The 72,089-nt window shown below is 41.4% G+C and overlaps 1 protein-coding gene across 2 annotated transcripts; it reads left to right on the forward strand.

Moving 5' to 3' along the window:
- Window positions 1-1,052: 1,052 nt before the first annotated feature.
- LOC142495561 (F-box/LRR-repeat protein 21-like) lies at window positions 1,053-33,428 on the forward strand. 2 transcript variants are annotated; one of them, XM_075601198.1, is made up of 7 exons: window positions 1,053-1,254; window positions 5,007-5,068; window positions 21,752-21,847; window positions 25,305-25,677; window positions 26,899-27,021; window positions 29,070-29,241; window positions 30,127-33,428. In XM_075601198.1, exons 3-7 carry the CDS (start codon window positions 21,786-21,788, stop codon window positions 30,768-30,770), a joined length of 1,374 nt encoding a protein of 457 aa, XP_075457313.1. In that variant the 5' UTR covers window positions 1,053-1,254; window positions 5,007-5,068; window positions 21,752-21,785; the 3' UTR covers window positions 30,771-33,428. The 2 variants fall into 2 exon arrangements, with proteins under 2 accessions (XP_075457313.1, XP_075457314.1); XM_075601199.1 differs by lacking the exon at window positions 21,752-21,847 and having other exon boundaries at window positions 1,054-1,254; window positions 30,127-33,426.
- Window positions 33,429-72,089: the final 38,661 nt, after the last annotated feature.

Raw genomic sequence — 72,089 nt, forward strand, 5'->3', positions numbered from 1 at the left:
GGGCTGGCTGGACCAGAGGGTGGAGTGTTCACTGTGAAGGCTTGCATGGGCGGGTGCTCCGCCCGAGGTCCAATCGGCCGGCAGGAGGCGTGTCCCGGGGGCGGGGATTCACACAGTACTGCCAGCCTGCTTGTCAAATTACGTGCCGGGGAAGCGGCGAAGGTCTCTGTAAACCTTACTTACCATGGTTCAGCTGACATCTGGAAACTCGTCACCGTGGCAACGCGGCGTCAAATGACACAGCGGGGTCATGTAACGTCGCTTTGCTATGGCAATGTGACGTCATGACTCCCAGAACTATGGTAAGGAAGGAGGGAGGGAGGGGGGTGCGCGGAGAGCAGGACAGCCGGCAGAGGGGCGCAGGGGAAAAAGATTGCCCTCCCCTGTAATGTAAAGGATGTACAACGCTTCGCTTTACAACGAATGGCTTATCCAACGCTATGCAATGCATACCTATATTCATTTTTACAACGCCAAAATGGCTTATCCAACGCTCTTACGACGCTTTGCAACTTTGTGTGTATATATATATATATACACATTCACATAAACAACGTTGCAAAGCGCCGTAAGAGCGTATATATATAATATTATACTATATAATATTATATTATATAATATATTATTTATTATGTTATATTATATATATAATACAGTATATACACTATATAATGTATGTGTGTGCTGCATATCTTATTGCCTGCATAAAATATTTGGTGTATTTTAGGGTTAAAAATGCCTTCAGGAACGGAACCTTTCATTTAAACAGTGTTCCTATGAGAAAATGTGTTTCGCTTTACAACGTTTCGCTTTACAACGCCATTTTGAGTAACGCATTGTGTCGGATAACCGAGGACTGCCTGTACAGTAAATATGCATAAATACATAATTATACATGTTTATTTCTTTTCTAAAATCCTATATTGTACTATACAGTAGCGTTAAAGTGGTTTAAAACAAACATATTGTTTATGCTCAAATGTATGTTCAGGAGTTTATTTCACTGATCTGTGCCTGAGGTTGGAGCTCAACTAGAGCTCCTCCTTCCCTGAGACCACACAACACAGTGACCTACTTTTCCCAGAGAGAGACAGAGAGGGAAGCTGGGTGGCAGGGGAAATACAAGTAGAAAGAATAAACGTCAAGAAAATACACAACATACAACAAACACACAGACTGGTCTCCTCATGCAAATTGCAGGGACATTTAGCACAATATCCACATCCTGATAATCATCTTTGCCATAGAGGGAAGGTAAGAATTTGTATTTAATATTTAGTATTTCAATTGCTTTCAGAGGGGGAATACCTTGTACATGTACCCTGTATTTATTGGACTTTTGACAGCAAAAAGGGCACATTTCTATTGACATACAGTATGTGTGTGTTATCAAAAAGATGATCAAAGCACTGTTAAGGGATTGAGATGATACAGTGAGAGGTGTACAGTAAGTACAGTGCAACCCCGGAGTATACAATGCTTTTCAGGCTCTTTAATTGTGAAGTGGATAAAGTGGTTTATTAATTTTGCTATCAAAGAGAATGAGAGTTTATAGATGTTCGAGCCATTCTGTGTAATAATGCCTGCGTTTACCTGTGTATGAGTCAGTGTCCTTTATTAGTTCATGCGTCAGAGTACATTCTGCATTTCTGTATGTCGGCGTGTGTTTCATTCTATTCATGTTCCTATGAATGCCGTACGTACAGTATCTGTGAGCGTGTATATCAGGATGTGAACAAGTTAACATGCTGATTAATTTGATATTGTTCTGTATATCATTTTGTGTATTATGTGTTGTAGTATTGGTGTGTCTGTGTACATGTATGTGAACATATTTGTGTTTCCATGCATCTGTCGTGTGTCTATTTGTGCAAGTTTTTGTGTCATTGTCAAAGGCACAAAGACCTGTGTATACTTTAGGTCAATGTGTTGTTTATCATTGTTTTTAGATAATAAATCAATGTAATCATGTATCCCAGAAGAATTTGTGTATTAGATTTGCAGCATGTCTGTGTGTATTCCATGCTATCTATACATGTTTGTGTATACCAGAGTGTTCAAGCATGTATGCCAACTAGTGGTCCAAGTGTTTGGGGAGCGCAGATGTATATGAAATAGAAATATACAAAATATAGTGCAATATGTAAAACAGTAGTGTGATCTTTCAGTCTCTGTATCCTATGAGATGTGTACTCACAAACTATTCATTCTTTATAAGCGTTTTCACAACAGTGGTGATATGATGAAATAGTCTCTCAGGTATTCTTTTGAGCCCTTCTGGTCTGGTCACTTCTACTGTTAAAGTAAAGGACTCAACATAGAGTGTACTTGTATAAAAAAAAATATCTAATAAAAGTGATTCGAAATGCACTCACAAGGTCTCAAAGACAAATTAGCATTTGGATAATATCTGGAGCACAGCCGCTCGAGGTCTCTTGGCGTTCTCTCTGTCTCCCTCTGCTCTGCTCAGTCTCACGTCCCGCACTTCCGGTCTGAATCTCCCGGCTGGATCGGGGGCGGGCAATTGGGTAGGTAGCGCTGCGTACTGCATCCTCCATTCAACTAGGATAGTGCCACTCTATGCGTTTCACCGGAACCTCCGGTTTCCTCAGGTGTCTGAGCAGAGGGACAAAAGGGATATGTGTGTAAGAGACACACAAAAAGATCCCCACTAGGGCGCACCGCAGACCTGAGTGGTATTAGATCCTGGTCTATAGATGCGCTAAACATACAACATATATACTTTATTAATAATTAAAATTTTACCTTAAAAAACCCGGAAGCTACTGATATTGCTAAGGTGTCAGGCCACTCAGTAAATCAGAAGGTATATCTTCTTGTATGCCACTATCACTGATACTCCTCTTGAAAAGTCCCTTTGGATGAGGTATTAATATACCTTTATATATACCATATTATGTAAAGAGGAAAATAAATCAGTAATGCTGGCTAGGTATACACAAATAAGTTGCTCAATGTTGGTGAATGGATAGTGATAACTTATTGGAAGCTTGTCCCATAATTATTGGTATAGGGATGCACCTATTCTATGGGTATAGGAGTCTTAGAAATACTCTTGACATGTGCTGTGTAGATATAATGCTAGTGTTTAGACAGCCATACCATTTCAACACATACATTGGTAAGTATGCGCATAGAGAATCACGCTATATCTATCAGACTCCACGTGATGGTAGTTGTGTAACTCCTGGCTGCTATTCCTGATGTTAATACTCTGAAGTATATCTACAGCTGCTGCTCCCAGACACATCCCATTGTGTATTGCCTTTAGCAGGTACGTGATGTGGCATGAGAAGTATATTATCACACACAGTGGTGCCACTATGTAATCACGTAGTTGGAGATTTTGTCCTGCAGTAGTGCCAGATAGAGCTACACCTAATATTGTGTGCTCGTGTGGTATAATTACTGCAGCTTAGACACACAATATGTGTTCGTGTCTATGCTGTAGTGATGGATCAAGCAGTGTGGTCAATAGTTTATATTATTATCATATCCTATATTCGATCGTGCATCCGTGGAGTGCAGTGGAGTGTGACCGTGGTCACGTGTTGATAATGCTCGCGAGACAGCAGCATTAGTACAAAAATCAATACTGTTCCGTGGACACAGTGAGTATCTTCCTGCAGGTATGTGTTGCTAATGTATTGCAATGGTATACTAGCACTGATTTATGCCAACATGTAGCGATAGCCGTCAATAACAGCAGTGCAGCTTAATCATCTATTGGAGACCGCACGCCAACTACCAGCCATATGAACGTCAGTGCTGGCTTTATTTGTGTAACATACAATGGTACGGCGGTGTTAGGACGCGCGACTGTGTTAACATGTGGGTGGCCTCCCGCAGGATAGCATTATTCATATGCCGGTCTACACTTATTGCAGGATCAAAATATCTATCACTTTTACTGAGAATAGTAGCAAAGTTTAAGCAGTATGTGGACCCTTAGAGTAGCTTCATATTTAAACGTAACATTATTAAACCCGAAGCTTCCGGGTTTTTTAAGGTAAAATTTTAATTATTAATAAAGTATATATGTTGTATGTTTAGTGCATCTATAGACCAGGATCTAATACCACTCAGGTCTGCGGTGCGCCCTAGTGGGGATCTTTTTGTGTGTCTCTTACACACATATCCCTTTTGTCCATGTGTTTATCCCTGGCAGCACGCGACCTAAACCATTTACGGTTATAGAGTTCAGAGCGAGGTTTTGCAAACTCCGTCTGAGCAGAGGGAGACAGAGAGAACGACAGCTAGAACTAGAACTGCAGGGTATCATGTCCCTTTTTGGGGTCACATACAGTTTTACGCACTCAGCAAAGGTACATGGATTGAATGCAAGATCCTTCCACGTATTTGGAGCATGGTGACTCGCAGGATGATAAAGGGGATTTGTAAACTGCTCCCCTCACAAAACATACAGTACAGTAGGAAGAAATTACAGCCTGATTAATAGTGGAGGAGAGAAAGAATGTGTGGGATTATTGTAGATCAGTGTTAATACTCTTTTGTGATATCATGTTTGAGACGTCTCTTATACCGTACAGTGGGAAGCTAGATCAGGACTAAGGCTGTCCATAGGGACTTCAGCCGAGTGGAGGCGCGTGGAGGCTGAGGGAAAGCGGGTGCTTTCCCTGGCCTTAGTCAGCGCCCCGTCCGGGGGCGTGTATGTGGGCGGGCCAATGACGTCACGGAGCTGGTTCACCCTCATTGGGCGAACCGCTCACGTGACCGGCCCTCTGCTCCCCTAAGCGCGCAAATTTAAATTGGATTGTCGGCTACGCTTCCGCACACCTGTGGTCGCGTGCGCGAGCGACTGCCAAGCGTCAGTGACTAAGCGCTGACCATGCCCGTGGCCTAAGTTTAAGACTTTTTCATTGGGGTTGCAGTTGACTAACTTTTCCGCTTTTCAATTAACAGTTTCGTTTTCAAATAGCTGTCCAATTTATTTTAGTAACTGTAGTCCATATTCTTTCTTTCAGAGACATCTAAATAAGCAAGATCAGCTCTGCTATCAAAAATAAATTGGAGCACCAAGTACAACGTAAGCCTTTTTTACGTAATGCAACATCAGAAAAAATTATTTGCATATTGTAGTAATCTCTGACATTGAGATTTGTACTGAATAGGTACATCATTTTTCTAAACCTTTCATTATTCTAGAAACTTCAAGTTATGGAGAATAAGTGTCTTAAATGTCCTTGTGTTTAAAAAATGTTCTGCGGCAAATTTGTTTCCTGCAAGAAATCAGTCACTAATGTCCCTGGCCTCTATTCAGTGTAATGTGAATTAGGTTAACATTGATAAGACTGCAATAACTTACATTCAAGTGAATAGTAGGGTATGTCTTTGGAATGTGAAGCTTATAAGGCCATACACACGAAACGGTGCTATTCCATAAAACTTCTTAGAGTATCAGAAGACACGTTACAGCCCATTTCATTTAAAATATCTGTAAGGTGTCTTATGGTTCTGGAAGATGTCTAATAGAATAGCATGGCTTAATAATTATGAGCCATATTATTTCAAGACTTCTTGAGCATCTCAAGGGCATCACTATTTTTATGGGCTTACTAGTGAGCAATTTGCCATTTGGCATTTTCCATTACCAAGGAAGATGACAAATTACAACAATGATAATCATAGAACCAGGGCGTAGGCTAGATATACAGTATACAAAAAATGGAGTACAATCCAGTGCAGAATAGAGGAAAAAAAGTTAAATAGAAATGTATTAATGTTGGATATTGACAGAATGCTCACAGAAAATCGATTGAAACAATGCTGTTTTTAGAATTATGTGTGTGCCCTTCAGCTCCCCCTAAAAATTTTTTAGTTGTAAATACCTGCTTCAGGTTAGATTTAAAAAGATATATAAAAAGAAACAAGTAGCCAGGATTGTTTCCAGCTGAGAGTAAATTTCCCAGAAGGGAAAACCGTAGCGGGGTAGCTGCTACTGAATGAGACTTCCGCCACGTTAATTTTAACAGGCCGCCACCAGTCTGTAAGAGTTTGCACAGAGAAAGCAGAGAAAAGTAGTCTCCCTGTGTCTCCCCACACAGCTCTTACAGCAGATCTCACAATTTTATTTTTAGTACGCAGTATTGAAGCAGGGAGTCTCCGGAGTTGAACTGCATTCATTTTAGGTCCAGGGTGGCGATATCTCCTACAAGTTTAAATCCCCCTCGCCACGGCCCACGTGACAGGAACATTTAAACAGCCCCAAGATACCAGCACCCGATATGGAGAGGTCTGTACCTCAGGAAGCATGGGGTCCCTGGACCTTAACTGAATGGGGTTCAACTCTGGAGACCCCTTGCTTCAATACTGTGTATTAGGCCTGGGACATAGTAAAGAATTTGGTGCTGCTGCTCGCTGTTGCTTGCTGCCGCTCGCTCTACCAGAAGCTTTTTGCTGTCCTGGCAGAGGAGACAGCAAGCGCGCTTGGGAGGCGGGTATCACTGTGTGTGTGTGTGTGTCACTTGGTAGCTGTCAGTGTGTGTGTATGTGTGTGTCATTGGGTAACTGTGTGTGTCACTTTGAAGTGGTCTGTGTGTTTGTGTGTCACTGGGGAACCTGTGTGCGTGTGTGTGTGTGTGTGTGTGTGCGTGTGTGCGTATATTATATAATATTTAAAAAATTTAAAAAAAAGACATGTTGTGAGAATAAATTATTTATTAACATTGTGCAACTTTGATAAATATACACACACACACACACACACACACACACACACACACACACACACAGTGACACATAGTGGCACAAACACAGTGACCGACACACAGTGACACACACACACAGTGACACACACACAAACAGTGACACACAGTGACCGACACACAGTGACCGACACACAGTGACCGACACACAGTGACCGACACACAGTGACACACACACAAACAGTGACACACACACAAACAGTGACACACACACACACAGTGACACACACACACACAGTGACACACACACAAACAGTGACACACACACAGTGACACACACACACACACACACACAGTGACACACACACAGTGACACACACACACACACACAGTGACACACACACACACACACACAGTGACACACACACACACACAGTGACACACACACACACACTGACACACAGACACACACACTGACACACAGACACACACAGTGACACACACAGTGACACACACAGTGACACACAGTGACACACAGTGACACACACACACACACAGTGACACACACAGTGACACACACAGTGACACACACAGTGACACACACAGTGACACACACACACACACACACACACACACACACACACACACACACACACACACACAGTGACACACACACACACACAGTGACACACACACACACACAGTGACACACACACACACACACAGTGACACACACACACAGTGACACACACACACACACACACAGTGACACACACACACACAGTGACACACACACACACAGTGACACACACACACACAGTGACACACACACACACACAGTGACACACACACAGTGACACACACAGAGTGACACACACACACACAGTGACACACACACACACAGTGACACACACACACACAGTGACACACACACACAGTGACACACACACATACAGTGACACACACACATACAGTGACACACACACATACAGTGACACACACACACACACAGTGACACACACAGTGATACACACAGTGACACACACAGTGACACACACACACAGTGACACACACACACAGTGACACACACAGTGACACACACACACAGTGACACACACACACACACCTCTGTGCTGCCTCTACTCTGGCTGGTCTGGTGGCTCTATCTCACTGACACAGTAGGTAAAATGCCGGCTGCAGCCCCATTGGATGGGAGCGGTCACGTGACCGCTCCTACGCTCCCCCAAGCGGCAAAATTTCAAACTTGCCTGTATCTTCTGATTTTCTCAGCCTCCGCACGCATCAGCACGCATGCGGAGGGAGAAACTATAGCCACGCTGATTACAAATGCAGGGGCTTTGTGCATCTGTTCAGTGCGGCTCAGCCCGCCTCAGCGATGCTGATTTTACTATGTCCTAGGCCTTAGAAACAAAATAAAAGCAAAGCTTCATTACCTTAGTGGCTAACCGCTAAGGTAATGAAGGGGTTATACCTTTCCAACCCCTCCCCCCCGTGTGGCCTTACCACTCACCCCCCCTGCCCCCCACCTAGACTAATGCCCAATATTCCTATTAGTAAAATGTGGCTAATAGTGTTTTTTGGCATTAACCAAAATAAAATACATATACAGTAATTACCAAAATGTTTTAATAAAATACTGTAACGCTTGCGCGAGCCCATAAACATGACCTGACCCCGGCACTGAGGTGGGAAGGACTGTGCCACACACCCACAGTAGCGGAGGCGAGCCCAGAAGGTGGTTTGTAGCGTTGCTGGGTCTGGGTATGTAGAAAGGGTTAATCCAATACTTGCCGGGGTCCGTGGGTTGGAGAGATACACGTAGTTGGAGTCCGTAAGCCTGTGGTCTGGGGTTGGAGAGGTACTCGTCGTCGTTATCCGTAAGCAAGGGGTCAGGAGCCAGAGAGAATCCAAATGCAAAGCCAGGTCGGTACACGAGAGGTTAACTGCAGAGAACAAGACAAGACTGGGCTGGACAAGACAGGCACACGCAAAGGCTACACAAGGTTATGTTCAGCAAGGTATGACAGGAAGAGGAAGCTTCTTATAGGAGACAGGAACCAGTAGGAGAGGAGGCGGAGTGGAGGCGGAGCCTCTGCAGATGCAAAGGATAGGCTGCAGGAGACAAGGGCTCACAGCAATCTTGACTCGCAGCTGGGGCTCGTTGCGCGATGTCACGCGTGCACGCCGCGCGCAGCGGAGGTGCGGCGTGACTGAGGGGGCGGAGCTAAGGTCTGTGACCTGGTAGAAGAGGCGCGGGTGCGCACGCGCTCTGTAAACAGAGCGGGGGTGCGCGCACCAGCAGAGGGCAGATCGGAGGCAGCAGCTGCTGCAGTACTATTATGTAAAGAGGAGGAACCGCGCAGCAAGGGACGCAATCCCCGAATCCTCACAAATACATTTGAAACGTAACACCATTGATTGTCACTGTGGATAACTAGATGCTCTCAATTGAGAGCCTAGATAGGCACATTGGAAATCAATTTGAAGCTGTAATTAAAAAAATACATTCACAATTAAAATACATTAATAACCCCCCTTAATTACCTTAACCCGCCGCTACCCCTCCGGGGAGGCCTAACCACCCTCCCCGGGACAGCTACCCTCATCACCCACACCCTATACTCCCAACAACCCCCTTTCCACACACACATACACAGTAATGGTAAATAGCCCTATTAGCCAGATCCTATTTAGCACTTTTGCCCATTAAGAAGCATAAAAAATATACATTACAACATACAGTAAAATATACTTTACAATAAAATCAAACACTAACTCGGTAAACAGGGGGTCCTCACACCTCAAATTAATGGGGTTCAGCTCCGGAAACCCCCTGCTTCAATAAAAATAATTAAAATAGTGAGATTTGCCGTAAGAGCTGTGCAAGGAGCTTTCTCTGCGCAGCTATTAAACTGATTGCGGCCTGGTAGCATTAACGCTGTGGAGTCCTATTCAGAAGAGGTACCCCCGCCTTGTGGGTGTGGGGGAGCTGTGAATGGGCTCCATCCATCAGCACTTTTCCTTGCGCCCACCATGAAAGTAAATACAGTAGCGCCAGATCTGTAGGTTAGATTTTACAATTTTGGCTTTTGAAAAAGTGTTTGAAAGAGCAAGACACACAGAGACACCAGCCTGCAAAGCAATCACACACCCACACATAGACTGACCAGCTCAAATTCTCACACACTGACCAGCCCAGACACACTGACCAGCATACATTCTCACACACTGACCAGCACAGAATCACACTGACAGCACAAATTCTTACACACACTCTGACAAGCACCACAACTAAAAACTGACCAACACACACTCTCACACTGACCAGCACAGATTTACAGGCACCTACTAACTAGCACAATCTCTCTGGCTGCCACCAGGGTGCGAGACCTGGGAAAAGTGTGCCGGGCCCAGTAGCTGCAGGGGGGCCTGGCTGGTGTTGGAAGTTGGGCTCGACCTCTGATCGGGCCTATCTTATTTGCCTTGCTGCCTCCCATTGCCGCCAGGACCCGGGTCTTCCCAGCTGCGAGCCTCTCTCATTGACAATAACACTGTCCTATGCCGAGCCTCTGATGTCGGCACACGCCGGGCCTCTCTGATGTCGGAGTGCACCGGAAGCAAGCTAGGCCCAGTTGCCCATGCGCACCGGCATGAGAGTGAGCCCTGGTGCACACCTACGTCAGAGGCTCAGCATGGGATAGTGTCAGTGAAGGAGGCCCGCAGCTGAGAAGAGCCGGGGCCCTGTGGCAAAGAGAGGACCGGAAGTCGAGCAAAGACGTTGGGGTAGGCCAGCAGCAGCCGGGGGAGAGCCGGGACAGGAGAGGTCTGGGACCATCCCCAAGGTAGGTAATTCTGTATTTTGTATTTATTTGGGGGGCGGGAGGTGAGGTGGTTTTTGTATGTATTTGGGTGGTGTTTTTTTTTCCATATCTATTTGGGGGGGGCGGGGGGGTTGTACAGTATGTATTTGAGGGTTGGGGTGGTTGTATGATTTGGTGGGTTGGATGTATTTGGAGAGGGTTTTTTTGTATGTATTTGGGTGGTGGGGTGTTTCGTATGTATTTGGGGGGTGGGGGGGTTGTATGTATTTGTTTTTTTTTCTTTGTACTGTATGTATTTAGGGGGTTGTATTTGGAGGGGTGGTTTTTTTTTGGTAATTATTTTATGGGTGGGATTGTATGTGTGAGGCCAGGGAGGAGGGAATGAGTGTGGTGAGGGGGGATTGAGGGAGCAGAATTGAGTGATAGTGGAGTAATTGATGGAGGGGGGAGGGTGAGAGAAGAGGGTGTGTAATAGAGTGGGTGAGGTGGAGGAGTGATTGTGAAAAGAGGGGGGGAAATGAGACAGAGGGGAGAGAAATACATGGGAAGAAGGGGGGAATAGAGGAGGGGGCTCGTGAGGTGTGAAATGGGGGTGCTCGCTGACACGGGGTGGTGGGCCCCGGTGTTAACTTTAGTCCTGGGCCCTGGGAGATCTGTCTGCGGCCCTGCAAACGCTCAAACACACACACTATATAGCACATATTTACAGATACACACTGACCAGCACACTCACGCACACTGACCAGCACAGACTTACAGATATGCACGAACCAGCACACTCGCACACCCTGAGCAGCATAGATTTACAGATACACACTGACCAGCATGATTACAGATGCTGACAGAACAGATTTACCGATACAGACTGCCCTGGCCAGCACAGACTCCCACTGACCAGCACAGACTCCCACTCCCTGGCCAGCACAGATTCCCACTGACCAGCACAGACTCCCACTGACCAGCACAGACTCCCGCTGACCAGCACACTCACACTTCCCACACATGGTGACTAGCACTGATTCAAATACACACACAAAGGGCCACAGACAGATTTTCTGGGGCCCAGGACTAGAGTTACATCCGCCCCCCCAGTGGTATTGCGAGCCCCCCCATTTCACACCTCACGAGCCCCTCTATTTTCCACCCTCTTCCCATGTATTTCTCTCCCCTCCGTCTCACTCTCTCTTCCTCACTCACCCCCTCTCACCTCGCATTTATTTCTCTCCCCTGCGTCTCACTCTTACTTCCTCTTTTCCTCACTCACTCCCTCCCCCCTCTTTCCTCTCACTCACCCCCACCTCCCATCAATTACCCCACTCTCACTCAATCTCCCCCCACAAAATACATACCAAAGAAACCCACCCCCCTAAATACATATAAACCCACCCCCCGCACATAAAAATACACGCACCTCCACACATAATAAAAATATACCCCAATACATAATAAAAATAATGGTAAAGGAGGGGGTATGACCCCAAGAAAATACTGATGCTACCAAAACTTGCTCTATGAGCAGTCCTAAAGTTCCTGTGTACAAGAAACGGAGGTGACCAGCACTAACAGCAGTAAGTAAAATGGAGAGATCTCTTTGATAAAGTCCGTTAGAGGTTTTTTCTATGTTCACCATTTTGTACCAATAAAGTTTTTTCTATTATAACACTTGGTTGAGCTTCATGGAGCCTTTGAAGTGACCACCGGGATCTCTCCTCTGTTTCAATTACATAATAAAAATATACCCCAATACATATTAAAAAAATACAGACCCATCCTCTAATATATATTAAAAAATACACCCCCACCCCCCAATGAATATTAAGACCCCCACACCCTCAATACATATTAAAAAATACCCCCCCAATACATATTAAAAAGACACCCACCCCAATACATAAGTATTAAAAATACCCCACCCCCCTAATACATATAAAAAAAGACCCCCAATACATATAAAAAATACCCCCACACCCCAAATACATATAAAAAGACCCCCACCTCCCCAATACATATAAAAAGACCCCCAATACATATAAAAAAGACCCCCCAATACATATAATACATATAAAAAAGACTCCAATAATATAAAAAAGACCCCACCCCAATACATATTAAAAATACCGCACCCCCCAATACATATAAACAAGACCCCCACCCCCCAATGCATATTAAAAGACACCACCCCCTCAATACATATTAAAAAAAGACCCCCATCCCCCAATACATATTAAAAAGACCCCCCCCCCACCTCCCCAATAAATTTAAAAAATACCCCCACCTCCCTAATACATATAAAAAAACAGACTTCCCTTGTGGATGGTCAGGCCGTGTCCAGTGGCTGTGGAGGCTCAGCCGGCACTGCAAGTTGGACCCGACCCCTGGTCAGGCCCAGCTGCCGGTCCTCTCACCGCCGGGCCCTGGCTCTCCCTCAGCTGCCGGCCTCTCTCCCTCTGCCCCACGCCGAGCTTCCGATGTCAGCGCGCTCGTGCCAGAAGCTGGGCATGCTTGCTTCTGGCGTGCTGACGTCAGAGAGGCCCATCGTGCAGCAACATGGGAAGCTCGGTGTTGGACAGAGGCCTGCAGCTGAGGGAGAGCCAGGTCCCGGGCCGCGAGAGGACCAGCAGCCGGGCCTGGCCAGAGTTCGGGCCCAACTTGCAGCGCCGGCTGTGCCCCCCAGCCACCGGGCTCAGGACACCTGTCCCAGCTGTCCCCCCTGTCAGCGGCCCTGCACATACACACACACACACACAGACACAATGACTAACAGACAAACTGACAGACACAGATTAACCGACCTTCATACGCTAGCCTGCAGGAACCAACAGGAGGGGGGGGGCTGTAGAGAGAACTGCCCCAGAGGAGCAGCCACATGAGATTTGGCAGCTCACAGACGCTATCTATGGTTGGATCTGTAACTGCAGTTTCTTCTTTTCCTGGGAGCTGCCAGTCTTACTCTTCAAAATCAGACTGACCCGTGTTGCAATTGCCCGCCTGCCCCCCGGGCCAACCCGCAAAGTGCTATAGTGTAAAGTGCTATAGTGTAATCCTGACTTGGCAACATATATATCTTGCTATTATGTAACTGACATCGGCCTATTTTCCCTCTCCCTCCTGGGTAGAATCCTCATTGCTGGGCTCCTCATTTGCAGCTGTGGTTGTTTCCTGTCACAAATGTGGCTGGGTTGCTGACCCCTCTCTTGTTGCAAAGACAAAAGAAACAGCGCAAAAAACCTCATAGTGTAGTATATAAAATTATAATGTGATAAAACAGGTGAGTATTGCACGTACATCGGTTCAATAGTTACTAGCAGTACATGTTTTGGACATGTTACCAGTCAGCAACAGATGGTGGGTAAGGATCACCGGATAACTCCCCTTCTCCTCTCACGTCTCGCTTGTGGTATCGCTCAGGACGCCGTGATGCAGGGCAGCAGCCCCTCAGTATGGATACAGCAGCCCGATGGAGTACAGCTGTCTCCCGACGTGTTGACTGTGGCAGTTTGCGGTGGAAGCAAGCTCTCAGTCACTGGCTTCAGGCGTGTGTCTGCACGTGTGGCGTCCGCTTGCAGCGCGCATCGAATGACATCATCAGGCTGCGCCGATCACTCTGCAGTCTGCAGGGTGCTCCAACACCCGGTAGCACCATCCTTCTGGCTAGCAGCACATCTATCCATGTGCTCTCATCTCAGCCAGAAGGATACAGCACACTACTTACTGCAGCCAAAGGACGCTGACAGGGTGGGACAGCCGGGACTTCTGGCCCGGCCAGTTGGCGCTACCGGGTGTTGGAGCTCCTTTTGTGCACTTTGCACCTTTTTTGTTAGAGCTCCTGCACTAATGGACACTTTCCCCCAATCCCTTGGCTACCTCAGCACCAAGTTACAGTGGGTCCAGCAGGCAGAAAAAAACCTGCAGGGTTATATACAACCAATTTTAAGAAAAGGATGATTACAAAATTGCTTGTACTTCTACATCATAAAGGAGAAAACTGTTTTGTGCAGTGTCTTGTGGTGTTGTTTGGCTATTATGTTGAAGTCGTGATTCCTTTTTGAAAGCCTTCAACTCCCTAAGCTTCAACATACACACACACACATACTGTACATACATACATATACATACACATATATATATATATATATATATATATATATATATATATATATATATTTCACTGACACACTTTTTAACACATCCATAATTTGGGACACAGGGATCTAATATGGAGCGGTATAACGTTTTCATTTTGATTCAACTACCTGCTTGCCAGAAAATAAAACAAAAATACAGGCAAGACCTAATTATTGTCCAGCTGCTGAGGTTATTTTTTTTGTCAGAACTTTTATTTTTAGATGATGCCCTGGAATACATTACCAAGCAACGAGCATTTTTATAAACAGATCATTTACCTGATACGTTACATACAGTACATTAGTCAGTAGTATAAAATATGGAACAATTACTTTGTCTACATTCTACAGTGCATACGCTGGCATATTGTTTATTTGTAATCACATTGCAAGATATCTGAAATTGGATTTGCTTCTTTCTCAGCTGTAGGTTTTATTGTAAAATACAATATAATACACAAAATAAATAAAAACACTACATTTCATTGACATTTCTATTTTTATGTTTCTTTTTTCATTTCTCATTAGAAATTATGAAATAATAATGTTATCAATATATTGTTAAACGCTTACTTCCTATAAGGGGATATGACAGTAGTTTGGTATGACAAAATAAATCTTAATAAACATAGGATTATACATATACCATTCCAGATAAGTAGTTCAACACACTGTAACTTGTTTTCTATTCTATATACTGTGTGTGTCACTGTAACTTGTTTTCTATTCTATATAGTGTGTGTGTGTGTGTGTGTGTGTGTGTGTGTGTGTGTGTGTGTGTGTGTGTGTGTGTGTGTGTGTGTGTGTGTGTGTGACAAAGCACATATTTTTGAGGACTTCATTGTGTTAAAAAAACAAATGTAGATCATAATCCTGATAATTTACAGTATATAGTCAGCAAATTCTCTAATGTTTGTCATTATGCTTTTTAACGTTTGCTTTTGGGCATAGTTATGCAAAGCTATTTAATATAACATACATATTGAAAAAACTTTTACAAAATAAAAAAAATATGAAGTTGATACATGGTTAATCTTTTTCAAACTTGACATTTTTGTTTGTATTGTTAAGTGGACTGCACCTAATTTACATAGAGGGGCCCTGTTTTGCACTTTTAGACCATACCTAAATAAGCTTTTTTTTTTTTTAGCATGTTCTTGTATAGCGCTGCTAGTTTTATGCAGCGCTTTACAGAGACATTTTGCAGGCACAGTCCCTGCCCCATGGAGCTTTCAATCTATGATTTTGGTGATAAAGTGACTTACCCAAGGACACAAGGAGCTGACACCAGGAATTGAACCAGGTCCACCCTACTTCAAACTCAGTGCCAGTCAGTTTCTTTACTCATATATATATACATTATATATTATATATATATATTTGTAGCTACAATAATACAGGGCTCAACAGCACAAAATTACCAAATCTAGTACAAGTCTAATAAAATAATAATAATACAAATAATAAGTCTAATAAAATAGAAACATTTTGGATGATTTGGATAGACACCAGACTATCATATAAATGGAAAAGTGTCAGGGATCAAAAAGGTCCTAAGTCTAAAGTTGCTGTTTATTACCTACCATATGCAACACTTCCTTTAACTTAACCTATTTACATAATAATGTCAAAACTAGTACCAGAACCAATTTCTTGTTTTCAGGAGCACTGGGGATGCCCCCATTTTCTAGATAGAGTATCAGCTTCTATATCTATCGGCCGCGACGGACAAAATAAAGTTGCCATGTCATAAGGTACAAAAAAATGCACATCACTAAGGAACTGATGATTGCTTTCTGTCCAATAAAGTACTTATCAAATGGAGAGGATACAAATTTAAATAACAAATTTTTAATGTAATCTAAAAAAAAACAGTGTGGTAAAACTGAGAAGTAACCTCTAAATCAACTATTCATGTGATAATGTGTAATCAAGAAACCAGTGGCGTAGCTAGACATGTGGGGGCCCCCAGGCAAAAAAAATTCAGGGTCCCCTCACATCTCTGCTCTCTCTCTCTCTCTCTGCCCCTCTCTGCACCTCTCTCTCTCTCTCTCTCTCTCTCTCTCTCTGCCCCTCCCTCTTTCTCTCTCTGTCCCTCTCTGCCCCCTCCCCTTCTCTCTCTCTGCCCCCTCCCCTTCTCTCTCGCTGCCTCTCTGCCCCTGCCTCTCTCTCTCTGCCTCTGCATCTCTCTCTTTGTCCCTGTCTCTCTGCCTCTCTCTCTTTGTCCCTCTCTCTCTCTGTCCATCTCTCTCTCTCTGCCCCCTCTCTCTGCCTCTCTCTCTTTGTCCCTGTCTCTCTGCCTCTCTCTCTTTGTCCCTCTCTCTCTCTGTCCATCTCTCTCTCTCTGCCCCCCTCTCTCTGCCTCTCTCTCTATGTCCCTCTCTCTCTCTGCCCCCCTCTCTCTCTCTCTTTGGTCTCTCTCTCTGGTCTCTCTCTCTCTTTCTCTCGTTCTTCATTTTCTCTTTGTGTCTCTTACTTTCTGTATCCTTTCCTTTTCATGTCTGTTTTTACCCCTGCGATTTAACTCTTCTCCTCCCTGTCACCTTACTCAGCTCATCTATCAAGCTCTAGCCCCACGCTGCACTACTTGAGTTCCCGCCCTCTGACCTAGGCCCCACCCACCTGCAGAGGAAGGAATTTCCCCTCTGTATTCCCTAGTGCATCTCAGGGCCCCGCCCCCTGACCCAGGCCCCGCCCACCTGCAGAGGAAGGGATTTCCCTCTGTGCTTCCTGCCCGCTGCAGGAAATTAATGTGTGGGCAGGGGGCCGGGCCGCTGACGGGGGGAGAGCGGGCCCCCCAAGAGCTCAGGCACCCGGGCTTTGCCCGGACTATAGCTACGCCCCTGCCAGAAACATTAGTTTTAACAGGTTTAAAGGAGCAATCCAAGCAATATCCTACATGTTTTATTTTTTTTTATTTATTTATTTTTTAAATAAATCAGTTATGTAGTATTAGATAAGACTTACTATTTTTTTAATTCAACTCTTAATGCCATTTTTAATGAGTTGTAATATACTGACATCCTATTATTTCTACAGCAGGTTTTACCCCACCTCCCCATCAGTGCAATATCTTTGTAACACTTTCCAGTTTGTGATAATTTGTTGCCAATTCCAGCAGTTTGAGCTGTAAACTGTAACAATACAGTAGATAAAGTTACCCTAGAATAAGAATAATACCATATAAGAATGCAGTGTATACCTGCTGAGTTACACTGACTGAAGGATTGAATTGCAATTGAAAGGCAGCCATTTAGTGAACCCTGGGAAGCAGGACTTTTCTGATCGGTCACAGGAGAAGTAATTGATTGGCAGCTTAGGTAATTCGTTTTCAATAAAGCTAATCAAAGGTGGCATATATTAAAACAAAAAAAATATATATATATATTTTTTTATGATGCTTGGATTACCTCTTTAACAATATAAGAAACTTTAAAAAAAATGCTTTCTGTCTTTCCAGATTTAGAAAGCATTTTATTGAATTGAATGCAATCTGATCTGTTTATCTTTTATGGAAATGTTTATTCAGAGGTTCACTAAACTCTGATAAAAGGGTATCGGAGCTCGATCCCATCTTAACTGCCATTCAGGTCAATGTCCATAAACGCACAGTTACGGTCCTAGTAGTACCCCGTACAGGAGTTTAGTGAAACCCAGTCTTTAATCTCGGACTGACAGAGGTTCCTACAATGCATTACAGACCTCATCAGCAGCTATGGGGTTAACCTTCATTTTACACTGCTTGTATCCCAATCTAGGCATAGAGGCTGGGATCTCTAAAACATCAGGGTAACAGGGTAAATATTCTTAAAGCTGATATCTCCATTTGCTACCACACACAATACCAGCGTCTTCAAGCAATCTCTCTTCTGAGTTTGAGTAATGAATGAAGGTGAAGTTATGTCATTATATTTTTCTTAAGAGCGATTTCATATTGAGATGTTTGATAGTTGGTACAATCTTGAAGCTATACTGTACCTGCAGTTATCACACTTGCAGGGGCATTGAAATGCTACTTGTTTTTGGAAATCCATATATGTACCATCCATCCTGTAGTAATTAATATGTGACTTTCCTTACATGTTACCTGATAGAGATGATTATTAGCCTCTAATTCTAGAAAAGCATCCTATTTGTACCATTAAAATATGTTAGCAGAAGCATACGTTTGCCCCTTTCTTAATGAAATACATACCTCAATTTTGCACAGAAGCTTTTAACACCATCAACTATATCAATTGAAATACTGTATTAATAAGATTCTCTATTTTCAATGGGAAATACAAATCTGGTATATTTTAAGATAGGACTCAGAAAACCTTTTTTATTTCTGCCGAAAGATAAACATTTTAGGCTAGATTCACTAAAGGCCAATGTTTATAGAAATTGGTGATATCATTAAATTAAAAAAATAAATAAAAATCTATTCACTAAAGCCATATTTGGTGGTAAAGCCGTAAATAGTTTTTTTTACTGAGGTCATACGTCAGCAATATTTATAATACACTGCATGGAAATCAGCATGTAATTAAATAATTATTGCAAAATTACAAAAAAAATATTGCAAAAGTGCTAAACTCGGATACCCTGCGATTTATACTGCCAATGTATACAGCTTCTTTTATCTCCTACTCCAGGCTGGTGTTAGGACTATATTGACAATATGTGTAATGTCCACAATATACATAGACAAGATAACAGCCAACCTGGATAAGATGATAAAAAATTACATTGCAGAAACATCCAATTACAGATGCAGCGGCCATTAGAGTATGTTAACAAATCACGCGGTTTATACCTCGGAATACCCATGTCATGGCGTAGGATTTCTTCCAACCTTGCCGCCTTAAGACGTGAGTGCAAAAAATGGCATTTTAGTGTTCTGGCTTTTAAACAAGTGAAATTGACACAGTAGCACATTACTGTACACATTACAATTCATTCATTTCATTGCATTTAATTGCACACAATCCATGAAATTCAAACAAAGCAACCGCGATAAACAAGTGTGCCTGGGCGATTGGCGGCATTAATGCCGCGTGGAGTACAGCAGCGCACATGAAAATGGTGCCGTGATTTGTTAAAATAATGGCCGCTGCATCTGTAGATGTTTACATGTTAACTCCTTATGAAGCCTAGTGGCAAGATAGGCATAGTCAACCCAGGTCTGGTTGTCTGCTAAAGGCATAATATATCCCTCACACCCTAACACTATACTAACTCCCCCTTGTATACAAAAGATGTTAGTAAGGAATTTGTATGCAAGGGCTGTGTTGTCAGTGCTATTGATGTAAAAAAATGTTGTTGTATAATTTGATGTTTGTGGTGCTCGTTAACCCTTTTGGTGCCTGCAAGACATTCGTTTACAACGCATGAATAAAGGTTCGGATTGTTAAAGAATACTGTGTTTTGGCTTTGCTGGAAGCTGATTGTTTTTTTTTGTTCGCTTTGGTTTGGGATATTTTTTTAAATATGGAAACAAAATTGAAGTTTGATTTTTTTTTTCTAAAGTTTGCAGATTTTCTCATTCATGAACTTCTTAAAAAAACAAAAGAAGAAAAATGAGCCTTTCGTGTTTTTTGGCTCAAATTTTACTCAGGTAGTCCATTCCGAAATGTATTAACAATTGAATGAAGGTGTGACAAAGTCACAGAATCATCCACAGATAGTACATTTGTGGTGCACACCACATTAATACATATTTATATTTTATACAGTGATGATATAACGTGAAAAACCATAAGTGATATAGGTGACACAAACTAAAAATCACACAAACAATTTAAAATCCCACGTGGTGTTCCCTGACCAGTCCCAATGGGAACAATTCAATATACTTCACGACTGTGACAAATAAACAGCCCTAATTTAAAGAAGTTTTTACCACATTGCTGAGACTCATATACACATATATAGGATTGCGTAATTTTTAAAGTTTATTTAGCCCAATCTGGTGACCATATATATAACACCAACGAAGGTAGGTAACAGACTGTGATGTAGCAATTATTGTTGTGAATGAATAAAGGGAAATCCCTGTTGCTACGCTCACATATGAATGCTGTTACTAGCTCTAGCATCGCTGGCCAGTTGTACTGGGAAAACCTAGTATTGCTAGTGATATATTCGTCATATGTGGAACACATTGCACTCAAATTGCAATACAAACACTCAAAGTTATAACAACAAAATAATTGATTACAAAGCTACCAGTCTTAACCCTTAGTCCTCCGTGATGAACCACGCAGCTGTATGAAGGCAGGCAGCAGGCTCCAGTATACCGCAGTTTGTAAGTAAATGTAGGGCAATCCCTATTGCTAACCTCACATATGAATGCTGTTAATAGTAACAGCCCAGCTCAAACATCGCTGGCAAGTATTACTAGGGAAAACCTATTCTAGTGATACATATAACATATGTTGCAATATAAACATCCAGAATTGTTACAACGGATACTTAGCTACAAACGCTGCCAGTCTTAGCCCTCAGATCTCCATAGACAGCGACGCGCTGTATGAGTCTCAGCAGTGACTGAGTCAGTCACACCACGTGCGTGACGTCACCACGTCACTAAGTACGCGTTTCTCTCTGGGCGGAGCTTCGTCAGGGGCAGGTGGGTCATTCCAAAATGTAGACTCGATCTTGAAAGTTTGTGAAGTTTGGATTTGAACCTACTGACCTGCCCATCCTTAGTAATGTTTGCTATTACACAACCCAATGGTAGAAAATTCTCTTTGCGTTCAGTTTTTGGACACTACTGTGTAATTAAGGGAATTGCAATGTGAGTACAGGAGATCGCCTCCATTATTGCCAATACCCGCATGCCAATTCCTATAGGTCAGTAACGTACTAAGCATATTTAATTCTTAGGGAATAGATTTTAAATCAGTAAAAATATCCTGCAATATTTTTTTTTTAATCCAAATACTTTGGTGATTTCATGTCCTTTAGTGAATCTAGGCTTTTGGTTTCCTATGGTAAAGCATATTCAGCATGCATAAGGGTGATGGTGACAGAACCTATCCTAAATATGAATGTGTTATTTTTTTATTACCATATTATCTGATGGGTTTGTTTTCATGGTATTTTACTGAGCTAGGAAGTGAAAGTGGACGGATGCTGATGAATGCCCCATGGCTGCGGCTACCTCAATCCATACATCCAGTACAAGCTATAACTTGGAAGCATTTTTTAGGTAAGAGAAATTAAGTTTCCCATTATGGAAATGGGTATCATGCGTAGGTAATGTTGCTTGTATGCACACGTTTTCAGGTAAGTACATAATTTACTGCACCCAACTTTCTATTTTACTTTATGAAACAGAACCATTAAACATGCATTAATTTGCTGTATATAACTAGAAATAAACATTTGCTAAAAAAAATTAGCCATGTATTAATACAATGTAATCATTTGAAAAGTGTCCATTTATAGGATAGTATTAAAGTATTATAATATGGGAAATAGATTACACATTGTCCAGAATTCATCAAGCCATATAATTAATTACCTTTGTGGATATGCATTAAATGCAAGGAAAATAACGCCCGTCTCTAATTTAGGTAACCTGACGTTATTTGGCATGATTTAACCGAGCTTAGTAAATCTGGGCCAATCACGGTTACCACTTGGGCAAAAAAACTGCGCTAAACTTACTAGGAACAAAACATTTTCCTTGAAAACAATGGGACTTTTTAATAAATTTAATGCAGTACCTATGCTTCTGTTTTGTCCCAGTTTTGCATCTGGGAGACTTTGTTAAATGATCATCAGGTTGTGAAGTTGCCTACAAGGTTTTTTGGAACTATTGATTTATTCAAAGAGAGTAGACAAATATTTAATAAACTGCTTGTGTATATTATTCTTCTCTTTGTGACCATACTATTTGCACATAAATGTGCTCCATGCAGTGATTTGGAAGATATTGCATGTTTATATTACATTGGGTAGATGGCGCGCTAAAAAAAGATTGATTGGTTGATGGACTGAGTTATTCAAACTTATAAATATATTGTGTCAGAGTAAAATAAATGACAACACTTTTTAGTGAGACTGAGAAAATTATCCCTCAACATCCCAGGGCACATGACTGTGCATAAATATATTGCTTAAAGTCTTTTGTTAATGGAAATACATTTTTTCACACCCACCTGTGAAATCAGATTTTGGAAACTCTACAAATGTGTTTTAAGTGTTTAATGTTTCCTGTACTTCGTTAAAACTACCTACATAATAATGCAGGGATTTAACATGAGTTAAAAGTTTAATTAAAATCAAGCTCAAATTTTGAAGAAGGGCTATGCTATAGGATTTCTTAGAAAATCCTTGCACAAAATAATTTAACAGAAACTATCACAAGATCAACGTACATCCAAATTCACTGAAACCCAACGTTTCATCATTATTAATCCTTTCTTATTACTTACACATTTTAAGCAATCAAATACATTATTAGAAATAGTTAATTATACTGTACTGTAGCTAAAATATGTAACTAAAAAACAAGTTTAAATTAAAAATTTAAAAGAGTTAAAGATATGCAGGCTTTTATGCAGCATGATTTAAGTATTACAAAAGGGTTAATAATGATGAGATGTTGAGTATTAGATATTAATCTTGTGGGGTTTTTTTGGGGGGAGGGGGCACACCTCAACACCACTCCAGTAAATTATAAAGAAAATATGATAGCACTGTTTGTACTGCATGAGCTAGCCCTGGGCTTACTAAGAGTTTATATTGTTAATGTTATGTATTTTTATCACCTACTGTATACTAGATGGGCTAGTGTTATCTTGCCTATGTATGTAATGGCCATGATATATTTAGTGAAGATAGGCCTAACACCAGTCTGGAGTAGATGATAAAAAACATATGTTATTTTACATAGTTATTCCGAATATCTCCAGACATCAAAGTTTAGTGAATAGCATGTGAATTACTAATAATCGCATGTTATTAACTCATTTGTATGCTCATTTCCATGTTTTCTGTTAAATGTAAGTACAGTACCATTGCTAAAATATCTGATATTTTACTTGATAACGTCAATTAATTACTGATTAAAATAGTGCATACATTGTTGGTTTAACATTTTTTTTTTACCTTATAGGAGTTTAATGGCTGTTGTTTAGAGATCATGATGTAAGGCGGATAACACAAAAAGAATTTAGAAACAGGGCTGTGCTAATTTTACGCAAACGAGTTGAAATGTGCCGTTTTGTAAAATTCAGGCAAACAGCGAGTTTGTAAAAACAAATGAGCAAGCATTGAATAAATGTGCAAGGTAACCGGGCCCTTTATATACTGCCATTGCTGCTAAATTCTGGAGAAAAGAGGTACAAGTCTCGTGAAATTGGTCACATTCTGTGCAATGTGAAAAATTGCAAAAGGGAAATTGAAGAGAAACGCACATAAAAAGGGCAGCGTAAATTTGAAGACATTCGCACATCTCTTTTTACAAGTACAGTAAATTGATTTGTACATTTCCCTCTCTATTGACACCATACAGTAGAATATACAACATCTAGGAGCGATTCACAATCTACAGTAACATGCTTTCAGCAGTTACCTCCATAGAATCTAGCACATGGCATACACATTTTTGTTTTACCATGTGCCATTTCTTAGTAATAATATTTAAATGCACTGTGTATCGACTAAGGTCCAGACCCACAATGCTCAGTTAAGTGACTTAACCTGACGTTAAACTAACTTAATGACACGTTAAGACTAACGTTGTATCGTCAAAGGACAATAACATAACATTACACCATGTTTTCTCCATTAAAGAGCCCGGCGTTAGTGATAATGACTTGCAAATGATATTGAAGAGGTGCTATCTTAACATTGCATATCCACTAAAGTCTGTTAAGATTAAAAGCGGAACTTAAAATTACATCTTTTTTTTTATTCAGGTGTATACACTTACAAGTCATACAGATAGATACATATAAAATTACATTTTTTTAAAGTTAAATCTAAACTTGGCATCACTCCTATCCAGACATTGAAATAAGGCCTTACCAGTATCAGTTAGACATCATTTAAAACTACAAAGCGTTATTTACTGACATTATTTTCCAAGACTGTCATAATATAACTTTATTGGAAGATAAGACATCATTATGCTACAATAATGTGATGTTAAGCCTATGCAAAATATGTGTATTGAGGGCGTTGTTTTTATATAATTAGCTTTGAGGGTATCATGTTAGCTCAGGGAACATAACGTCCGTTCTTGCTTAAGGTAACATCAGGTTATGAGTCAAGATTTAACAGAACTTTGTGGATCTAGTTCTTAGTGCCCATAGGAAAGATTAGGGGAGATGTTAAAAGAGTTATTATAATTTAGATGCACTGTGATACTATACATATCCTTCACTGTAGTCTACTGTATCTTTTGTGGCCAATTTGTCTCTATGATCCCTTCTTTGATTATATTTGTTTGCGCTTCACATAACAGCAAGAGGCGTTGCCTTTTTTTTAAACCTTGATTGGGTCTAGAATTTGAATTTACTGGTTTATGAGCAATGAAAAAATAATCATATGTACAGTACAACACTGAAAATCACATTCTTTAATATACGTGTCATAGATAGAATATTATACATGTTATTAGAAAACTGTGCTAACATCATATGTTTCCCCCCCAGAATGAAACAAGGTAGACCGACTGTTACAATTGATAGTCATGTTGCACCAGCACCGCAGAGAATGAAAAAACAGAAAATGGAGATTCCAACATCTATTCTGACATCTCAGATGCAAACCTCCATGTTAGACTGGGGGACTCTGCCGTACCATGTAGTTTTACATATTTTTCAGTACCTTCCGTTAGTGGATCGGGCACGGGCGTCATCTGTTTCTCGACGGTGGAATGAAGTTTTCCATATACCTGAGTTATGGAGGAAGTTTGAGTTTGAGCTCAACCAGCCAACTACTTCATACTTGAAGTCTACTCACCCTGATCTCATCCAACAGATCATTAGAAAACATGCTAACCATCTTCAGTATGTAAGCTTCAAGGTCAGGTTTGGAACATTATTCATTCAATTAAAACAAAAAACAGTTATTCCCAACCACTACTTGACACTATTACATTATCACCTACAATCTAGGTGCCTAGAACAGCAGTTTATTGCAAAAATATATACTACAAAACTCTTGATTAAAAGAAAAATAGAGAATCTCCAGAATAATATGATTTAAGCGCAGTGTTATGTGTTGTGGCTTGATTTAAATGTGAAAATCTTTAAGCGGGCAAATTTTTGTCTTGCCTTCATTGAGAGAGAACCTTTATGGGTTATTTACTAAGTCTCCCAGCTGCAAAGCTGTGGTAAAAGTCTGTGCAAAAGATTAGCTCCAGATTTATCAATGGAAAAACTCGCATTCCTTTTAACGATATTCCTTTTCTTTGATGAATATGGCTCTGTTTTTGGCACTTGTTTTGCAGCAAAGAGACTAGTAAATAGACCTCATGATGTTTTCTTCGCAACTCTCAACTCCATAAAGGACAGTTAGAGATAGGATGACTATATTTGTCTCGGCACAAACCGGGACAACTTTTGCGCATGCGTAGTCGTGAGCGCTGACTATGCAAGCACAGCCACGCTCATGAGTGTGCATGCACGAACGGTGAGCTCTGACTGCGCATGTGAGAACGGCGAATGGCAAGTGTGCATGTGTGAACGGTGAGTGCCAACTGCGCATGTGCGATTGGCACTTGCCAACTACTCGTACGAATGCGTGAATGGTGAGCGTTGACTGTGCATGCTCGGTGAGCGCTTGCCGATCGCTTATGCCCATGCGCAATTGGCACTTGTCGACCGCACATGCACGATCGGCATGTGCCGACTGCTCATGCGTTATTGGAACTTCCTGGTCATGCATGTGCATATGCAGCTGGCAAGCGCCGATCGTGCATGCGCACTAGCGGCTGGCAAATGCCAAATGCGCATGCATGGCTGGTGCCAATAGAAAACCGGCACAGTGGCCCACAAAGTCAGGACAGAGGCCTAAACACCGGGACAGTCCCGGCTAAACCGGGACATCTGGTCACCCTAGTTAGAGAAGATATAAAATGCTAGATATAACACGATGTACAATGTATTTCAAATGGTAATATAGGATTTCAGTGCAAAGACGTTTAATTTTAAAATCAAAATGTGGAGACAGACAGTTATTGGTACTAACAAGATTGGAAGAAAAGAGCACTGAAAAAATATAACTGATAATTATCTGTGTTAGGTTGATAGCTGTACCGAGTCTGCAGAAGCAGCATGTGATATCCTTTCTCAACTGGTAAATTGCTCCATCAAAACTCTTGGTCTAATATCCACAGCTAAACCCAGTTTCATGAATGTGTCCAAGGTAATATTAATAATATCACATCATGCTTTCTCTAACTTGTATTTTACAAACTATGAATATGAAAAACAGTATTGCACTATTGCAACAAGACATACATGTACCATTAAAATTCATGTTTTTTTGGAAAGAAATACAGGGTAGGCAATGCAAACAGAAGTAAGACGTATGATATATTTTGCTGGACTTTCAATTAATACGTGACCTTTAAACGCATTTTAATAATTAAAGTTAGTAAATAAAAGCAGAAATCCACTCTACTCACCATAAAAAGTCTAGTTTATTTGTTACCATTGTGAACTCCCTTCCCTGCTGTTCATAGCAATGCCACCCTTTTTACAGTCTGTAGTTGAATTATGGAGATATCAGAACCTTTGGAGGTTAAATGACCTCTGTTGTTTACACTCATTGAGAACCACACAGGTTGCCATGGTAACAGCTGATGCCAGTGAAATGTTAAACAGGAGAAAACTCCACAAAAAATAATGGGGCATATGTGTCAAGGCAAAAGTGGAGCAATTCTGCACCGTATGTAACAAGAAAAAAAATCCCATTTTAATGAATGGGATTTTTTTCTTTCGTGCATCTGGGGCAATTTTTTTGCTCCATATTTGCTCCACTTTTTGGGGATTGTTGTTTAATAAACATGAGATTTTACAAAGCAATCAAATTGAGAAAAAACATTCCCATTCCATCTATGGGGTCTATGGTGCATATGTACTGTATTAAGGCAAAGTGGGGCAAAATAACTGCACCATGCTGTGTCAAAGAAAAGGTCCCAATAAAAGTGATAGGATTGTTTTTTCCAATACTGTACATCTGGCACATATTTTTGCCCCAGATTAGCTCCACCTTGGCCTTGATACCTATGGGTCTATGTATTAAGACATTTTTACAAACACTGCACCTATGTATCGAAGAATTTGCTAAAACATTTACCACATCTTCCCCAGCTCCATGAGGGGTTTCAGTAGGAGGAGATGGGGAGGAGTTACATGGTGAACAGATTATAATGAGCTATATAAAGTTCACCGTTTTTGTGTTCTATTTTGTTCTTTCGTCCCAGAAAATCAATCATATCTGAATTTGCGTCTAAATTGCCGTAGCACTGCTCAAAAATGCAGAGAAGTGCATTAAAACATTATTTTTTGTATGTTGATACATAGATCCATTTTTATGGACAGAGCTCATAAAATCAACGTTTTTTTCCTGGTGAATACAGGGACCATGGTCATCTAATGAGAAATGATACATTTCACCTAACAAGCCAGAAACATCTGACTTACAAAACTCTTATTACATTGTAATTCATGTACAGAACACATTTTCTGAGGCATGGTCAACATGGAATAAGTTAAATTCTTTGCCGCACCATGAATGTCTAGGGATCTAGAATAGAGCAGTAGTAAAATGGTAAAAGCTAAGGGGGCACCAAAAATCTTCTTCTTGTCATTACAGCAGCAATAGTCACAATTTTGTTAATTTGAGTAATTCCACATAATGTCTTTTGTTGTTTTTATAAATTACATACTGTACTTTTCTGACTTTTCTGGTTGTTGACATATCAATGCATAGCCCTAGATACTTAAAGGTACAATATCAGCAATATTAGACTTGACAGATAATGGACCAGTACGACCCATGCTTCCTAATATGAAATAAATAAATTAGTCATTTTTTAGACTAGAGTTAACTTGGCTTTATTCCTGCTAACCCAAGTTTTGGTTCCCAAAGTAGAATCCAACATCTAAATTCATTACTCTGTACAAGTGAATATTATTACAAGGACATTGTCATAATAGGTTTCTCTTTATCGAATTCTATTTTCTCTATTCCAGTGTATTCCGCACACTCCATATCTTCAGACATGGAATTGTTGATTAGAAAGAAAATGTACTGATGCTGAAATGCTACACAGAATAACAAATGCATGTGTTGCTTGTAACATAGGTTTTAAAGTTATATATATATATACACTTGTATGTTTTTACATGCTTTAAATTAGCATATGCTAAGAAATATTTTCATTCCTTTTCTCCTATTTTCTGTAGTCTCACTTTGTATCTGCACTGACAGTAGTTTTTGTAAACTCAAAGTCATTGTCATCGATAAAGATTGATGATACTCCAGTTGATGATCCTTCATTAAAGGTTTTGGTGGCAAATAACAGTGACACGTTAAAACTCCTGAAAATGAGCAGTTGCCCTCATGTATCTCCTGCTGGTAAGACATCTAGATAAACATTGAGACAGTTTGGAATGGCATGTTCATACTGTAATTGTTTTCAAGCTAAGCTACTACATGTTTTTCAGATAATGGTCTGGTCTGAAATAAATAAGTAACTGTTTAGTTCTTGTACTATGGGTCAGCAATAAAATGATTTCATTGCTATGCATTAAGGATGGGTGGATTCTGAGATGTGAAATCTGAATCTCCCCTCCCGGGATCAGAAACTTTGGGGTGTCTGTGGTTTGTATTAATCCAGACTGAGGCTTGGATCTAGATGCCCCAATTTGAGGCAGAAATGAACCAAAACCTTTTTTCTGCCTCAGATCCAGTTAATTTCCCTTCCTTCTGTCCCTGAATATCTGATATTCATTCTGTGGCTTTCATAGTTACATAGTTACAAAGTAGTTGAGGTTGACATACTTCCATCAAGTTCAACCTATGTTACCTTTAGATGACAGATACTTATCCTATATTTGTATTTACAGTATATTGATTCAGAAGACAGGAAACAAACGAAAACCAGTGCAACATTATTTAGCAATGTCTCATAAGAACCAAAAACCAAAACACCATGAAACTGCCCACTCTTACTATAGTATATCATATATAGGTATACTTCAAAAGATTTTCTTTATTTTTTGTCTTTTATTTTTTTTATTATATTCTTTTTTCAATGTCAGTATATACGGTATTTTCTCCTCTTCTCTTTTACTTTACATCTTAGAATATTTACGTTTGAGTGCAGTAAACTTAAATAAAATAAGTCAAAATTAGAAAATGTGATCTTCCTACTGTCCTCCACACAGTTAAAATCTGTTTTATTATTAATTAATAATGAGATAAACATACTACTGTCTAAATATATTAATCTTTTTTTAGGGATTTTATGTGTTGCTGATCAGTGTCATGGTCTTAGGGAACTAGCACTGAATTATCACCTTCTAAGTGATGAGCTATTGTTGGCTCTTTCAGCTGAGAAACATGTTCGCCTTGAACATCTTCGCATTGATGTTGTAAGTGAAAATCCTGGTCAAACCCAATTTCATCATATTAAGAAGCAAAGTTGGGATGCCCTTGTCAAGCACTCACCTAAGGTGAATATTGTTATGTACTTCTTTTTATATGAAGAAGAATTTGATGCCTTTTTCAGAGAAGAGACGCCTGTCACTCATCTTTACTTTGGTCGGGCAGTAAGCAAAGCAATGCTTGGTCGAATAGGCATGAACTGTCCACGTTTGATTGAATTGGTGGTTTGTGCTAATGGGCTTCAACCTTTGGATGATGAGTTGATTCGAATTGCAGACGGATGCAAAAACTTGACAGCCATTGGCCTTGGCGAGTGTGAAGTTTCCTGCAGTGGTTTTGTTGAGTTTGTTAAAATGTGTGGAAGAAGACTGACACAGCTATCTATTATGGAGGAAGTACTCATTCCAGATAACAAATACAACTTGGAGCAAATTCATTATGAAGTTTCGAAGCATCTTGGAAGAATGTGGTTCCCTGACATGATGCCTACATGGTAGATTTATAATGAAAAACTGCTCAGCTTTAAAATCTGATTGGACTTATTACTATGCAACAATTGTATGCACTATAAATAAAATATGTGTCAACATTTAAGAGACATATTTTTATGCTTCAACAAAAAGATAAAAAAACAAATTACTGTATGGTGACTTTTCAAAATCTAAATTATTGAGATGTATGGCTAAAACGTAACAAATTAATATATGTTTTGTCAATTTAATATCTTAGTGATATCATTTTTTAGCACTTATTCACATACTGTATTATGACATTATACTTGTTGTCTTTGACAAGAAGGAACCTAAATTATTTTAATAGTGAAACAAAACCAAACTACAGCTGAAGCAGTCATAGTCAAATGTAGCAAAACATATTTGTATACAATAGTTTAGTTTCAGGTGCTGACTAAGGTCTCATATGTGACTGAAACACTGGTGTATGATTCCATAAATTATCTATTGTGCATACACATTGCTGAAATGTAAAGTTTATCATTGATTTGGATGGCGTCTCCTGCAGGACTCTTCCCAGCAGGGCATGAAATATTTTCTTTCAGATGACCTACAGTACCACTTATATCAGGTAAATTTGCAGTTTTGTCTCCCAGATTTTTTGAACTCCCAAAAATAAAATGTGTAGTTTTTCTTAATGTGTAGGTTTTAGGTATTGAATTCACTTATTTAAGTAAATTCAGAAAGAAAACATGATGAAACAGTTAACCTTGATCATCTGTTCTCCTCCATACATTTTAAGGTATAACCAAATACAGTTTGCCCAATAAAAATTGGAGAGGCACTTTTGCCGAATCTAATACTGTATGAACCCCGTCCCTGGGCAGCTTCATTGGCCGAACATAATTGGAAGGTAGCAAGTCAACTTAGCCTGCAAGTGACCATAATTGGCAAGCCATTGGCAGATAGCAAACTGCTATTTCACGCTCTGCCCCAGCAACATTGGAGCACTCACTGTCCCTTATCTATTGAGAAGACTGGTGTGTTATTTAAGCCCCTTCTATAAAAATTGGCTTCAGGTTTTTTACATAGTAAATAATGGGCCATTTATTGGTATATCAGGTTTAGGAGAAAGGTGTTTACCTACAGTATCTGTATTTATGTATGTTTAACGTTATTTGTATAGCGCCATCCATATACATACAGCAGTAATACACATGACAAACCAATAGGAGGCATAATGGGAATAAGCACTTCAGACATAAAAGTAAACATTGGGAAAAGGAGTTCCTGCCCGAATACAGTCAAACTAGTTTTGTAATAGTTATACATATTAATGTATATCGGGTATTAAAAATGAAAATTTTACGGATTCTTTCTCACATTTTACTGGTGGTAAATAACAATTAAGTGCGACCCATCTAGACTAACCAACGTCTTATGATCTTATGAACATCTTATGATAATAACTTGTTATAAGCTATTGGTAGTGCAAGGGCATATTCAACACAGAAGACAGTGAAAGCACTGCAGCACCTTATACCGCATAGAATTCATATCCATGATTATGTGTCAGTTGCAACGTTGTGACCTGTTACAGGTGTTTTCTGTTTATTGCAGTATTGATGTAAAAATATGTTTTATGGGCATTGTGGCTCTTAAGAGCTTCTAGACTTAAAATACATTAACACTAAATTGTGTTACATGGCTGGGCAATTTCGCTTTATAGTAACCCTACTATTTTGTTAAAGCTGTTGCCTTGTTTCATTGCAAATCTGCAGAGTTGTTAAGTAGGTCCAAAAGTGTTGTGCACTGCATTCACGTTCACAATATATTTTTAATGAGCCACATACTGTAATTACAATGTAAAATTTCCGTTACTGCCTGGAAGGTATAAATAAATTCTTGAATTTACTGTAAGATCAGGATTGTAGTTGTGCAGTTTAATTGGGTTTTTTTTGTTTATACATTTTGTTTTAAAAACAGTGCTTTGTGTCATGAGTTTAGCTGCAATAATTACTATAGTTGTGATAATATTATACCTTCTGAAAATGTCTTCAAACATATTTTTGAGCAGTACAGTAGATAGCCAACTGGGACGAAACTTGTAAGTAATAACTGAACATGCTGTACGCCTGTTTTAATATTTTATTAGTTGCTTCCCACTATACCAATGGGCAAAGCACCTTTTAATATGAAATGCTCTTCATATTCAGTGATAGTGATGAAAATCTAACCTAGAGATTGTTGAAGTCTTATTTTAAAGTGAACTCCTTCAACAGTTCAGTAGATGTAGGTTGAAACGTGTTTTACAAAATCTTATATGAACAAAACGTGACCGATTAGGCGCTCCCACAGTGAATTATTTCCATGCGAAAATTTGGTAATTATATATATATAAATAAAAAGTGATACAAAAAATGTGACAAAAATATATAAAGATATATCTTTATATTATTGCAACTCCCTGCTCAAAACCCCTGGTTGGGACTGTCTTCACTTGTCCCAGGAATGCTGAATTGGTCTTCAAAGTCCAGAGGGAGCATGGGAAGAAGTCAACAAAAAGAAGAAAATATCTAAGTGTAGGTGCCTTAGTAATTTGGATAAGTGTGCAGAGCCTTGGCTCCTATAGAGTGCTTACTCAGTGTACTAAGTTATAAATGGCAGATCCAAAACTGTGGCAAACGTTCTTGAATAAACTTCCTTGTAAGGTAGTCAGAATGGATGCACCTCAGTATAAGAGAAAACATATACTGTACGCAGATCAGTTAGAAAATGTCTTTATAAGTATAAAAATATAGGAACCGTATTCACAATTTGTACAAATTTTAAAAGCAAGATCACAGCAATGGTGACATCGTCAGTATAAGGAATCAGGGAACACCTCCTTTGCGACGTGTTCCCTCCTTACCTGTCATATCTCAGACCTCCGCTCTGGCACCAGCGTGTGCGCGCACCCCCACTCTGCTTACAGAGTGCGAGCACACGCGCAGCTCTTCAAGTGTGCCACGGTTGCCGTGCTTCTCTCACGCGTGGCAAGTACTTGTCTCTTACAGCCAATCCTTGCCTCCGCGGAGGCCGGGCCTCTGCTCTGCCTCCCTTGCTATTGGTTCCTGTTTCCCATAAGTACCCTGCTCTCACTCCCAGTCATTGCTGAGCATAACTTGTTGTAGCCTTGAGCTCCTGCGTCTGTTGTGCCTTGCTCCTGTGTTTTCTTGCAGTTAACTCTCCGTGTACCAACCCAGCTTGACTTTGGAACACCTCTGGATACTGACCCCGGCTTACCCTCGACTCTGCGGAAATCTCCAATTCAGACCATGGCTATACGGACCTCCATGATTCTAACCTCTCCAACCCCAGACCACGGCTATACGGACTTCCACGATTCTGACCTCTCTAACCCCAGACCACGGCTAACGGACTTGACTATTCTGAACTCTCCATTCCAAGACCTTGGCAAGTATCGACTAACCCACTCTCTCCAACCCAGACCAGGCTACATTTGACAATCCGCCTGCCAGGCACGCTTCCGCTGCTGTGGAAGCGTGGTTTAATACTTCCCCACCTCAGTACCGGGGTCCTGTCTTGCTCGTGGGCAGCGCAAGCGCCATTGTCGCCATTGTTGTGATCTTACTTTTAAAATTCATACAAATTGTGAGTATGGTTCCTATATTTTTATACTTATAAAGAAATGTTGTAACTGATCCGCGCTGTGGTATATGTTTTCTCTAATACTGAGGTGCATCCATTCTGACTACCTTACAAGCAAGTTTATTCAAGCAAGTTTGCCACAGTTTTGGATCTGCCATTTATAACTTAGCGCACTGTGAGTAAGACCTTTATAGGAGCCAAGGCTCTGCACACTTATCCAAATGACTAAGACACCTACACTTAGATATTTTCTTCTTTATGTTGACTTCTTCCCATGCTCCCTCTGGACTTTGAAGATACATTCTACAAAATCTTGTCATTAAGGCATTGCTTGATTGTGTTTGTATATAAGGAATGTAAATGTGTCGTTTATACTGTATGCTCTTCTACTTTTTTGATTATGTAATAAACAAAAAGCAAAGTTTCTTATATTAAGGATTGTGTGCCAACTATTTTTTGAGCAAGTACTGTACATTAAAGTGTTACTTATGACATGATTCATATTTTTTAAATCAAAGTGAAAGGAAAACATTGGTCATATTCCTCATACTGTAAATAGAATAGGAAAAAATGACATACATTCTCAAGTCTTGCTGATACAATATATATTAATGCAAAATATATACATACAAGACTCCCATACTGTACAGGATTTATTTACAAATGTATTTTATGTTTGAACTGATATACCCTAAGATCTTTAGGGGAGGGGTTATTTTAGGAATGGTCAGCATGAATTGTACTCACCTTCTTTGATCAAGAAGAAGCAGGATGGCTCCCAATATAGCCACGTGACTTTGCTCAGGTCTAGCGTCATCACACAGCGTGGTTGTTGCAAGAATTGCAATGGGTTGCAAAGGCGCCAAGACCCAGATCCACATAGCTCTGTTATTGACTTAACAAGGCGTTAACATAAGATAACACATTGTTAGGTGGTAACGGGTATCTTCATAGCGCACTAGTGAGTATGAAGTGTTGTTTTCAGCCGTAATAGCCATTAGTTCAAATGATATTCAAAAGAGGTGTTCTCTCTAACAATGCCTAGCCACAAAGCTCTGTTAAAGTTAGAGCAGGGATCTAACAATATGTTACTTAGGTCATACCTAAAGTTGTCATTATCACCTTTCCCCCCCTCTACACCCTCAGAGAGAGAACTCTTCAAACAACACAGGGAGAGACACCTGTGCACAACAAATGGGCACCCGTGAGATACTTGAGAAATATGCTACTATGGCATGCTAATAATTACTTTCCAAGTACATAAGCAGGCTGCTGCAGGTGCAGGTGATTGGGAATCATTTGTGATAATGTATGAAAACTGCTTGCTGCAACTTGCATCAATGAGAGTTTTTTTAATTGTTATAGAGAGTTAAGATTTCCATTATAATGGAATGCAATGAAGTTTGTATTTCTAATCAACACTGTTTCTCTCTCTCATCTGCCGCATTCCAGCTTCCAACCCCATGCTCCTCCTCTTGTCAACCCCTCCCTTAAATCTTCCGCTCTGCAACAGGAGGTGGAGGTAGGAGACATGGAGCCCATTGGGGCATCCAGTACTGTATGTTCAACACGATTTTACAGTGGTACAACTCCCTTTTTCTCTGCCTCCTTTATCCCTGTCCATGCCAGAGAGGCAATAAAGATAAAGGAAGAGGAAACTCTACAATTACTACAAACACTCCCAGATTCAGTGACCCTGAAGAAAATGGTTATTCATGTGATTACCACAGAAACAAAAGCAGTCAAACCTTTGTTTTAAGGGTGCCAATTAGATTGTTAAATTGCTTACTGTGTTGTTTTTTAGTCAGGTACCAGGTATTGCATCTTTGACCCTTTGAGTGTCCCATGACGTAGTTACCACGTCATTGGGGCTGGCACTCCAGGGGCCCCATGTCGTAGTGGCTTACGTTATGGCCTTTTTCTGGCTGGCGGGAAAACTGAAGAGGAGGATTTTCTGTAATCAGTGACACACCTGAAGAACAGTTACTGTATGTGATCACGATGTGCCGGATGGGGCTGTGTAACTCTGGTGTCGCTGCCCTCCCGGCACTCAAAGGGTTAAATCTAATCATTTAAAGTTCCCATTTATGATCAAATTAGGCGTCAAATGCAAAAAACAAGATGGCCATCTTTATTACATTTACATGACATTACATTCTGCATACAGATTCTTCCAAGGTCCAAAGGGAGCGTTTAGCCAGGATCACCCCCCAAAAGAAGACAGTACAGATGTAGCGGCCGTTATTGAAACACGTCACGCGGTGTATACCTCGGAATACCCATGGGATGGCGCGCGATTTCTTCCAACCGTACCACCTTAAGACGCGAGTGCAGGCGAGTGCAGCAAATGGCATTTTAGTGTTCTGGCTTTTAAACATCTGAAATTGACACAGTAGCACAGTACTGTACACATTACAATTCATTCATTTCATTGCATTTAATTGCACACAATCCATAAAATTCAAACAAAGCAACCGCGATAAACACGTGTGCCTGGGGCGGTTGGCGGCATTAATGCCGTGTGGAGTACAGCAGCGCACACGAAAACGGCGCCATGATTTGTTCAATTAACGGCCGCTGCAGCTGTATATAGTGTATAACTGTGGATACTATTGGCAAAGAAAAGTGGAGTCTTAGCTCTTTTAGACAACCTACTTACGGTGTATCAATATAATATAGGCAATAGGAGTGGTTATTTTGCTGAATCTGGTAGATGTTTGCAGCATGATGAATCTCGAAAAGAAGGAGAAAAGAACAATGGTGTAGACCAAAAAAAACACAATTTATCTAACAGATAATGATTACAAATGTACTCACATTCTGTACATTTGGTATGGGCACATAACAAATGTGGGACGCGTGTGGTCGTCGCGCGCCGTGGAGGATACAATTTGCGCCTGTAGTTCTTGGTTGCTGGGAGTATCCTTCGGCCCTGCGTCCTGCGTCATTTCCAATACCGGATTGACATCACATCCGGTAGGTGGCGTTCTGAAGGGAGAATGACTGAGTGGCTCTGCAGATCCTCCTTGCGTCATCAATTGGCAATTTCTCAATGTTACAAGGCTCTACCCGTTTCGCTGACCTCATCACCTTCCTCAGGAGAAATAAATGACCCAATGCCTTTTCCACATCATTTTGGTTCACTATTACATTCTGCATGTTATATCTACATTTTACACTCTGCAAACTCTTATACTTCTGAAATGTGCAAATAACCCGATGCCCACGAGATCTTGAAATTGTATTTAGGAAATGTAATTACAGTACATCTTGATTTATTGTTGTGTTTCTTTGCCTGCATATCATGGTGCCTGATTGTAAATGAGCTGTACAACATGTGACAGTAATATAATATTATGTTTCACTGTTTGCTGCCAATTTGGAGCCTACTTGGCTTGACAGAGTAAAGAGAAATAGGCTGTCTGGGGAAATTCTCAAATTAAAACTTTTAAAGAAAATAAACTAAGGTAATAAATCAAGTATTGATACTTTTTATGTGCTGGCAATTACACAGCTATAGCGCTATACCCCAAAACAAATCAAATATATAAAATATAGAAAATGTTTACAAACAATCTAATGTAACATAAACATAAAATCAAGTAATATATCAAGAAAAAAGTTTAAGAGTATCCACTTAGATCATAAATTCCTGCAGACGTAATTCACAACTTTATTTGGGTTTTAAATTGGCCACATTAATTATTTTATTTATTATTATATATATTAAGCTTCATTCGGTGCACAGTTTATTGTTTTTTCATAATCTAAAACGTGTAATTTCATAGCAGCATATTCAAGTATGAACTTTCCACAAAAAACATATACAATACAATCATAGCAGTGCATCAACTAATATTAAAAATCGATTCAGATAGCCACACATCAATACATCCAAATCAAATTTCTATCCTTTAAGATGTCAAATAATTATATAATAAAAAATGTAAATTTCTAATTTGTTTTTAGAAAACATGTCCAAAGTAAGAATTAGTTACATATGCACTATTGATAATAGATTTTGGTTTATCAATGCATATTGAAAATAAAAAATACTATTAAATACATTTATTAGCTACAACTTTTTTACTGGGAGTCATCACACCAACACTCAATCCTTTATTATTCTGTAGACATTTGGTGGGGTCATGTATCCCTTATCAATACAAACTAAAATCATATAGAATTGATAACTATAATTAGTATATTATCCAAACTTACTCGATAAAATTAATACTAAAACTCAGATAAGTTAATGGACGCACTATTTCGATTGTATAAATCTATTACTTTAGCAAAAAATATAGTTTAAACGGTAACTAGATATGGGTATATCAATGTGTAAAACACGGAACCAGCAATAAAGGAGACATTGGGATAAAATACCCTCTGTGGTTTAGGTGTAACCCCTCTTACATCTGGGCCCCAGACTACTGCTGCGACACACTTTATTCAAGCAAATACCCAGTATGTACCTGGCAGATACCTGGAATGCGCCGCTCCTCACCTCTGACAAGCCCCGTTGCGTTTGCCTTCCCAGCCATGGTTCATGCCTGGCTGACGGGTGGCTGATCTGTTAAATGATAATGATTAGGATTTAATAGGCTGCAATGCTTCGCGTGTCTACCAGATGGCATAAATTCATGAATTGTAATGCATAATATATATATATACTGTGCAGTATTGCAGCCAGCGGGAATAGAATGCTTCAATCCCTGCCTAGAAAATAACGCAATGCACTCGGGCAGAAAACAGTCACAAACCTCAATACACCCGAGTATACCCGAATTCGTGGGACTAGCCGAGCTCGAATAAAGTGTGTCGCCAGTGTAATACCTATTGCTGTGGTGGGGGCCTGTGTCCTTTATTGATAACCGAAACACTACACGTGGCTGTGGTCAGACAGTGGGAAATAAGTGAAAAGAATTTCTGAGTTTACCAACAAATAATCAATGTCAATAGTAGTGACGCACGAGGATGCCACAACCTCTATATTAACAAACAATTGGTTAACTGAGGAAGAAGTTCATAGGCGGCTTGATAAAATGAAAGTAAATAAGGTACCTGGCCACGATGGCAAACATCCAAGAGTTCTTAAGGAGATAAGTTCAGTAATAGTCAAACCATTACATTTAATATTCAAGGACTCCATTTCTACAGACTCAGTACCACATGATTGGTGTAAAGCAGATGTGGTCCTCTATTTAAAAAGCAAGCTAGATCACAACCGTGGAATTACAGACCTGTAAGCCTGACATCAATAGTAGGGAAGCTACTTGAAGGTTTAATGAGGGATAATATTCAGGAATACCTAATGGAAAATAAAATTATTAGTAATAGTCAGCATGGGTTTATGAAGGATAGATCATGCCAAATGAACCTTATTAGTTTCTTTGTGAACGTAAGTTGAAATTTAGACCAGGGTAATACAGTTGATGTGGTCACATAGTTACATAGTTACATAGTAGATGAGGTTGAAAAAAGACCATTAAGTTCAACCTATGCTAAATTTAGACAACAGATACTTTATCCTATATCTATACTTATTGATCCAGAGGAAGGCAAACAAAAAATCCCATTAAGGGGAAAAAGTATTTCCTTCCTGACTACAAGAATTGGCAATCGGATGAATCGCTGGATCAACATCCTTCCCATGTATACTTATTTGGTATATCCCTGTATAATGAATTCCACATTTTAACTGCCCTTACTGTAAATAATCCTTTCCTTTGTTGCTGGTGAAATTTCCTTTCTTCCAACCTTAAGGGATGGCCCCGAGTCCTTTGTACTGCCCGTGGGATGAATAGTTCTTTTGGAAACTCCTTATATTGTCCCCAAATATATTTGTATATAGTTATCATATCCCCTCTTAGACGCCTCTTTTCTAATGTAAATAAATCTAATTTAGCTAGCCTCTCCTCATAAGTTAGATTGTCCATCCCCTTTATTAATTTGGCGGCTCTTCTCTGCACTCTCTCTAGTTCCATAATGTATTTTCTTAGGATTTGTGCCCAAAATTGTATTCCATATTCAAGGTGTGGTCTTACTAGTGCTTTGTAAAGGGGCATAATTATGTTTACTTCCCTTCCATCCATTGCCCGTTTTATGCAAGATCTTGTTTGTCTCTGCAGCTACTGCATGACATTGGGCACTATTGCTAAGCCTGCAGTCTACAAGCACTCCTAAATCCTTCTCCCTCAAGTATTCCCCCAATATATCTCCACTTAATTTGTAAGTCGCCTTTTTATTCTTGCATCCCAAATGCATAACCTTACATTTATCTGTATTAAACCTCATTTGCCATTTACCTGCCCACGTTTCTAGTCTCTCCACGTCCTTCTGAAGAGAAATTACATCCTGCTCTGTTCTATTACCTTACACTATTTAGTATCATCAGCAAAGATGGAGACTTTGCTCTCGATCCCAACCTCAAGGTCATTAATAAACAAGTTAAAAAGCAGGGGTCCCAGTACTGATCCCTGATGCTCTCCACTCACGACTGTAGCCCAACCTGAAAAAGTTCCATTTATGACAACCCTCTGTTGTCTGTCCTTTAACCAGTTTTCAATCCAGGTGCATATATTATTACTGAATCCAATTTTCTTTATTTTGTGCACCAACCTCTTGTGTGAAACCCTATCAAAAGCCTTTGCAAAATCTAAGTAGACCACATCAACTGCATTACCCTGGTCTAAATTCCTACTTACCTCCTCAAAGAAACAAATAAGGTTAGTTTGGCAAGATCTATCCTTCATAAATCCATGCTGACTATTACTAATAATTTTGTTTTCCATTAGGTATTCGTGAATATTATCCCGTATTAAACCTTCAAAGTAGTTTCCCTACTATTGAAGTTAGGCTTACAGGTCTGTAATTTCCCAGTTGTGATCTAGCTCCCTTTTTAAATATAGGCACCACATCTGCTTTACACCAATCTTGTGGTACTGAGCCTGTGGAAATGGAGTCCTTGAATATTAAATATAATGGTTTGGCTATTACTGAGCTTAACTCCTTGAGAACTCTTGGATGTATGCCATCAGGGCCAGGTGCCTTATTTACTTTAATTTTTTCTAGTCGCTTATGAACTTCTTCCTCAGTTAACCAATTGGTCATTAATATGGAAGTTGTGGCTTCCTCCTGCGGCATTACTATTGAACTTGATTCTTCCCTGGTAAACACAGAGGCAAAGAATTTATTTAATACCTCAGCTTTTTCCTTATCTCCAATAATCTGCCTACCCATCTCACACTGAAAGGGTCCTATATCTTTTTTTTCTCATTTTTTTGTTTTTAAGGTACTTAAAGAACTTTTTAAGGTTGACCTTACTTTCTATTGCAATCCTTTTTTCATTATCCATTTTTGCTAATTTGATTGCCCTTTTGCAATTTTTGTTACATTCCTTATAATTCTGATACGATGTCTCCGTCCCTTCTGACTTAAAGAATCTAAACGCCTTCCTCTTCTTGTCCATTTCCTCCCCTACCTGTTTATTTAGCTACATGGTTTTGACTTATTTCTTTTATACTTATTACCCAAGGGTATACACTGATAAGTGTGCTTTTCTAACAATGTTTTAAAGACTGCCCATTTATCTTCTACATTTTTCCCTGCAAAAACATCATCCCATTGTATTACTACTAAATTAGACCGCAGTTTATTACAATCTGCCTTTCTAAAGTTTAAGGTCTTTGTTGAACCCAAGAAATCAATTTTGTGATAATTTATTTCAAATGAGACCATGTTATGATCACTGTTACCCAAATGTTCTAGGACTTGAATATTTGTTATTACTTCTACATTGTTTGATCTGACCAAATCCAGTATTGCCCCTCTCCTGGTTGGTTCCTCAATAATTTGGGTCATATAATTGTCTTTAAGCACCCCCAAAAACCTGTTTCCTTTTGTTGTAAAGCTAATCTCATTGCCCCAGTCTATGTCTGGATAATTAAAATCCCCCATTATGCAAAAATGACACAGTTTTGATGCCTTTTCCATTTGCAAAATTATTTTAGCTTCCTCAATCTCACAAATACAGTATTTGGTGGTTTATAGCATATTCCCACAAACATTTTCTTAATACTTTTACCTCCACTGCTAATTTCTAGCCACAAAGTCTCTACATTTTCATCATTCCCTTCATAAACATCATCCCTTATAATAGGTTTTAGATCCGGTTTAACATATAAACATACTCCACCTCCCCTTCTATTTGTTCGATCGTTCCGAAAAAGGGAATAACCCTCTAAATTAACTGTCCAGTCATGAGTTTCATCCCACCATGTTTCAGTAATGCCTATGATATCATACTGCTCCCTTGCAGCTATTAATTCAAGCTCCCCCATTTTATCTGTCAGGCTTCTTGCATTAGCATGCATGCATTTAAGTTTTTTTTCAGCCTGTACTATTATCTTATCTGCTCCTTCCTTTCTGCGCCCACTTGGTTTAGTCTTTAGAAATTTTCTAGTATTATCTGTATTTACTGTGGGTGTCTCACTGCTTGACAAACTCGCACTTGCCCACATTATACCTCCATACCACCTTGTATCCTCCTCTATTCCATTTAGTTCATTATCTGTTTCATTCCCCTCCCCCCTCATCCTAGTTTAAAATCTCCTCCTACCTTTTTAGCATTCGCCCCCCTAGCACAGAAGATCCCCCTTCATTGAAGTGCAATCCATCCCTAGATTATAGATGGCACCTCTCAGAAAAGAAGTCCCAGTGCTCTAAAAACCCAAACCCCTCCTTCCTGCACCACTTTCTTAGCCATGCATTAACCTCCCTGATCTCTGACTGACTCCCTGCGGTAGCGCATGACACTGGTAGTATTTCAGAAAATACTACCTTGGGGGTCCTTGCCTTAAGCTTTTGGCCTAGATCCCTGTAATAATTTTTTAGGACTTAGATTTTGCAAAAGGCTTTTGATACGTTTCCACACAAGAGGTTAGTGTACAAAATAAAGCAAATTGGACTCAGTAAAAATATATGCACCTGGATTGAAAACTGGTTGAAGGACAGACAACAGAGGGTTGTCATAAATGGAACTTTTTCAGGTTCGGCTAAAGTTGTGAGTGGAGTACCTCAGGGATTGGTACTGGGACCCCTGCTTTTTAACTTGTTTATTAATGACCTTGAAGTTGGCATAGAGAGCAAAGTCTCCATGTTTTCTGATGATACATGTAAGAATCAGAGCAGGATGTAATTTCTCTGCAGAAGGACTTGGAAGAGACTGGAAACTTGGGCAGGGCAGATGAGGTTTAATAAAGAAAAATGTAAAAGTAAGGGTATACATTTGAGAAACAAGAATAAACAGGTGACTTACACATTAAATGGGGATAAATGAGGGGAATCTATGAAGAAGAAGGATTTAGGAGTGCTTGAAGACAGCAGGCTTAGCAATAGTGCCCAAAGTCCTGCAGTGGCTGCAAAGGCAAACAAGATCTTATCTTAAACAGGCAATAGATGGAAGGGAAGTAAACATAATTATGCCCCTTTGTAAAGCATTAGTAAGACCATACCTTAGAAAAGACATTATGGAACTAGAGAGAGTACAGAGAAGAGCCACCACATTAATAAAGGGGATGAGCAATCTGATTTATGAGGAGAGGCTAGCTAAATTAGTTTTATTTACATTCGAAAAGAGACGTCTAAGAGGGGATATGATAACTATTGTGACAAACGCCCCTCTTTTGTAGTGCTGACGTCTGTCTGGGTTCTTCCCGACACAGTCTTCTAGGGTTAATTATACAACAAACAGGATCATGCAAAGTATTATGCTGCTTAACTCAGGCTTCTGCCTGCTTTATTTTCATCCAAGTAAGGTACTGCAGCTTTAACATGTGAAGGTTAGAGGTACTCAGATACTTTCATTCAGCAGTTCACATATTTCAGTGTTACAATATTTCCCACACTGTTATTTCAAGAAATAAAACCAAAATCATATAAGCAAAATTCTATCCCTTTCAGGGATCTAACTACACATCAGAATCAGTCTCTCTAACAGCTGCTGGCCAACTAAACTGGTTCCCCAGCTTAAAACAATGCTCTCTCATTTAGGGTCACAAGATACAGCACAGTCTTTTAGCAACAGCAGTAACCATTTGTTTTGTCTTATCTGTTTGTGGTGGGCAGGCAAATCCTCTGGTACTGTGATACGTGGAGGGGCCGTCAACCCCGACACTGGAAACAGGGGAGCAGCGATACCCCCATATCCCCCTCCCCAGCTCACACCTACTGGGGTGAGCGGCCATGGACCTCACTGGGGTGAGCGTCCTACCTGAAATACTTGAGCTAACTCCTCAGTACAATATTAAGTATTCACATGACACGAATATGAACTTCATTATATATTTACAAAAATGCTTTTCTAAAGGCATAGTATAGCATATACTGTAGTAGTGACATAGTCCACTCGTATAACATAAAAATCGGTCAGTTCCCAAACATTTTTCCTTTTTTTTTTTTTTTCCTTGACTACCAGTCCATTACACCCTCTGACTTTATTTCAACACCCGCTGCAGCCTGCAAATGACTGGACTGTTTCTTCAGCCACTGACGAGACCCTCGGTCCGGATTCTCCTTGGCTCCACAGTGTGGTCCAGAGTGGCGAGATCTGGAACTATTCAGGCGCCGTGTTGACCTTCGTTGCTTTTTCTTTTCAATCTTTGATTTCCCTTTTGGGGCCATTACCAGGCCTTTGCGTTTTGAAGACCTAGTTGCCTCTGTACAAACGTAGTCCATATTAACAACGTCATCAGGATCTGTCAACAAGTTTGTGTTTTCAGGAACTGCCACCCACTTGGCTAAAACATGTTCTGTGGTGGCCTGGCTGCGTTCACTAGTTTGATAATCTTCTGGACAACGTAAATGAAATTGAGGATCTGGATTTTTGAATCCCAGATCAGGGAGAATATTCTCAGGAGGGTGCCTATCTGTTTCTGGAATAACAGCAGCACAATCAAAGTCAATTCTTTCTCCTTCCTCTTTGTCATCAGTGAGGACATTGACTTTAAGTGTATAGGAACGTACAGCTTGCTTGGTTAGGAGGTAGGATTGATAGCCCGACTGAACCACTTTAGCAGCTTCTCCCATGTCCTGGTAGCGTCTTTGTTGCTGTCCTTTATTTCTTTTTCCACTCAGTGCAGCTGCTAATTCAACTTCTTTGGAGTTGAGTTGCGACTCCATGTCTGTCATTTGTTTCAGAGCAAAGTTTAACTCTGTTTCATTTTTTCTATTCTTGACCTGCAGCTGCAGGTGCTCCTCTCGGGTCTTGTTCAGCTCCAGCAGCAGCCGGGCCCCCTCATTTGTCGTGTGGTCCAGCTGCTTGTGGATATCGGCCATCTCGCTTTCATAGCGCAATGTCAGGCAGACCACCTGACGGACGGACACCTCCTCCATTTCGGCGCACTGTATCTCGCGCTCAGCCATCTGCTTCTTCAGCTCTTCCTGTATTTCTAGCTTTTCCTGGATCAATTGCTTCTCCACTTTTGCTGCTTGGTGAAGCTTCTTATCACCTTCACTGATCTGGTCAGTCAAGTCTGAATTTTTCTGTTTCAGAATTACATTCTCTCTCTTTACAGTCTCTAAATTACTCAGGGCATTCTCATAGGTTTCTTTCAATATTCCCAGCTCTGTGTTCAGACCGTGGCCCTCCAGGAGTGAGTTTTGCACCTCTGTGCTGAGCGTGTGAACCTCTTGCAGAGCCTTCCCGTATTTCTGTTTTAGGATAGCAATCGATTTGTCAGACTTAATCTGTTTTTCCTCTATGGTGGCAATTACAGTGTTGGCCTTTTTCAGACTAGTCGTCACCTCTTCCAGCTCACTCCGTAAGAGAGACTCTGTTTTCTTCAAAGTCTCGTGCTCTTGTAAAGCTGGAAGTATACACCTCTGTAACTCGGCGTTCGCTTCTCGCTCCTTGTTCCAACATTCTCGCACCTTATTGTTAGATTCTTGTTCCTTCTTCCAACATTCTCGCTCCTTCATCAATCCCTGCCGCAGGACTTCATAATCATGGCGGGCAGCTTGGAGTGCAGAAACCAAAGCCTCTTTATCCTGGTTCAAGGATTCAGCTTCCCTTTTCTCCTCCTTTTCCTTTGCCACTGTTCCCGTGACAATTCTGCTAGTCACTCCGGTCTGCAGCACATCTCGGCGCCTTTCTGACGCATGTCCTGACAGCGCAGGTTCAAGTGGCTCGGTCACTTCCCCTGTGACTTGAGGAACAGTTTTCTTTTTCTTCTTTCTTTTTGCTTTATTAGCTCCAGAGATATCAGTGGTACTGGGCACACGCTCACTGGTATCAGCTTCCACATCTTGCTTGCACTCATAGGGCGTTGCTTGTTTTTGCAGCTGTTTGTCTTTGAAAATTTTGGGGCACACATCTTCCATGTGACCTACTTTATGACAGGCCCAGCATACTAAATTCATCTGTGGGTACGGCTCTCCTCCAGGGGCCACATATGAGTCGTCATCATCATCATCATCGTATGGCCTGAAGGGACACTGTTTTTCATGATTATGTACATTACAAAACAAACATTTCACGTCGGCCATTTTAGAAACCCGGCAGGGACAATCTGCTAGCTGCAATTTCACTCACTTCAGCAACTTGCATACAGCACTTGCTAGCTGCAAATTCACTCACTTCAGCAAAAGGCATTAGCTTTACAAACAGCACTTGCTAGATGCAATTTTTTTTTTTTTTTCTTCAGCAAAACATTTTGGTTTTCTGTTTGGGTTCAGGGTGCTATTGCATCCACACTTCGCACATTCTCTGTGTATGCTAGAAGCACAACTGATATACACAGTGGGACAGACTTCACTCATAGCATCTGTACTTTAGTTCAGCTGGGCGGCCATTTTAAACCCCCGCATTTATTTGCAAACCCACAGACTTTTTAGTGTCGACCCGCATTCTCCACCATATGTGACAAACGCCCCTCTTTTGTAGTGCTGACGTCTGTCTGGGTTCTTCCCGACACAGTCTTCTAGGGTTAATTATACAACAAACAGGATCATGCAAAGTATTATGCTGCTTAACTCAGGCTTCTGCCTGCTTTATTTTCATCCAAGTAAGGTACTGCAGCTTTAACATGTGAAGGTTAGAGGTACTCAGATACTTTCATTCAGCAGTTCACATATTTCAGTGTTACAATATTTCCCACACTGTTATTTCAAGAAATAAAACCAAAATCATATAAGCAAAATCCTATCCCTTTCAGGGATCTAACTACACATCAGAATCAGTCTCTCTAACAGCTGCTGGCCAACTAAACTGGTTCCCCAGCTTAAAACAATGCTCTCTCATTTAGGGTCACAAGATACAGCACAGTCTTTTAGCAACAGCAGTAACCATTTGTTTTGTCTTATCTGTTTGTGGTGTCCAGGCAAATCCTCTGGTACTGTGATACGTGGAGGGGCCGTCAACCCCGACACTGGAAATAGGGGAGCAGCGATACCCCCAGCCACCAGGCTCTAAGGAGAGAGAGAGTGAAATGCAAAACCTCTCTGCTCTGCATGTGATTAGAAGAGCAGGTGAGGGAGAACTAGAGCCATTGTAATCTGTGGTCTGGATTTTCCATCCAGCTGCCTTCGTTAATGGGAAGCTGTGGAACGGATCATTTTTAACTATTCCTGCACTTTCTGACCTAAAATGGGGCAGAAAGCTGCCTAACATCTTTGGACTATGTCACACTATATACAAATATATTTGGGGACAGTACAAGGAGCTTTAAAAATAACTATTCATCCCAAGGGAAGTACAAAGGACACAGTGTCACCCCTTAAGGTTGGAGGAAAGGAGATTGCACCAGCAACAAAGGAAAGGGTTCTTTACAGTAGGAACAGTTGAAATGTGGAATTGATTACCCATGGAGACTGTGATGGCAGGTACAATAGATATGTTCAAAAAAAAGTTTGCCATCTTTTTAGAAGGGAAAGGTATACAGGGATGTACTGTCCCGGCCAGCTTTATTCTAAAGCTTGCCGGGTAAATGCGGGCTAAACGCGGGGCTTTTCTCCGATTTGAATCAGAGTTTCCCGCGCGGCGGCCACTTCAATAGATAAGTGCTAATGGCGCTTATCATTGAAAGCGCCCGAGGCATGGGAAAACCGGCTGAAAACGGACGAAAATAGCCACGCGCCGTCCGCGGGTTAAAAATACCCGCGGAGGCAGCCGCTTTAGATTAAAGCTGGCCGCCACTGTACCAAATAAGAATCCATGGGAAGGATGTTGATCCAGGGAGTAATCTGATTGACAATTCTTGGAGTCAGGAAGGAATTTATTTTTCCCCTTATGAGATATCATTGGGTGATATGACACTGGGGTTTTTTGTTTGCCTTCCTCTGGATCAATATACTGTAAGTACGGTTATAGGACCTTTTACTTATTCTAGAAGTATTAATCTGACTAATTTGCAGTAAAACAGAATGTATATGCACGTAAGTAATGAGCAATAGTTGAATACTGTAATTGCAATTTTAATGTGCTTTCAAAAAATTATGGAATTGCTAAAGTCTTCAAGTTCATAAAGAGGCCAGCAGAGGGAGTGCAAGCTACACCACTAATTATTCTTTGATATATTTAACAGTGTCACTCAAACAAATTATACTTCTTTTCAGTAACCTTCGTGTGCCTGAAAGGTTTGTAGTACAATGTGTGGAATGCAGAGGGTTAAACATAATATTTTAAATACATTTGTTTTGTTAATTTCTTGGGGAAAATAGTCAAGAATATACAGATGCAGCGGCCGTTATCCGACCATTTCCCGTGTTGAATCACGCACTGTATTGCATGGTGGTCCAAGATGGTCTACTGCAGACTAAATAGCCCAGCGGATTAACACAGCAGGGGGTCCTGCTGTGTTAATCCTACCGGGTTTTACCTGTCTGTAAGAGACGCAGTAAGCGAGTCTCAATCAGTCACCTGTGTGCCTCTACCAGGCGATCGCGGGGGTTATATTTAACTTTAACACTATGGTATTGTAGCAGGGGTCTCCGTAGCTTAACCGCATTGATTTCAGGTCCGGGGACCCCCTACTTCCCAAGTTACAGCCCTACTACCCAAGATACAGGCCCCATTATGGGGTGCCGGTATCCCCGCCATGTTAAAATTCTGTGGGTCACGTGACTGTGGGATTTTAACATTGCAGGAGATACCTGCACCCCATAATGGGGCCTGTATCTTGGGAAGCAGGGGGTCCCCGAGGCTGAAATCAACTTTGTTCAGCTCAGAAGACCCCCTGCTCCTTCACACTAGTATCAGACACCCACTCCCCAAAGAAAAAATCATTACCTTAGAAGATAGCTGCTAAGGTAATGAAGCTGCTTACATTTTATTTTTATTCATAGTGTGCATAAGCAGGGGGTCTCCTGAGCTGAACAAAGTTAATTCAGCTTCGGGGACCTCCTGCTTCCCGACCAAGTCAGTCACCCAGGTAGTCAGTCACCCACCCAGGCGGTCAGTCAGTCACCCACCCAGATGACTCCTGAGCAAGGTTTACAAACCGAAACACGTAGAGTCAGTGAAGAGTGAGCTCCTTGGATTCCTAAAATTTATTATTGCCAGTTTGCTGCTCCAAAATTGGGACAGATCGTACCCGGATGTGACGTGGTCCGCTACCGGAAGTGACGCGTGGCATACCGGCAGTCAGGAAGACTGTGCAGACTGTGAAGGACGGAAGATCCAAGCAAGCTACTCGTCTTTAATTTGTATGTGTCCATGCTTAATGGTACAAATGTAAGTGTTATACCATTTATTCTAATACATGTTCCTATTGAACAAACAATGTTGCACTAAATCGTCATTTTTGTTCTATTGAGGAACATAATGCAAAGACCCCTGTTATTCACCTGAGATTGAAGACATGTAAGACTACACCAGTGTAGAAACTGCTATCTATTTGCTGGGAAAGTGTGAGTCCCCATTTTTGGTTGATACCGACTGTAGAAGTCACAAAATTTTGTAACTTAGTGCAGTATTGTAGTATTTCTTTGTTTTTTATGTGGTGAAACCTGCGCTTCCCAAAGCTACAACTACAACCCACCCACCCAGGCAGTCAGTCATCTACCCAAGCAGTCAGTCAGTCAGTCACACAGGCAGTATGTCAGTCAGTCACCCACCCAGGCAGTACGTCAGTCACCCATCCAGACAGTCAGTCAGTCACTGACCCAATGCAGTCAGTCAGTGAGTCAGTCAGTCACCCACTCAACCAGGCAGTCAGTCAGTCACTGACCCAATGCAGTCAGTCAGTGAGTCAGTCAGTAACCCACTCAACCAGGCAGTCAGTCAGTCAGTCACCAAACCAGGCAGTCAATCACCCACCCAGGCAGTCAGTCAGTCACCCAGGCAGTCAGTCAGTCACCCACCCAGGTGGGTGGGTGGGTCAGTCACCCACCCAGGCAGTCAGTTAGTCACCCCCAGGCAGTCAGTCACCCACCACCCATGCAGTCACCCACCCATCCAGGCAGTCAGTTACCCACCCAGGAAGTCAGTCAGTCACCCACATGGGGCAGTCACCCACCCAAGCAGTCAGTCAACCACCCAGGCATTCAGTCACCCACCCAGGCAGTCAATCACCCATCCACCCAGGCAGTCAATCACCCATCCACCCAGGCAGTCAGTCAGTCAATCACCCATGCAGTCAGACACCCAACCAACCAGGCAGTCAGTCAGTCACCCACCCATACAGTCATTCAGTCACCCACCCAGGCAGTCAATCAGTCACCCATCCAGGCAGTCAAACACCCACCACAAGGGCAGTCAGTCACCCACTCAGGCAGTCAGTCACCCACCCAGGCAGTTAGTCACCCACATGGGGCAGTCAGTCACCCAGGCAGTCACCCACCCACTCCTTAACTAAGACCACTAGTTGGTTGAAACACGTAGGAGGTATTTTTATTGTTCACCTATGTTGCAATAAATTCTTTTTTCACTTCATTCAATTTTTGAGACCAGTGTTTATTATTCATTCAGTTGGGATCCTGTTTGGCTTAGGAGTGCCCTGGAGACTGTTTTTTCTATTCTACCCACCCAAGTAGTCAGTCACCCAACCCGGGCAGTCAGTCACGCACCCAGGCAGTCAGTCACCGACCCACCCAGGCCGTCAATCAACCAACCACCCACCCAGGCAGTCAGTCAAGGGCAGTCAGTCAGCCACCCAGGCAGTCAGTCACCACACCCACCCACTCAAGCTGCCAGTCATTCAACCGCAGTCAGTCAAAGGCGTTCAGTCACCCACCAGGCAGTCAGGCAGTTACCAAGGCAGTCAGTCAATCAACCACCCAGGCAGTCAGTCAGTCACCCACTGACCCAGTCACCCACGCAGACTAGTCACACACACACTCAATTCATATTAGGAATTTATTACATTTTTTAAAAGTGGGGGTGGGTTTAGGGGCAGGGCTAGGGGAGTGGCTAGGTGGCGAGTAGATTTTTTTGTTCGGCGAGTAGATTTTTGGATGATTTGTCAAGCACTGCCCATATAATATTGGCATGATTTGCCACTATGGTAGTCAATGGACAACCTAAAAAAAACAATCACCAAAAATATTAAGCAATAAAAAAAACAGTTACCAAAAAAACACAATTAAACAAACCAAGCAACAAAAATACAAAGTAAAACAAACCAAGCAACAACAAACCCAATTTAAAAAAAAACAAGCACCAAAAATATACAATAAAAAAAGCAACAAAAATACATAACAATAAAATAAAAACAAGCATTTGCCAGAAAATATATTGCTTGTCACTATATTTATCTATAGCCTTAAAGGGGCATAGATCAACACATTGGCAGTTAATGGACAACCTAAATAAATAATACGCAATGAAAAAAAAATACAATCAATGTTTTTCTTATTTTTGACGTCTTCACCATCCGATTCCAAGTCCAGCAGCAACCTCTTCATCCTCAACGCAATGCTCCTCAACTTGCGGTAAGTCCTTTTTCTTTCTTCTTTCTTGTTTCTTATTTATTTTCATCTTTATCTTGTAATCCATTGGGCGGATGTTGTCCCGTCGGAGAGGGGGAAACTTTGAAAGCGGCTGAGATACCATCGCTGCTATGCCGAGTGGTATTGGCATTTTCCTACCTCACGTTTTGAGACTTGTGGGAAAGGTTTCATATTCTTTTTGAATACTGGGATAACACAAATGACAAACTGTTTGGTAGGAACATGCCACACCATTTGAGATGGTAGCAAATATATCAAACCTACTAGAATAGGCTCTAAAGGATGTTTGTGGAAAAAGAAGAAATGTTCCACCCACTTACCAAGTGTCAGTGTCTTCCTAGACATCCTGCTCCCAGCCACAGTCTGTCCACCGGGTGTGCTGTGGTTTCTGTCTGCTCTGGGGTTCCTCTGTCTATCTCCTCTTGTTGGTCCTGTCCTCTGTCCTTATAGTTTCCTGTTCCTCCTTTGCCTTTGTTTGTGTCCTGACTCCTTATGCCCATGTTAATGCTTCTGCTTATGCTTCAGTTTCTTGTGGATCCTGATTCATATTAAAAGCCCTTGCTAGTGTTCTGACTTTTTCCCGTTAGTTCCCTGGTTGTGAGTCCTAGTCTTAGTTCCTGCTCCCCTGCCCTGTTCCAGCCTTCCTCCTCCTGACCCCTGCCTGTGACTCCGACGATCTTGCATGCCGCCTGCCACCAAACCCTGCCTCTGACCCCGACGATCCTGCTTGTCACCTGCCATTGACCTCAGCCCGTGACCCCAACAATCCTTGCTTTCCCTGCTGTTCCGGCCATCGAGGTCATACCGGCTCTTGGAGTCCCTGTGACAAAAAACAAAGGCCACTTCTGGACCTCGCCGGAACAGATTATCTGCCTTCTTGACGCAAAGTTTTCTGCAGGATTTGTTGTGCATTTTCACCCTGAGAAGAATTCCCTTATAAAAATGTTTTTTTTAAACCTTGCATTTTCTGCAGTACCTGGTGTCTCCATTTTAGACTAAGGGGCCTATGCACTAAGCTCCGATAAAAAAAAATCACCATGGTTTTAAATTGCCATTTTTTACAGCATTGATATCACGGAAAAGAAAAGTCCCGAATACCAGTGATAGCAACATTTGCAAAATTGGCGAGTAGCCGGCGACGTGAAGATCGCCCCTCTGAAAAGGGATCACCTGGCGAGTTCTTTGTGCTGCAGAGAGAGAGAGAGAGAGAGAGAGAGAGAGAGAGAGAGAGAGAGAGAGAGACACCTCTCCATGCGCAAATCTCGCCCAATTTTTTTTTTAATTTACATTTTATTAATAGTGTATTGTAGCAGGGGGACTCCGGAGCAGAACCGCATTGATGTCTGGTTCGCAGACCCCCTGCTTCCCAAGATACAGGCCCCGTTATGGGGTGTCTCACGGAGCAGGGGAGTCATGGGTACATAAACAAATAAAGTAATTGGCCACGAGACAATGCTTCGCCAATGCATAAAACGTATGTTTTGATGTTCTAGTCTTTGTCTAAACAAAGTCCTGAAACCAATAATTATAAAGAAGAAACAGGAATCTGTATCTGAGTGAAATAACAACAACACCTTGCTGAGAAATAGATCCTGAAAAAATGTAACAAAAATAAAGTAAACACTTATTATTATTTTTTTTATAACTTTGGTTTTATTTTGATTTTCAAAGGTATACATAAACAGGTATAACAGTTATAGTCTGAGATATTTTTACCAATACATTTCATTCCTAACAAACACATACAGTATTCAAAGAGAGTGGGGGAAAGGGGGGGAAACAAAAAAAAAAGGGGGAAGACTAGAAGGGAGGGGATGGGGGGGAAAGGGGTGTGGCACGGGTCCAACTCCCGCCGGGTCGAGCCATATGCAATGTTCTTGGTTCCTAACGTCACCGTAACCTTGCTCCTGACTGGTCTGTCTCACCGGGTGAGGGAACTATCCTTCTCCCTTTTAGCTATTCACAGAGGGTGTCTTGAGTCCCAAATACAGCCGAGAGCGCCTGCTTCAGCCCGCTTTCAAGGGAGAACGCATCTGCACCTATCAAAGCAATATAGTATCCTTCTCCACTCCCGGGATGTCCATCTGGGCCAACCAAGGCGTCCAGGTTTTTAGGAAAATTTCACCAGTGTCTTTAACTAAACTCGTTAAGTTTTCCATCTGGCATACAAACCAAATTCTGTTCCGAATCTTGGGAATTGATGGAATTTCGGGTTGTTTCCATAATGCTGCAATCTCACACCGCGTTGCTGTTGCGAAATATGCAACCAATCTATTACTTGCTTTGGTCAGACCCAGTGTCGGACGGTTCAGGAGGAACCGCCACAGGTCTAAGGGGATTTTGAGGCCTAGAATCCTCTGAAGCCAATCTCTAATCTCTCGCCATAGCGGTCTAACCCGCGGGCAAGACCACAGCATATGTAACAGGTCAGCTGTTGCTCCGCACTGTCTGGGGCACAGTGGGGAGTACCCTGGTACAAATTTAGATAATTTCAAGGGAGTGTGATACCAGTGCATTAACACTTTATATGCGTTCGCCCTTAATGTCGTACAGATAGAACTCTTGGCAGATGCCGTTACTATCTTGGCCCATTCCTCCTCATCTACAGTTTCCAGTAAATCTTTCTCCCATTGGTCCATGTATTTCAGTTTTTGATCTACTTTTACCCCCGAACCGATCACTTCTCTGTACAGCTGCGATATAAGTCCACTAGTATCAGTCTCAACTAGACAGAGCTTTTCAAACATGGTTAGTGGGGGTCTCGGGGTAATATTATTATAAAATGCTCGCAGTTGGAGGAATCTGAAAATCTCGGTGAGGAGGAGGTTCCTATCAGCTCTAATTTGTTCAAGTGGTTTAATGTCTTTTTTCCCCTCTAGATCTCGAAGTCTATGTATGCCTAATTTTTTCCAAATTGTGAATTCCTTTCTGGTCAGGCCCGGAGCAAAGTCCGGGTTGCCCCATAATGGGGTCATCAGTGAACCTCTGGATGAAAGAGAACACCTAAATTTATTGGCCTCCAAGATAGCCAGTGAGCTAGTCATTGAGGTCAGCGGCTTTTTTTTATCAGCTTTAAGGCTGTTTTGGGTAACCAGATCAAGCTGTTCAACTCTATTGGGGAGCAAGCTTCACTCTCCAATGCTACCCATCTCTTCGAATCAGTGCTTGTGTGCCATTGGGAGATTTGACATAATTGTGCTGCTTTATAATAAGATATCAAACAAGGTACCGCCAGCCCCCCCGCCAATGTTGTTTTTTTAGAATCATACCCTTTACTCTCGGCTTTTTCCCCTCCCATATGAATTTGGATATGGCAGACTGAAGTGAGAGTATGTCCGTCAGTCTAAGTGGCACCGGCAACATCTGGAACAGATAAAGGAGTAAACACTTATTTTGTATCTATCAATGGTCTGGTCAAACACTGAGAAATACAAAGTCACTTATGAAACAAAATATTGACTTTACAATACGGAAAGCATATCATTCTAAATGACTCCAACTGGGACATGTATGATAAATCAATGTATAAATGTAGCAAAAAATGAAAAAGTATATATATATATATATATATATTTTTTTCCCAAATTTTTTTATTGGCATTTATACAATGTACATACATTTCAACATAACCTTAGCCTAATACAGGGTTTTTCCTTTTTACGCAGCAAAAGACTTGCTGTGGCTCTGGTCCTATTAACAGACCAAGGAGGGCAGGCGAGGGAGAGAAAGAGAGAGGGGGGGGGGGGGGGGAAAGGGGAAGAAACAGAAAAAGGGAGAGAGGGGGAGGGTGTGGGGGGTGTCTTCCCTCTTAAATTAGTCAACCAAGCATACCCTATCTGGTTTATATTTACTAGATCTTTATTTCCCTTCTGGTAGCAGATGGGATCCTCTATGCTGTGGGTTGGGTCAGCCATGGTTCCCAGATTTTATAAAAGGACCATGTGGATCTCTTCAGGAAGGCTGTAAGCTTTTCCATGAGCATTACTTCGTGAATTCTTCTTTTCACTGTTTGCTTGAGGGGGGGGGGGGGGGCATACCTTCTTCCACGAGGCGGCCACGGCACATCTGGCCGCTGTAAGAATGAAGGAGATTCATTTTCTTGTTGGGCGGTCAGCAATCTCTGTTGGCCTTGCCAACAAGTAGGTTAACGGTTCAATAGGTATGGTGAGGCCTGTGACCTCTATTATTATATTTTGTATAGTTGACCAATATTTCTGAATCTCCAGGCATGACCACCATATATGGGCCATGTCCCCCTTTTGCCCGCATCCTCTCCAGCATAGATCGGAGGCCAGAGGGTAGATTTGTCTTAATCTAACTGGGGTAAGATACCAGTGGAACAGTATTTTGTATATATTTTCTTTGGTCGCGGTACATATGGAAGTTCCTGAGGCAGTCTCCCATATACTTTCCCAGTCCTTCTTTCTATGGTTATATTTAATTCCGCCTCCCACTTTTGCATATAGTCGTGGGTGGGGAGGGTGGACCTAGTGAGAGTGGGAAACTCCAATGTGGGAGATAATGATTGTAAAAAGTGTCGAATCTGGAGATATTTGAACGCATTTAGTTCTGGAAGTTCATATTTGTTTTTAAGTCTTTGATAGCTCAGGATTTGACCTAAACTCAACAGGTCAGCGATTACTCTGATATTTTTTTATTTAAATTGGTCGAATTGTCTGGGCTCGCAGCCGGGGGGGGAATGTAGGGTTTTTGAAAATTGGAGTGAGTTGAGAGTTGGTGGCTGCGAGTTTAAATGTGAGCTTAGTTTTCGTCCAGATCTCCCATGTGTGCCTCATTGACCCAAGGCTAAATTTACTAGGTAACGTGTCTCCCTTCTTCAGGGACCAAAGACAGGCTAACAAACAGTAGATGGCGCTCTAATACTAGAATTAATCAAGGTGAAATAGTATAATATACAATAGTGCAATGTGATAATAAATAAAAATCAACAAGTGCAAGTAGGGGTACAAATAAAACACTCAAACCCTTAGATGGACTGTTTCAAGGTCCAGAAACAGTATGTACAGGAAATCAGGGGAGCAGTTGCACCTTAAAATAAAAACAAAATCTACATGGTGTAATAATGTTAACACAGTGAAGTGGTTTCTAAGAAAACTTTAGAAAACTAGATAAGGAGGCTATAGCACGTATAACCAGCCAGACAGAATGGTAAAACCATAGGAGGATCTGAGATCTCAAGTAGAGACAAAAACACAGGGATAAAACAAACACTTTATCCACAAATATAAGAATTGGAGGCTTACAGGATCCAAAAGGATATACAGCATAGGGAGTATGTAATCTTCAGATCACTTCTCATCGCCTTTCACTGCTGCTGCTGCACGCCACCCAGACTGCGTCTCGAACAGCCGTCACGTCACTTCCGGAATTCCGGCCGGTTGGAGATGACGTCACGGGCTCAACGTTCTCTCTCTCTCTCAGTCTCAGGGTCACACTCAACGCGTTTCGACGCTCTAAAGTGACGTCTTCATCAGGAGTCTGATGAAGACGTCACTTTAGAGCGTCGAAACGCGTTGAGTGTGACCCTGAGACTGAGAGAGAGAGAGAACGTTGAGCCCGTGACGTCATCTCCAACCGGCCGGAATTCCGGAAGTGACGTGACGGCTGTTCGAGACGCAGTCTGGGTGGCGTGCAGCAGCAGCAGTGAAAGGCGATGAGAAGTGATCTGAAGATTACATACTCCCTATGCTGTATATCCTTTTGGATCCTGTAAGCCTCCAATTCTTATATTTGTGGATAAAGTGTTTGTTTTATCCCTGTGTTTTTGTCTCTACTTGAGATCTCAGATCCTCCTATGGTTTTACCATTCTGTCTGGCTGGTTATACGTGCTATAGCCTCCTTATCTAGTTTTCTAAAGTTTTCTTAGAAACCACTTCACTGTGTTAACATTATTACACCATGTAGATTTTGTTTTTATTTTAAGGTGCAACTGCTCCCCTGATTTCCTGTACATACCAAAGACAGGCTGGCAGAGAGGGCATGCCGGCGTATTGTGATTTTATATCTAACCAGCAATATTGATCTGGTTCAGCATTCCATACTACTACCTGTCTAAGTTGTGTGGCCTGGTAGTATCTTAGTATGTCGGGGACTCCAAGGCCTCCTCTCCCCCTTGACGTGAGCAAAACTGACCTAGCGGTTCTGGGTTTTTTACCTTGCCAGATAAAGTGAAATATTTGCTTTTGCAGATTTTTCAATTCAGAGCCAGGGATGTGGACCGGGTGGGTCTGGAAATAGTATAGCAAGCGGGGGAGTATGTTCATTTTGACCGAAACCATTCTCCCGATCCAAGAAATTTGGTAGCCGTTCCATTTGTCTAGGTCGGCCTTAATTTTCTTAAATAGGGCTGGGTAATTTGCTTGGTATAGAGACTGGTAGTTCCTGGATACATTTACTCCTAGATATTTAATGTATGAGGAACTCCAGCGATAATTGAAATTTAGCTTTAGTAATTTCACCTCTGACTCTGGTATATTTAATTTTAGTGCCTCAGACTTATCGCTATTAATTATGTACCCTGAAATTATTCTGAAGTCTTCAAGCTCTCTTTGGAGATTAGGGAGCGAAAATTGGGGTTGGGATAGCGTTAGGATTATATCGTCTGCAAATAACGAAATCTTATATATTTTGTTTCCGATGCTTATCCCTCGGATGTCTACATTTTCTCGAATTCTTGATGCTAGCGGTTCTTTCGTCAGTGCAAAGAGGAGAGGAGATAAAGGGCATCCTTGTCTGGTGCCGTTTTTAATATTGAATCGTTGTAGGTTGCCCCCTGGGAGTTTCACCATTGCTGAAGGGTCTTGGTAGAGTCTACAGACACCCTCTAAGTATGAGTCTTTGAATCCAAATTTACGTAGGGTGCTATCTAAGAACAACCAGTCAATTCTGTTGAGCGCCTTCTCCGCGTCTAAGCTTAGTAGGATTGCATTGGTTCCTATAAGATGAACGTGGTCTATTACTTTAATTATTTTACGGGTGTTATCTGAGGCTTGTCTGCCCGCTACAAATCCGACTTGGTCTATGTTTATGAGCCTGGGTAAAATAGGGTTTAGTCGATTTGCTAGAATTTTACTATACAGTTTAAGGTCGCTGTTCAGGAGGGAGATTGGACGATAACTTCCACATTGCATCGGGTCTCTTTCGTCTTTATGTATTATGGCTAAGTTAGCTAGAGACATAGAGGTCGGGATTGGGTTCCCTTCCATGAAGAAGTTGAACATCTTCAATAGATACGTGGATAGTATAGGTAAGAATATTTTGTAATACACATTTGTGAACCCGTCTGGGCCAGGGGATTTTGACACCTTCAGTACTTTCACTGCTGCTTCTAATTCCTCTTTTGAAATTTCCGCGGTTAGTATCGCCTTTTTCCTCATCATTATTGTAGGTAGGTGACATTTCTCCAGATATTTTTTTATAGCTTCCTCCGCACTAGGTTTGGATCGGCCATTCTGGGATCTCAAGTTATATAATTTGGTATAGAATTCGGTGAATTCCGCTGCTATTTTTTTATCATTATATTGTATTTCACCAGACCTATTCTGGATTGCTGTTATTTGGGATCTTTTCTGAACCACTCTCAGTTTACTGGCTAGGAGTCTGACTGCCTTGTTACCTTTATCACAATACTGCTGGTTCGTCCATTTTAGAGCTTTCTCTACATCCTCTAGTTGGGCCTGTTTTAATTTTAGTCTGGCAGCAGTTAATAATTTGTATATTTTCTTAGATGGGGCGGTTTTATGTGATTGTTCTAATTCGATGATGGTATCCTTTGAGTAATTTTAGTTTGACCTTTTTCCTGTGGGCTGCAATAGAGATGAATTTCCCTCTGATTGAGGCCTTATGGGCTTCCCACAGGATTGCCGGGGGGGTGACTGATCCTGAGTTGAAAAAGAAGTAATCCTTAAGTGCAGCTTTGACCTCTTTTTCTCAGGATGGTTCAGCAGGAAGTTGTTTAGTCTCCATGAATAGACATTTGATTTTGTAAATGGGATGGATAAGGTTAGAGTAATGGGAGGATGGTCAGACCACGTAATTGGGCCTATGTCTGATTTGCACGCTGCCTCTAGGATATTCTTAGTTACTATGAAGTAGTCTATTCGAGAATAGGTCTGGTGGGGCACTGAGTAAAAGGTGTAGTCCTGCTGGCCCTGGTGCTGGGATCTCCAAGCGTCTATCAAAGAGAAATCTTTTATAATCCCCCTAAACCTTTTCCCTATTTGTTGTGAGAGTGTTGTATGGGGGCGCCCCGTAGTGGATGATTTGTCGTCAGCAGGGTTCAGTACCATGTTAAAATCTCCGCCAACCAGTATTGACGACAAATATGCCGGGTCAATGCTCTCGAGAACTGTTGAGAGAAACTCAGTTTTATTCTCATTAGGAGCATAAATGTTGATCAGAGCAATCGCCGAGCCGGCTATTGAGCCGTATACCACTAGAAATCTACCCTCTGGGTCCACTGTTGTTTTAACATGATTAAATGGTGTTCCCTGTCGGAGTAGAATTGCTACTCCCCTTTTTTACTACTAAATGAAGCAAAATAGCTCATTGGGAACACTTTTTTGAATAAATTTGGTGGGTCTTGGGATGTGAAATGGATTTCCTGTAGGAAGATGATATCGCCCCCTGATCTTTTAAGGTCTTGGAGAGCTAGTCTCCTTTTCCTATTGTTTTGTAGGCCCTTTACATTTAGGGAGATTATTTTGATTGCCGCTAGATTAGCCATTGGGTTTTTGTGTTATGGTGTGCCATGTGACCTTTCCTTTCCCACCTGGAAGGTTTTGCTTTCAGAGTATAGTTGCTTGTTTTCGCCCCAGCAAACATTTGTAGTAGGCCTGGGCTGCGTGTGTTTTCAATCTAGTGTGCCATGGTGAAGGGAGGGGGAGGGAGGGGGGAGAGGCAGGAAACAGAGAAAAGATCTGCTGGGACAGGACCAGCAGATAAAGAGCAGTAGAAATCAGGTCTATCTGAGACCTTAATAACATGGGGCTGGTCCTTTGAGCGACCAGCTTGTGGCAATTAGCGCCCCTTCCGGTGGTGGGTCTGGCGTCGGAGGCCGGTACGTGTGCAACAGAGGGGTCCAGACCCTCTACTGTATCCATGTTAGAATTTCCCGTTTTGCCTTCCTGTTTACATTCACAGGTTTTTGTGTGTTTCACTCAGGGGAGGGGAGGGAGGGGAGGGGAGGGAGGGGAGGGAGGGGAGGGAGGGGAGGGGAGGAGGGGAGGGAGGGGAGGGGAGGAGGGGAGGGAGGGGGGAGAGGGGAAGGGAAATCAATCTGGGTATCTGAAACAACATTTTCTTCAGTAACTGTGTATAACAACATACATAACATAATTTTCTGAAACAGTAACATGTAACTTTGCAGCCGAACACCGTGGTTTGGTAGGTTTGGGTGATAATCTCTGTCGCTGAGACTCTCAGTGTCACCCTTTCTGTGGGAGGCATGTAAGGGGGGGGTCTCTCTAGGGTTGGAAGAGATATGTGTGGACCTGGGGGTCTTTTACCTCGAATATATATATATGGATGGCGAATAGCCTGTTACTATACTTATAAGTTCAATATAGAAGAACCCCGCTTCAGCTAAGTACAAAGTAATAGTGTGGGGGTAAGGTGCTAATGGGTGACGTATAAGGTGAGTAATAAAGAAGCAAGAACCCACTATAAGCACTCAATACCCCCTGATGTATGATGTGAAATTTAAAAATAATTTTTAATGCTATACTAATTAAAATAATGGGTGTTAAAATTCAACAAATGACACACATATATATGATACCCTATGATGAATATATATGATATTCCGGGTAACTAAGTAAGGTGACAATTTGAGGTTAATTGGATCAAACTGTCCCAGGGAGCCGGTATACAGTAATCCCTATAAGTGGTTAATTAGGTGTATGCTGGTATCTGTGAGGGGCTGTTCAATACCTGTCTCAGGTGTCAGACAGGTCCCAGATGGTGAAGGTGAAATGTGAAATAGATCATAATATGCTAGGTACAGACAAAAAGATCAGTATTTTAAACCAGTGTGTGCTCACTTTGCAAATCATGAATCCATAATTGGAAAGTATAGACTCTCTCTACAATCCAACATGTAGCCACCTAACAGCAACTGGTTAACTCCTGAATAGTAAAGGAGTGGGCTGTTAAACACAGAACACAATGTGCAGAGGCTCATAGACTCCTATAGGCAGTGTGGTTGTCAGTATACCTGTGCACATATTCATGAATGTGCGTACACTGTCAGGAGTGCTAATGCCACTATAAAGCTGTGTATGGTGGAAAGAAACCTATCTAGTATACAGAAAAAGGTTTCATGGTGGATACATATAGTCACCTAACAGCAGCTAATTAGCTCCAAAATAGTAAAGGAGTGGGCTATTAAACACAGAACACAATGTGCAGAGGCTCAAAGACTCCTATAGGCAGTGTAGTTATTAGTATACCTGTGTACATATAAATGAATGTACTTCCACAGTCAGGAGTGCTAATGCCCCTATAAAGCTGTGTATGGTGAAAAGAAACCTATCTAGTATGCAGAGAAAGGTTTATGGTGGATACATGTAGTCACCTAACAGCAGCTAATTAGCTCCAAAATACACTATATAATATATAATACAATATTATGCTACCACGTGAATACTGATGGCGCGCGTGCACGTGACAGATGCATCACGTGCACGCGCGCCGTCAGTATTCACGTGGTAGCATTATTGAGTTGCAGAGCAAACAGCTGCCAGACGGCTAACGTGTACTCCCTTCAATGTTGGGCAGGAGTCTTTGTGGTGACTCGGTGACACATGGTGAGGCGAGGGCAGCTTGATTTTCCTTGTTATTTTGTTGCATTAGTGTAACCAGCACTCCTAACGGTGGTAGCATATTCATTAATATGTGCATAGGCATACCAACAGCCACACCGTTTCTAGGGGTATATTAGCCACGGCGTTTGCATTTATGAGTGGTATTAGCTCTATGAATTCATCAGCTAGTACACAGGTGATTTATGTGAATTTTTAAGGTACATATGTGACTGATTTACCTTCACTGGATCTGTATACCATATGCTCATTTAGCAGTTTACTAACAGTGTGTTCAGTGCTGCTTTGTGGCAGTATTATAACAGTGTCTCTTTCTCACTCAGTACCCACCAAGGAACCTTTACCTGCACATTAGACAGGTTTCTTTACACCATACACAGCTCTAAAGTGGCATTAACACTCCTGATAGTGGAAGCACATTCATTAATATGTGCACAGGTATACTAATAACCACACTGCCTATAGGAGTCTTTGAGCCTCTGCACATTGTGTTCTGTGTTTAATAGCCCACTCCTTTACTATTTTGGAGCTAATTAGCTGCTGTTAGGTGACTATATGTATCCACCATGAAACCTTTTTCTGTATACTAGATAGGTTTCTTTCCACCATACACAGCTTTATAGTGGCATTAGCACTCCTGACAGTGGACGCACATTCATGAATATGTGCACAGGTATACTGACAACCACACTGCCTATAGGAGTCTATGAGCCTCTGCACATTGTGTTCTGTGTTTAACAGCCCACTCCTTTACTATTCAGGAATTAACCAGTTGCTGTTAGGTGGCTACATGTTGGATTGTAGAGAGAGTCTATACTTTCCAATTATGGATTCATGATTTGCAAAGTGAGCACACACTGGTTTAAAATACTGATCTTTTTGTCTGTACCTAGCATATTATGATCTATTTCACATTTCACCTTCACCATCTGGGACCTGTCTGACACCTGAGACAGGTATTGAACAGCCCCTCACTGATACCAGCATACACCTAATTAACCACTTATAGGGATTACTGTATACCGGCTCCCTGGGACAGTTTGATCCAATTAACCTCAAATTGTCACCTTACTTACTGTAGTTACCCGGAATATCATATATATTCATCATAGGGTATCATATATATGTGTGTCATTTGTTGAATTTTAACACCCATTATTTTAATTAGTATAGCATTAAAAATTATTTTTAAATTTCACATCATACATCAGGGGGTATTGAGTGCTTATAGTGGGTTCTTGCTTCTTTATTACTCACCTGTTACTATACTTAGTGCCTTTACCTCGAGTCCTGTGTACTGACAGTGGGGATAGGGGACGGGACGAGGTAGGTGGGAGGGAGGGGGGAGGGGGCGTTAAGGCAAGGGGGAAGGGAGGGGGGGAAGGGGGAGGGGGTTGCCTTGTTCTGGGATATGTGGTTCACTACTCCGCTTTTCAGTGGGGTTTCTTGTTTTTTTGGGGGACCGTTACACATTGGTATAGGTGTTTGTGTTATTCTTGCCTGCTATAGGGATTCTAGCTCGTTGCTTATCTAGCATGGTTGTTTTCAGTAGTACTCTTCCCTTTGTCTGTGAGGCAGTGTGGCATGAGAGATTGGAGTAGTGAGCTTGGGAGTATGTTTACATTTGTCAGTTATACCAATAGTCAAGATCTACACATTATACAGCATCAGCACATTACCCCTTGCAGACAGCACATTTCTATGCAATTTTTCCAAGGCGTTTGAGCGAGGGGCGAGGGGAAGGGGGGGGGCATATAATGGTCGTATAGGTCATCAGGCCTTGTGCTATATATATCACCATTGCATACCTATTTCGTGTTGCACATTTTGTCAGCGGAAATTGGGTGCGGGGGGGGGGCAGGTTAGGGAGGGTAGGGGGGGGGAAGCGGGGTAATAAAGGGGGGGGAGGGGGTGGTAGGGAAGGGAAGAGTGTTAGTGCAGGGGGGGGAGGGGAAGGGAAAGAGGGGGGGGGCAGAGTCTTGATTTATGTGGTATTCTCTGTTTTCTAGCATGGCTCTCTTCTGTTTTTTACCCGCTATCTCTTATTGTTTGCTATACCAGTGGTCATCTTATACATACAGTGTGAAGCATAAGAACATTAACCCTTGTGAGCATATAATTTTTATGCCGTCATTTAGAACATTTGCACTGGGGGGGGGGGGGGGGGGAAGGGAACAGGGGGGGAGGAATATGCAATGATCGAACAGGTTGTAGGTAATATTCTGGTATGCTTTTCAGCTATCATCTTACTTAAGGGACGTCTACCACTTGCGGCTTCGTTTAAGGTATGTAGACTTGTAAAGTCTGGTCACTCCTCCTAGTTGCACCGCTCATTGTGGTATGGGTGACTCGTACCACGGCTATTCTCGCCAGTGTCCCAGTCTGGGTTTTTGAGGAGTTAAGAGTATTCACGGTTCTGTGGATCTTCCTATCTCCTGCTCTAGTGGGGGGCCGTTGGACTCCGCAAATCAAAGTGGGCCGCGCGGGTAAAGTTCCGGCACGGGCCCATCTAACTACCCAGTAGGGAAAGGCTCGGCAGCAGGAGATCAAATGCAAACAGGGAAAGGGGGAGAAAACGGGATAGGTCTCCCTCCGTTTCGGCACTTTCGATCGCGGCTCGCGTGGTTTAGCCCCTGGATTTCTTTTTACAGATGCTACTCAGCTGCTCCGGTGTTTCAGCTGGGCTCAGACGAGTTGGTGGTTATATCCAGCTTTACTCCTGTTGATGTCACGGCAGGGAGCTCCTGGTTGGCGCGAGGTGAGTGAGGGTCGGGTCGTTTGTTGGTCCTTGCGCTTGCACCTCCCGAGCTGTAGCGGGTCATACTTCATGCTGCTGCTTGCCTCGAACGGCCTTCCTTCGGCTGCTTTTTCTTTTCCTCTGCTCTTCTGGATTCTGCAGTCAATGTGACTTGGTTCCGGTGAGCTTGAGGGGGATAACAAATAACCGGGAACAGGGAGATACAGGTAAGTAAACCTTTTTTTATTTTTTTTGTTGTCTTTGTCCTGCTAGCCTCTCTGAGGCTCTGACTGGTGGCTCGTCAGTTTCCAATCTGAAAGGCTCTGATGTTTCCATTTGCCAGTCTGGTGGGGGCTGCAGGCCTAGAGCTCGTGCTAGTCGGGGCATTTCTGAGGGGTGCCTGATGGTATGAAACTTTCCGTTCTTGTTTACGATGAGTTTGAACGGGAAACTCCATTTATACTTTATTCCATTCTCCCTCAGCAGTGTGGTTAGCGGCTTCAAGTCTTTTCGTTTGCTGACTGTTAGTTTTGCCAGGTCATTGTAGACTTGTAGGTGGTCATCCTGGAACTTGATAGTTTCCTTCGCTCTTCAGGCTTCCATGAGCCTTTGCTTGGTTACGTACCGGTGCAGGCGAACTATGACGTCCCTTGCACGATTTGGGTCGTCTGACCGTGAGCCAAGAGCGCGATGCGCTCTATCCATTTCCAGATCTTTTTCATCTAGGTCGACACATAGCGAGGAGAACAGCTCCATAAGGTAAGGCTTTAGTTGGCTCGGGAGGATAGACTCAGATATGCCACGGATCCTTATGTTTTGGCGCCTGAGGCGATTTTCTTGATCCTCTAGGCTGTCTTTCAAATTGCTGACTTCCAGGCCCAGCCTGAAGATTTCATCGTCTGCCGCCGTTTGCGCTTGCAGAGATTCCTCCAGCTTAGCCTCGAGCGCGGATGTTCGTTCCGTCAGGCCTGTAATGTCTTGCCTGAGTTCTGTTACAACCGCTTTTAAATCCTCCTGTATTGACACATGGAGCTTTGTCAGCATGGATGTCATTAACTCCTGCATATACTCCCTTGTGAGATTCACTTCAGTGTTCAGTGAGTCTCTCTCTCTTTCTCGATCCAGTGCTTGTTGCTTTGCACCGCGTGCACTCGTTGTGCCGGCGCCATCTTGGGTTTTAGCACTCGCTTCAGCATGCTTTTGTGGCGGAGTGAAAAACTTTGTAACCCCTGGGTAAGTTGCGTTTTCGGCCGATTTGCCATTTCTGTGCGTTGAGCCGACCATGGGGATCGTTTTTGGGGTCAAAAAGTAGGGGGGAAATCTCTTTTAATTATAGTCATTCTCGAGGGTCTGTGGAGCTCCTCTCCTACACAACCTTCCTCGTTGGCATCCTGGACACGCCCCCTAAAAAAAAAAAGTATATTTTTTAAGGAATAAATAACTAGGTAGACATTGTTACATAGTTACATAGTAGATGAGGTTGAAAAAAGACTTCCGTCCATCAAGTTCAACCTATGCTAAATTTAGACAATAGATACTTTATCCTATATCTATACTTACTTATTGATCCAGAGGAAGGCAAACAAAAAACCCCATTAAGGGGAAAAATTAATTCCTTCCTGACTCCAAGAATTGGCAATCGGATTAATCCCTGGATCAACATCCTTCCCATGTATACTTATTTGGTATTTCCCAGTATACCTTTCCCATCTAAAAAGATGTCCAACCTTTTTTTTTGAACAAATCTATTGAATCTGCCATCACAGTCTCCATGGGTAATAAATTACACATTTTAACTGCCCTTACTGTAAAGAACCCTTTCCTTTGTTGCTGGTGAAATTTCCTTTCCTCCAACCTTAAGGGATGGCCCCGAGTCCTTTGTACTGCCCGTGGGATGAATAGTTCTTTTGAAAGCTCCTTGTATTGTCCCTGAATATATTTGTATATAGTTATCATATCCCCTCTTAGACGCTTCTTTTCTAATGTAAATAAATCTAATTTAGCTAGCCTCTCCTCATAAGTTAGAATGTCCATCTCCGTTATTAATTTGGTGGCTCTTCTCTGCACTCTCTCTAGTTCCATAATGTCTTTTCTTAGGATTGGTGCCCAAAATTGTACTCCATATTCAAGGTGTGGTCTTACTAATGCTTTGTAAAGGGGCATAATTATGTTTACTTCCCTTCCATCCATTGCCCGTTTGATGCAAGATAAGATCTTGTTTGCCTTTGCAGCTACTGCATGACATTGGGCACTTTTACTAAGCCGGCTGTCTACAAGCACTCCCCCAATATATCTCCATTTAATTTGTAAGTCGCCTTTTTATTCTTGTATCCCAAATGCATAACCTTACATTTATCTGTATTAAACCTCATCTGCCATTTACCTGCCCACGTTTCCAGTCTCCCCAAGTCCTTCTGAAGAGAAATTACATCCTGCTCTGATTCTATTACCTTACACAATTTAGTATCATCAGCAAAGATGGAGACTTTGCTCTCGATCCCAACCTCAAGGTCATTAATAAACAAGTTAAAAAGCAGGGGTCCCAGTACCGATCCCTGAGGTACTCCACTCACGACTTTAGCCCAACCTGAAAAAGTTCCATTTATGACAACCCTCTGTTGTCTGTCCTTTAACCAGTTTTCAATCCAGGTGCATATATTATTACTGAGTCCAACTTTCTTTATTTTGTACACCAACCTCTTGTGTGAAACTGTATCAAAAGCCTTTGCAAAATCTAAGTAGACCACATCAACTGCATTACCCTGGTCTAGATTCCTACTTACCTCCTCAAAGAAACAAATAAGGTTAGTTTGGCAAGATTTATCCTTCATAAATCCATGCTGACTATTACTAATAATTTTGTTTTCCATTAGGTATTCCTGAATATTATCCCGTATTAAACCTTCAAGTAGTTTCCCTACTATTGAAGTCAGGCTTTCAGGTCTGTAATTTCCTGGTTGTGATCTAGCTCCCTTTTTAAATACATTGTCATGTAAGGCTGCCATGCGAAACAACACAAATATAATTAACACTGTGATTAACTGTGTATGGAAAAATACTTATAATTTTTAATGTATGCCTATTTGAGTTACTTAATGTATACTTATAATATCATTGTAATTCCCCATGCAGATTAAATCAGTTTTAGTGCATGTAAAACATTGTGCCGGTTCACATGTATTGCACTGTCCCTGAGAGTGCAGAGAGAAAAAACAGGAAAACAAACATATGATACATGCATATTTGATGAACACAGAAAACAAATCAGATAATTGTACAATTGAATATTAGTGAGATCATGGCTTATTAGGTGACCACCATAATGATTTCATATATAATTCTAATGAATCCTGGTTTAATCCAGGAGGTGGCGCTACTAACCCATTTAAGAGTACACCCACAGGCTATTTTGGTAATGCCATAGAATATAACTGTGGGGATACAGTAAGAGATTTATATAAAAAATAATTTCTTTCAGTTTTTAAGAAAATCAGAGGGTATACAAAGTTGAGCCCAAATGATGAAATAACAATCCCCCAACAAAAAACATAAATAGAACAAAAATAACAGGAAAAGGGTTAGTGAATGGAACTGTCTTAAAAAGATTTGGATTACATAATAAGCCAAATATACTGTAAAGCCTGTGGAATAAAGCATCAGTAGAATCAAAATCATATCTATCTATCTATCTATCTATCTATCTATCTATCTATCTATCTATCTATCTATCTATCTATCTATCTATCTATCTATCTATCTATCTATCTATCTATCTATCGCCACAAGGACTATACTGCTGCGGCCGAGTTTATTCGAGCATTTGCCCGTTCTCGGCCGCAGCAGTAACCTGGCGCGCGCCGGAGGGTGCCGGGCGCGTGCCGAAGCAGCGGAAGAGCGCCCTCCGATCGGGGCGCTCTCCCTCCCGCTGCCGGGTCCGCCGGGTCCCCCGGAACCCCCTGCCACCGTCCCCCACATCGCGGGACACCAGGGCTCCCTCGGGGAGCCCTGGACGCGCGTGCAGGGGGCGCTGGCACCCGATGACGCGTGACCGCGCATCGGTGACGCGCGGCACACCGAGGGAGTGGGGCTAGCAAGCCGGGGCATCCCCCGGCTTGCGGAACTAGCCCTGCTCGGATTAAGTGTGTCGGTAGTGTATTGATACAGAAACATTAAAGAGAATGTTTCATGTAAAAAATGCTGTAATTCCTCCAAGGGCAGATAGTAGGATTTGCTCAATTCCCATGAAATGAAAACGTTTAAGTCCTCCTTTTTGACACTGTAGACAGTGTCTGGATACAGGGTGTTTTATATCTGCATTCTTGATTGGACAGACATGCTCTGAGATGCGCTGTTTAAGAGGTCTACTGTAATTGTCCTTCCAGCATATCCCTTGGTGCATGAACACCAGATGTAATATACGTACTGTACGACAAATTGTGTCTTGCAATTGATGAAAGTTTTAATAACATTAGGATTCCTCATCTTCCCTCCCTTAAGTATCTTGGTGGGGATGGCATATTGGCAAAATTTACAACGGCCACATTTAAAGAAGCCGTTTGTAGTTTTTAACCCAATGGGGCCTGTGGATTGTGAATGAAATAAAATTGGAGATAACTATGTCGCCAATGTTTTTGCTTTTTTAAAAGCAAACCTCGGACCTGTTAATGTAAACGGACGGAGTTCTGGGTCTAACCCCAGTGTTGATTAATGATAGATTTAATCTGTTGAGCCTGATTACTAAACTGAGTAATGAAGAGAGGGGTCAATGATTGTTTTTTGGTTTGTTTCTTTGCTCCACGTTTTGAAATCAATTCTTCACGATTTGATAGTAAAGCCTGGTTAAAGGCATCCTGAATAACACAGTTTTTATATCCTCTTTCAGCTCATATTTTCTTTAGATCATGAGATTGAGAAATGAATGTTACATCATCCGAAAATAGCCTCCTTAAACTCAGGAATTGTCCATTTGGTATTCCTTTGACCAAGGAGTTTGGGTGACTGCTGTCAGCCTTAAATATGTGTTACGAGAATTAACCTTTCTAAACACGTCAGTTTGAACTTGTAGTGGAAGGTCCACATTCTGTACAAGTGCACATCTAGATAATTAATAGAATTATGATGACAGTCATAAAGGAATTAATGAATTTTAAATTGAAATTGTTAATTTTAAGTGAGGTGATGAAGTTGTTTAAAGTGAGTGAGTCCCCATCCCATATAAAATTAAGGTAATCTATGTACCTTTTATAGAATACAAAGGGACTACGAAAGGAATTATTAACACCTTAGACATACTGTATGTGCTCTCCCAAAATCCCATAAATAAGATGCATATGTTGGGGCAATGAAGTCCCCATTGCTGTGCACTGTGATTGAAGAAACAATTGTGTATCAAATATAAAATAATTGTGATGTAATAAAAAAATAATAGTGTAATAAAAAAGTTTGTTGTGCACGTGAAAGTACAGAATGATGTAGAAAATGCTGAATAGCAGTCACCCCTTGGTCATGATCAATTATATTGTAGAGAGATGTAACATCAATACTAACCCATAGAAATGTATTTGACCATTGAATCTCATATATATCCTTCATAAGATCCACTGTATCCCTGATGTACGACGGTAAATTTTGCACCAGGGGTTGGAGGAACGAATCCACGTACCGAGAGACACCATTTCCCAAAGATCCAATGCTGGATGCACCGCCTTAAAACTTTATTTTATATCAACTCGTTTTCGGTAATAGCAAATGCATTTTTAGGCAAATGCTTGATTTCTATTGAGTGTTATTTTTTCTATTTATCTTGATTGTTTGGATTAAATAGTTTGTTATTTGGATGGTTTGTTTTTATGAGTTTTTTTTCGATTTGATTATCATTTTTAACGAATTAATTATTTTGTTGACTCCTTGTTTGAATTGATGTGTTGGCTAGTGGTTTTATTAATTCATTGCTTTGTTGGATACTATTTATAATTATTATAATTATTTTGTTGGTTATTGCTTTTATTAATTGAATTTGTTGGCTAGTGCTTTTATTTTTTGAATTGTGATATTTAGGTGCTTGTGTACTGTATGTTTTATTATTGTGTATTGTGGGAGTACATGTATTTTTATGAGACTGACCATTGACTGCTGTAGTGGCTTATATTTATGTAATTGGTTGGCTATTGCTTGTATTTATTTTATTG

Source organism: Ascaphus truei, chromosome 5 (genome assembly GCF_040206685.1).
Source record: "Ascaphus truei isolate aAscTru1 chromosome 5, aAscTru1.hap1, whole genome shotgun sequence".
Lineage (NCBI taxonomy): Eukaryota > Metazoa > Chordata > Amphibia > Anura > Ascaphidae > Ascaphus > Ascaphus truei.

Excerpts from the sequence above, each read along its gene's own strand:
- LOC142495561 (XM_075601198.1), top strand. The coding sequence starts at position 21,786 with ATGGCTGCGGCTACCTCAATCCATACATCCAGTACAAGCTATAACTTG. Across the intron at positions 25,678-26,898 it reads TTCAGTATGTAAGCTTCAAG|GTTGATAGCTGTACCGAGTC; the intron begins GTCAGGTTTGGA and ends TATCTGTGTTAG. Across the intron at positions 29,242-30,126 it reads CCCTCATGTATCTCCTGCTG|GGATTTTATGTGTTGCTGAT; the intron begins GTAAGACATCTA and ends ATCTTTTTTTAG.